Source organism: Aphelocoma coerulescens, chromosome 5, assembly GCF_041296385.1.
Source record: "Aphelocoma coerulescens isolate FSJ_1873_10779 chromosome 5, UR_Acoe_1.0, whole genome shotgun sequence".
Taxonomy (NCBI): domain Eukaryota; kingdom Metazoa; phylum Chordata; class Aves; order Passeriformes; family Corvidae; genus Aphelocoma; species Aphelocoma coerulescens.
This window is the reverse complement of record NC_091019.1, coordinates 44,869,926-44,930,873: the sequence shown is the minus strand read 5'-3', so window position 1 is coordinate 44,930,873 and position 60,948 is coordinate 44,869,926. Positions and strand designations below refer to the sequence as shown.

At 42.3% G+C, this 60,948-nt stretch overlaps 1 protein-coding gene across 10 annotated transcripts; it reads right to left on the bottom strand.

The window, feature by feature from the left end:
* Positions 1-2,826: 2,826 nt before the first annotated feature.
* Positions 2,827-45,461, bottom strand: GPATCH2L (G-patch domain containing 2 like). Of its 10 annotated transcripts, none has more exons than XM_069017934.1 (11): positions 45,393-45,461; positions 44,602-44,925; positions 43,822-44,492; positions 38,062-38,126; positions 34,526-34,702; positions 34,081-34,160; positions 31,944-32,011; positions 31,090-31,129; positions 29,087-29,172; positions 19,422-19,513; positions 2,827-14,404 (listed from the first exon to the last, which is right to left on the bottom strand). In XM_069017934.1, exons 3-11 carry the CDS (start codon positions 44,478-44,480, stop codon positions 14,232-14,234), a joined length of 1,440 nt encoding a protein of 479 aa, XP_068874035.1. In that variant the 5' UTR covers positions 44,481-44,492; positions 44,602-44,925; positions 45,393-45,461; the 3' UTR covers positions 2,827-14,231. The 10 variants fall into 10 exon arrangements, with proteins under 10 accessions (XP_068874035.1, XP_068874028.1, XP_068874032.1 ...); XM_069017927.1 differs by lacking the exon at positions 31,090-31,129 and adding an exon at positions 30,984-31,038; XM_069017931.1 differs by lacking the exon at positions 31,090-31,129 and adding an exon at positions 30,984-31,038 and having other exon boundaries at positions 43,822-44,489.
* Positions 45,462-60,948: the final 15,487 nt, after the last annotated feature.

Here is a 60,948-nt window from a genome sequence, read left to right as displayed (position 1 = left end):
GGAACACTGTATTCCAATTTTCAATTACCAGCAGTAGTTCAGTGACAAGCAGTAGAAGTTGTACTCATCCATATCCTAAACACTTGAGGTACTTGCAGAATGACAGAGAGTAGACACATTCTGAATATACCAGTTCTGATGCTTCCAGTTGCCAGCTGTGACAAGCATTTGGGTTCTTCCCAGGAACAAATACACAGTTACATTTAAGTATACATACAGGTGGGATGTAACTTACCTGAAACAAATTTGTGGTTTTCAGCAAAGTTGTTTCTGAGTCATATGGTAGTGCACCATCATCACTTTATCCACAGCAAATAGCAGAGAGGTGTACAGCAACATTCCATGTGTCATCTTTTATGCTTCTCTTGAGCAAACAATGCACTTTGCTGAGAAAATGCCCACCTAGCACAGGTGTGAGGTGTAATGTGCGAGCAAGGAATGATGTGGACTGCAGTACTTTACTGCAAGGATAAGAAAATCTCAATTGCGGCTATCTGTCCAGTCCCAAAATTGTATTAATGGAAATTCAAACATTCTGATTTTCATCTTTCAGGTTAATGGAATCTGTTTACATCAGAAAATGGGTATTCAGCTGCAAACAGAGTGTGCCAACCCACATCTAGCAAACGAACACTTTAAAAGCTTGCAGAGAGAGGTTGGTTGTGTTTGTCTTTTTGGTTTTTTTAAAGATGCACTAATTTCTCTAGAAGATGTAAATCAAGAGTCCATGGAGAGAACAGAACAAAACTTAGGATAATAAAGACAATAGTTAGTACCATTTTCTCTTCATACCCTTCTCTTTTTTTCCAATACAGCTCAGTCAGATGATTGATTCTGGTTCCAAAGAGGATCTCTGTTCCACGGGCATTCTTCCCAAAATATACACTAAGACTTCTGATATTTTAAAACTTTGCTGAATTGGGCATTAGCAGGCAGCCTATCATTTGTTAAACAGTCAGGTTTACTTCACTAGACAATCATTACTTTGTAGTTTAAAGAATCAAGAGGACAATACTTGAAATATCACTGCAAGACATGAATCAAAATTCGTGTCATCCTGTGATGTTCAGGTAAAAGCATATAAAGTGTGACTGTTCCATAGCAAGTTTTCACATACCTATTGCTCTTTCTTGAGACATAGTAGACAAGCTATTTCACAGCAGTCTCTATGATACTATGCATTTGGGGCTGCTCTTTCAATTCCTTTGAAGTCCAGGAATCATAGTATTTCCAGAGACAAAATATATTTGGGGAATTAAAATACCTTTATAAGGAAACTCCAATACAAAATGAATACATACCAAAAGTCCTAGCTGAAAAATAAATAATATATATACACAAAGATATACATATATCTGGTTACAGATTAAAGTACTTGAAAGGGAAGAAATCCCTTACCTGCCATCTGAAGTTGTCCCTTGGTCCATACACTTTACAATAATGCTAAATCAAATGATTACACAGTTTATTTTTGAGACTCTATACAGAGCACTCCTCTAAAGAGGCGAGGGGCAAGAACTGAAGGAGATTAGCAGCAAATGAGCCAGATCCAATGACAGAATGGGCAAAGCAGGTGGCTGTCAGGGCAAAGTTCTCATGATGAAAGCAACTGACCATCAGCCCTGGAGAGATCCCTGCTTGCTGCTCTCTCTCTTAGCTGAGAAGCCAGAGAAAGACTTCAGCAATAAGAACAGTGCTCCTCACCTCATCAGTAATTGCAGCTGGATGTGCAGAAGCTCTGAGCACTCATAACTGCTAAGGAAGTTCTTAGGAAATGAGATTTGAACTTACAAAAGGGTACAAATTAAGTTTCTGCAAATTGCCAATGTCTGCATATCTCAGGCCCTCAAATTCAGAGATAACTCCTGGGTTTTGCTTCAAACTCCTCACTTATGCAATAAGGGTGACAAAAACATCCAAATGCTCAGCACATAAATTCATTCACATTCTAAGCTGTCATAGCAGGAGGTACCCTGAAGACACTAACAAGGAAATTACTTCTTTCCTCTTCAGAGTGGAGTCTGGATGCTGTGCAGTAAATAAGCTTGAAGTCAGCCTAAGTGAAGGGGAGAAAAAAAAATCCAAGCCAGGAGTTGTACAATCTGAGAGTCTCAAGTGTCCTACACTAGGGCAGAAATCTTGTGTGAAAGGAGGCGGGTGGACAGGCTGAGATACACAACCCCCAAACCCAAAAACAATCATTCAAGTGCCTGACTGCATTGTACTGTACATGCAGAAGGGCACTGATTACAGCAACATGGGCCACTCAAATTGGAGCCTTGTCATCAGAGCACAAATTTTCTGGTTTGTTTGCTTTGTTATTTGGGGGGGTGGGTGGCAGTGTTGAAGAAGGTTCTTGTTTAAATGTCTAAATACATATGTAAGCACATGAAGCCCATGGTTTAAAGTCATGCAGCCTATCAATGTGGTGAGGAGGGTGAAATGCCACCTTTCCTACGTAGCCCCTACATTGTTTGAGTGCAGGACAACAGCCACACCTCATGGCCCCCTCCAGAAATCAAACCAGCTAACAACAACTTTTAGACATCTGAAATTTTTGACATTACCAACAGCTTGCCAAATCGGAGCCCTTCCCATAAGACAATCTATTGCTCCTTGTTCCAACTTCTTGTACGTAACAAAAATCAGCATATTTCACTGGGAACACCTCCCAGTTCTCACAAGTGCAGCTTGTAGATGAGAGAGGAAAATAATCACTTCTAAAAATTGGAAAACTATCTACCCCCAATATGGTGTTAAACACTTGAAGCCATTTCCAAAGGATCTTGATCTTTTTGCTTAAAAACATGCAGTCCAGTTGGGATCTAATTTTTTTACAGTTTATTCATTGGAACAGTTAAGGTAAAGGGATTCCTGTGTTGTTCCTTGCACAAATATGCATAGCTATTAATACTGGGACACAAGCATAGGCAAAAGAAAATTCAAAGTCCTCTGTTCATTTGATCTTTGAAGTCACTGTTATCATGGTAAAAAAGAATGATGTCAATCTATCTTAAAAAGATGTTAATGTTGGCAAAATGAATAGATATCCATTAAACTATCAATTGAAACTGACCTGCTCATTTAAATGACACCCCATTTGGGACTGGGCAGATCTGAAGCAGTGACTTAGAAATGAAAGGCTATTTAAGAAGCTCTGGAATTGTTTCAAATTCCAAACAAGGAGCATCTCACTTGTCTAGAGACAATGTCCTGACAAACTGGGAAACAAAATCATTACAAAAAAACTGCAAAGAATGGACATGATAAATTACCTCAAACCCTTCATTCAAGTTTGCAATTCAAAGCAAGAAAAGCATAGTAACTCCATACAGACCTTCAGATTACAGTTTATACTTTATGCTTACAGAAATGGTCAAGGAAGCATGCAGATTAATGGACAGCCCAATACTGTAAATCTAGTCAGATGTCAGCGAAACCTCTCTTCCCCCACTCTCAACTCAGTTCACTTTATATCAGATAAAACACTTCTTTCGTATATTGATTTATTTCCAGTTTCTATAATCAGAACAGAGATTCTGCCAAAGCCGCATTCAGAGAATACACATCTCACTTAAAACAGAGGAATACAAGCAGGAATCTTTCTTATTTACATGCTACCCTTAAAACAGAGTCCCAAGAACCCAGAGTCCAATCCCTATCAAACAGCTAAATCTTATGACCTCATAAAATATTTGGGACATGCACAAAGCAGCTCTTCACAGACTTTGAGTAGACCTGTCTGTGAGCTATCTATAGGAGAGCCCTCTCTGACAGAAGGAGGAAGCTAAAATGCAACTGTAGCAACAGTAGCTTTGGCTCACTGTCTGGTGATGTCAAAACTTGAGGGAAAATTCAAGGACTTCAACAGTGCCCAAGGGCTCCGGTCAGGCCAGACCAGTCTCAGATCACTGCCCTTTTATAAATGCCTCCAGCAATGAAATCTCACAGGCACCAATCTAGGCAACCTAGGCTTTAGCTCCGAGTTCATTTTTACACCCATCTGCAAGACAAAAGATGGTTTATTACTCCAATTCCATAAAGGATTTTCTACCACAGAGGCATGACACCTCTGATCCTCTTCTGATAAAACTAAACAGACTGAGCTCTTAAGTATTGCAAATTATAAATATGATCGGTACAAAACTGCAATATTTTGTAATACTGCTAAAGGAAACACAATAAATTCTGGAATTAAAAAAAACCCAAACCCTTACTTTCTAGGACCTTGTACATTGAAAAGCAGTGGTAAGAACTTTAGATTCAGACCCAACTGCCTGAATATCACCTCCTGTGGTAGTGTTACAGCAGCATTTGGGCAGCAAAGGCTAGCAGCATATTTGGGTATATGAGTAAATGAAGCCTGAATAGCAATATAAGAACACTCTGTAAGAAGTACCATAAGTGACTCTTACAGTTACTCTGGAACTCTGAAGAATACTTTAAGTGTAGACACTAGAACTGAATGCATACGGATGTGGAATACTGGGGATTTTCATGCAGGAGCACAATTAAAGGTTAAAGTTTTACAGGTATGAAGCTTATAAAAAATGACTTATATGGGTTAGTGGATTACACAGGACTTGTTGACTGGGCATACGCATACATGTCAAAAAAGCCTCATTGTAAAGAAAGAACAAGACTTTTCAACCTTGCTGGAAAAAAAAGCACTGTAAGAAACAATGTCAGGATGCTGATATTAGGAAAAAAAAATTCCAAGAGAAGACGTAATTTACTTATAAAGAGGGTAATTAATATTCAAACAAAGATATGCTAATCCTTGCTTGATGTTTTCAAATATCAGGACATGTCCTTGTAGAAACAGATTTAAATCCAGTTGCAGCATAAATATTATAGCCAAAGGTTCAAAAAATTTTTCTCCAGCCTTGAAGAAAGTTCGTACATCTTTTTGAGACAGGAAACTAGGCTAAGAGAAACTAAAAAAAAGTATCACTCTATTACTGCTTCATCCTTACAGCACCCCCCATGTATCCAAACCCAGTCACTATGAGAGACAGACTACCAAGACAGGCAGACCTTTGGGCTGACACAGTACAGCCTTCTTCGTGCTGTTCATCCCGTTTCCTTCAGAGGTTACAAGGACAAGAAGGCAGCTCTGCAAAATCTTGATCATCCTCATAATACTGGCATCTCTGCTTTAGGATATTGAATACTCTAGGTCTTAACACACAGGGCTCAGCAATACTTGTCCTGATTATTGTCTGCAAGTATATATATTTTGCCTCTTCCTCTGATATAACAGGCTGTACTGTATCAGTCCATTTTCCAGTTTTACCAATTCTTTAAGTTTGTACAAGAATTCTCTTTACCTAGTACGCCAGTGAGCACATCTTTTCAACTCACTGGACTCACACTGACAGCCATGTTTGCAGTTGGGAGGGCATTCTAGCCCCACTAAAGTTGAGAAGGATGTTGGAAGTTCCTTCTGTGTCCACAACGTAAATCTGTATTATAGGCCATGTGACTGAGGGCCAGCCACACATGGGTCTCCAGGCACTGGTGCCAATTTAGTCTCCCTGGACTTGCCTGTGGCACTATTCACTTTCTTAAAAAAGAGATGCTTTGGTGTAATGAAGACATTATGTCCTCTGTGCTGTGTTCAAGCCTTGTACTGGGTAAAAGTTAATGGCCTAAGATAATCTTGTTTTACCTTCTGTACAGCAAGTGTCCCCTTATGCTTTATGCCTAAGAAGCACTACCATAAAGTATTTTTCTTGTATTTGATGGTACAAAAGGAGAATATCTCAATGACAAAACACAAACTGGAACAGAATACAGGAAACAAGGACATAGAAATGAAGTATCACAATGAGAATGGAAGTTCATCATCCTTTCATAGTATCCTAACAGACTATTAAAATACATTTCCTGAACAAATGTAGCATCCTTTGCTTTTGCTTTACTGAAAAGTTCTCTGGTTACAAACTGTTCCTCAAGACAACACAGCAAAGTTCTTATCCACTTGACATAATTTCTTTTCAATATCTAGGCACACATACTGGTTTTTGTAGCATCTTCCTTCTTCAGTACAGAAAGGGTTACAATAAAAGAGGCACTCCATCATGCTTGTTGTTGCCCTTCCTACAATTTCCCTTCTCATCCTCTGCCCACTAAGCAGGTCAAAATAACAGCAGGAGCATCTACAGTTTGAAGGACAGCACTAACCTACTCAATGTCATTATTCAAGAAGGATGCTGGCAAGACACACCTCTGCATACCACAATCATGAAGCTAATCTATCATTCAGTAGCACTAGTCCCAGCCTCTAACAGGTTTCTCTCAAGCTCCTGTTTTGTTGCTTTCTTCACTTGTTACTGTACCTTAAAATCATAAATCCATCAGGACAGAAACTACTTTCTTTCAATTCAGTCTTCTCCAGTACCCATCAAACTGGGCATTAAGCCTGACTAGAGCCCACTGGAACTACTGGAAATGTGCAAAGAACAACTAGAAAATGTGCTTCTCTCAGCTCTTGATTTCTCTTTCACTGAATGTCCATCTTCCCCCTATACACAAAAGTATGTCATTTTAAGATTGGTCTCTGTCATCTATGAAAAACTCTTGCAATTGCATGAGGTTACCAGAGACAAGAAAGGGTACATATACATCACCTTTCTAAAAAGACAGCAAGGACTATCAGTGGAGTGACAAGCTAGTCAGCCCTACCTCAGTCCCTTGTAGCTTTACGGAGCAAGTTTTGAAAGCCATTTCTAGGCACCCAAAGGACAAAGAGGTGACTAGGAACAGACAGACATCAAATGATGGAAAATCAAGCCTATGAACCTGTCTTCTATGATGGAACGATAGGCTCTAAGGATGCATAGAGGACAGCAAATGATGTCTACATTGACTTCAGTAAGCCTCTTGATGCAGTCTCTCATAGCACCCTTATAGCTAGACAGGGGAAGTATGGACTGGATGGCATCCAGTAAGAAAGATCAGAGAGAAGCTGGCCAGGTTAAACAGTGGTTTGAAATCTGCATGATGGCTAGTTCTGAAAAGCCTGCCTCAGAAGACAATACTGGGATTGATAGTGTTCAGAGATGATTAGTGACCCAGTGGAAAAAGACAGAACATACTCTCAACAAGATCAGAAATAATGGTATGTTGAGGAAGGCAGCTACTGAGATGCTGGAGGGCGGGGGTACCACCAAGAGGGACTTGGACAGATTGGAGGAATGAAAAAACAGAAACACCGTGAATTTAATGACTGAAATAGAATGGTTCAATTGGCAGGGACCTAAAATGAATAACTAGTACAACTGACTGACCATTTCAGGACTGAACAGAAGTTCAAGTAAGGGCATTATCCAAACATCTCTTAAACCCCAACAGGCTTGGGGCATCAACCATCTCTCTAGGAAGCCTGCTCCAGTGTTTAGCCACTCCCTCTGCATAGAAGTGTTTTCTAATGTCACGTCTGAATCTCCCCTGGAACAGCTCTGAACCATTCCCAAGTGTCCTGTGACTAGATACCAGGGAGAAGAGACTGGCATCTCTCTCTCCACTTCCCCCCCCCCACCAGGAAGCTGTAGAGAGCAGTCTCCTTTTCTCCAAACCAGACAAATCCAAACTCCTTCACCACTTCCCACAGGACACGCCTTCCAGCTCTTTCACCAACTTGCTGTTTAGTATTTGCTCTGTTTTAAAAATACATCATGAGCTAGTTGGGGGAGGGATTGTCCCACTCCACTCTGCACTGGTGCAATCTCACCTTGAGTAGGGTGTGCAGTTTTGGTGCCACAATATAAGAAGGATATAAAGCTATTAGAGAGCATCCAAAGGAGGACTAAGAAGTTGGTGAAGGGTTTGAAGGGGAAGCTGTATAAGGAGCAGCTGAGGTCACTTGGTCTCTTCAGCCTGAGGAGGAGACTGAGGGGAGAGCTCATTGCAGTCTACAACATCCTTGTGAGAGGAAGAGGAGGGGCAGGCACTGATCTGTCTGGTGACCAGTGACAGGACCCAAGAGAATGGTTTGAAGTTGTGTCAGCAGGGGTTTAGGTTGGATATTAGGGAAAGGTTCTCCACCTAGAGAGTTGGGCACTGGAACAAGCTCCCCAGGGAAGTGGTCACAGCACCAAGCCAGGCACAGTTCAAGAAGGGTTTGGACAATGCTCTCAGGGACATGGTGTGATTCTTGGGGATGTCCTGTGCATAGTCAGGAGTTCATAGAGTCATCAAGGCTGGACAAAACCTTTGAGATCATCCAGTCCAGCCAGCAACCCAGCTTTACCACTGTAACCCCTAAACCGCATCACAGTGCCAAGTCCAGATGCCACTTAAACACCTCCAGGGATGATGACTCCACCACCTCCCCGAGCAACTATTCCAATGCCTGACTACCCTAACAGTGAAAAAATTTTTTCTAATATCTAATCTAAATCTCTCTTGCCTCAGCTTAAGGACACTTCCTCTGGTCCTCTCACTGTAGGCATGGCAGAAGAGACCAGTCTCCACCCCACTACAGTATCCTTTAAGGTAGCTGTAGAGAGAAATGAGATCACCCCTGAGCACTGAGGGTGCACTCAATCCCCATGTCCACATCAACAATGAAGATATTAAACAAGACTGACCCCAAAATTGAGCCCTGGGGAACCCCACTAATGACTAGCCACCAACCGGATTTAGCTCCATTTACCACAATTCTCTAGGCCTGGGCATCCAGCCATTTTTCTACCCACTGAAGAGTCCATCCATCCATGCTGTGAGCAGCCAGTTTTTCTAGGAAGATGCTGTGGGAGGTGGTGTCAGACACTTAAGTCTAGATAAGTGTGTCACTTTGTCATAGAGGGAGATCAGGTTGGTCAAGCAGGACCTCCCTTTCAGAAATTCACATTGGCTGGACTTGATCCCCTGGTTGTTCTGCATGTAAAGGCATCACGCAGGATGATCTCTTCCATAACCTTGTCTGGAACCAAGGTTAGGCTGACAGGCCTATAGTTTCCCAGATCATCCTTCCAACCCTTCTTGCAGATGGGCATTACATTTGCTAATTTCCAGTCAGCTGGAACTTCTCCAGTTAACCAGGACTTCTGGTAGGTGATTGACAGTGGATTGGGAAGTTCTTTCACTAATTCCCTCAATACTCTGGGGTGGATCCCTTCAGGGCCCATAGACTTGTGAATGTCTAATTGGCATGGCAGGACACTGACCATCTCCTCCTGGATTACAGGAGCTTCGCTCAGCTCCCCGTCCCTAACTTCCACCTTTGGGGTCTGGGTATCCTGAGGACAACTTTTCTTCATATTGAAGCTTGAGGCAAAGAAGGCATTAAGTACCTCTGCCTTTTCCTCATCCCCTGTCACTACACCACCCTCTGCATTCAACAAATGATGGAGACACTCTTTGATCCTTCTTTTGCTGCCAATGTATTTATAGAAACTTTTTTGTCGTCGTTAATGTAGCCACCAAATCAAGTTCTAGTTGAGCTTTGGCCCTTCTAATCCTCTCCTTACGTGACCTTGCGACATCGTTAATAGTCCTCCCTAGTCATGTGATGCTCCTTCCAGAGACAATATATTCTCTTTTTTTCCCCAAAGTCCCAGCCCAAGTTCACTGTTTAGCCAGGCCGGGCTATTTTCCCCAACAACTTACCTTTCCAAACATGGGGACAGCCCGCTCCTGAATATATTTTAAAATTCCTTTTTAAAGCACATCCAGCCTTCCTGGATTCTTTTGTCCTTCAGGACTGACTCCCAGGGGACTCTGTCAATCAATCTCCTGAACAAGTCAAAGTCTGCCCACTGGAAGTCCATGGTGGAAGTTCTGCTGGTGCCCTTCCTTACTTCACCCAGCATTGAAAACTAACATTTCATGGTCACTACGCCCAAGACAGCCACCAATCACCACATCACCCACTAGTCCTTCTTTCTTGGACTTGATGATCCCTGTAGGGCCCTTCCAACTCACAATATTCTATGATTCTATGATTTAAAGGGCTTCAAATGCCTTTCAGTAGCACCCAGTATGATCTGCTCTATAATTTTTCCAGGTACTGGGGGTAGACCAGCAGGTCTGTAATTTCCTGGGTCTTGCTTCATGCCCTTCTTGTAAACTAGAATAATGCTGAGTAGCTTCTAGCCAGCATGGACCTTCCCAGACTCCCAAAACCTTTGGTAGGTGATTGAGAAAGGTCATGCTACAACAACCACTAGCTCCTTCCACACTCTGGGATGAATCCTACCTGGCCTCATAGACTTACAAACATTCAACTGGTCCCTTACAATCTCCATGTACACAAATAGAAAGTCACTATTCCCACAGTAGTGGTCCTCCAAATTAGAAGACAGGGCAGCTCAAGGTCTGTTAGTCTTATAAGAGACCAAGGCAAAAAAAAAAGCACAGAATGCCTCCACTACTTCTTCAGTCCAATTTGTCAGGTGATCATCTACAACAAGTATCAGTCCAATGTTTTCCCTAGAACTCGTCTTCCTGTTAATGTATTTCAAAAAGCCTTGCTTGTCTGACACAACACTGGCCAGTTTCAACTCTAATTAAGTTTTGGTCTTTCATATCTTCTCCCTGCATATGTGAACTACAGCTCTGTAATTTTTCTGTGAAGCTTGACCTTGTTTCCAGAGATCATACAATTTCTTTTTCTTTTTGAGTTTCAAGAAGAGCTCCCTGTCCAGTTAAGCTGGTCTTCTGCATGGCTTGTTTGACTTCCTACACAGAGAGATCACCTGCTCTTGTGCTTTTAAAAGGTGATTCTTAAAAACTGACCAGCACTCATGGAACAGCACACTAGTAACTAGCTCACTGAGTTGCCTAAAGTTAGCTCTGTTGAAATCCAGGGTAGTAACTTCGCTGACCGTTCTCATTACATCAAAAATTTTTAAATTACCCATTTCATGATCCTGTGGCAAAGGCAGCCACCTACCATCATATCTCTCACAAGTCCTTCTTTATTAATAAATAACAGGTTTAGAAGGGCATCTTTCCTAGTTGGCTCACTGAGTACTTGTGACCACAAATTATCTGCAACGTACTTCAGGAATTTCCCAGACTTGCTTGTCACAGCAGTATGGTATTCCCAGGTCATGTCGGGAAGTTGAAGTTTCCCATAAGGACAACGAGAAAGACAACAAAAAGAAGACAAAACTGAAAAAAGACTGGGGAGTCCTGGTGGACAAAAAGCGGAATATGAGTGAGCTGTGTATCTTTGAAGCAATAATCACATTCTGGACCACCTTTGCAGAAGCACAGCTACCAAATCAAGGCATGCTATTATTCCTTTCTACTCAAGTAATCCACATGGGAAGCAGTATCCTTCACAGTGACTACGGTGTGAGCAGAGTGCGTTCTAAGAAATCTGCCTCAGAGAAAAGAAGAGACAAAACAATGGACTTATTTTATTCATCTAAGAATGCTGTCGATACCAGAATCTGTATCAAGTTACTGAAGATATATTTTGATAAATACCCTGGAGTAACAAGATACATGATTCATTTAGCTTGCCTACCACTCAGGAGAATCAAATCTGGTTGAGAATCTGACATGTAAATGGAGTCTAACCTAGAAATAGGAAAGACAGGGAAGCTGCAATAATTGGAGTCTCCCTGAACTTCCAGAAAGCTGGCAGGAAGTATGGCTTGTCAAGACAAGACCTGCCACAGTTACTCTTCAGTACTGCCACTGGTACAATCAGCCTTTAAAGACAAGAAAAACCTCCTAGGAGCTTACAGCCTAAGTAAGGGCTTAACCAGATAACACTGCTACTGACCTCAATGAGAAAATCTGATAAATTATCTTTCCCTGCCCCCAGAGAAAAATCACATGAAGCACTGAAACCCACCCCTCCACTACCACAATGAGATGAAGGTTCTTGATTCCCTAACACCTTTCTTGAAAAAGTTTTTAAAGCATCCTGACATCACAGAACAGAAAAACTACTTTGGACAATATTCAGAATGTAGCAAGATATATCACCATTGGTTTTAAAAAGGGGAATACAATGGCTAAAATATAAAATTTTAGCTAAATGATCAGTAATCTGATTAAGTCTGTTGAATAGATTCAAACCAAGAGAGGTTGTGGAGGACACTTCATGAGATCATAACCACTCAGCTTCACAAATGCTCTTTTAGGGAACCACTCCCTATCATTCAAGCAGCATCCACTTTAGATTACAAGGCTTCAACTCCTAAATTTTATCTGTAAGTTGTCAGGAGAACATGACTACCTTTCCCATTCACTGTACTCACCACTACTAGATAGTCAAGCTATTACTCTTCAGGTTTACCTTCTCTTCTCATGTTTTAAATAACAGGCCCTCCAGTGCTGAAACTTCCTGTGCTACCCCTTAGGCACCATTGTTCAAAATAGCTACAAATAAGACAAAGCCATGACAACTTTAAAACAGGAACAGTTCTCCCTTCACAAACTGTTACAGTTTGTCCTGTAATCCAAATGGACCTCTGTATTCCTCCATTAAGGTAAAAAGGTTTTCCCTGTTCTAATTAGTTCTAAAATGTACCGCCCAAATAAAAAAAAAATTAAAAAAAAGAAATAAAAAGAAAAAAAGGGGGTTGAGAAGGATTTATAGTGACAGATCTGACAGTTTGCTTGGGCTGCGAAATATAAATCCAATTTGGATGTCTCCCCAAGAATAAGAAGGTATTAGGGGATCAGACACAGTGTGCCTGTAGTATAACTAACCATATTTGTCAATCACGATTTAGCAAGTCATTCAATTTCTGTATATTATTGTGCATATTATGACCATTTCACATTTTAATAGAGTTAATATAAATCACTGCTTCATGTTCTCCCAATCAAATCTGTCCCTCAGCCATTTGATTCATAAGAGAGCAGAACACTGCAAAACCACTAAAATCATGCAAATTTTGCTATCTGCTTAAGAGTGCTAGATGCACCTCCACAATCAAAAGAAATTTTACAAGTTTAAGCAGTCCTGTCTGAAAGCTCCACACAATGAGGAAAGCAAAAAGTTCTATTCATACAAATAGATCCTATTTTTAAAGGACTTAAGAAGCTGTGAGGCCACCTGTTCCTTGGCACATGCTATACAGGTACATATTCTGAAAACATAGTCCAAGATAAGCTCCAGATTAATAAGAGGGAAGAAATCCCTGTCCATATATTCTGCAACACAGAAGGTAACAGCAGACCACGTGGAAGTTCTGTGAAGAGAATCTCTTTAGTGTACACTGCAGTGTAATGTGCACTCATCAGCAGGTGGAGACACCTCCAGTAGGTATAGAAAACAACACTTTTGAAGGAAGGAAAGCATGATACAGAAGGAGTCTGATCCATACCCATAATGCTCTGTACTCAGGTGACACTTTAAATGGCTTTTTTGTTCAATGGCATGTTAACTTCAACAGCAAGCATCCCTTAGAAGCACTGACAGACATTTTTTTAATTTACACACTGAGATATGGAAGTTTTGTATAATCTTCTACCATACTCCAACAATATTCAAGGGTCCAGGTTTCTATCCAGGACACCAGCTTGCACATTTACGTCCAAGTAGTTCTCCCAAATCCTTAACCAGTAGGAGGTTTAAGAATGAACATGCAATACACAATAAAGACTGAAGACATTCAGAACAAGAGTGAGGGAAAAGGTCTTCTGGACAATGTTGCCAATGAGCTAATGGCAATTTCTACATAGACAAGCACCATATTTGCTTTGCCAGAAGCAACATGATTCGAGTCCATTAGCACATGGCCTGAAAACATTTTGCTAATACAGGATTCAGGTTCCATGTTTCAATGTGTTAGTATTCCCTCCTCACTCCCCAGCCAACAAATCCTTCTGGCTTGGAAGAAAGCAGGGGGATACTTCTGCCTCCCTGAATGGCAGTGGGACTTTCACCCCAAAAATGCCAAATACACAAACAAGCAACATGTCCAGGGGTTGAATAAAGATCTGAAAACCCAAAAGAACCTCTACATGACCTATTACATATGAGCTGGCATCAGGGAAAGAGATGAATTCATAATAAATACAGCAATAGCAAGAAATTTTCTAAAAGCCACTGTGGTCCCAACACTGATTACCTTTTCTTAAGCATAGATTCACAAACATGACTTAGGTATGTGGGCCACACAGACCAGCCTGGATGATGGCACGCATCACGCACCAATACTGAAGATACCACTACTCCCAAACAAGATGTTTGGTGCAAACACCAGAATCAAACACTTCCAAAACGGAGCAAGCTTTTACAGTTGCAGTGCTTCCTTTTAGCTGTATCCAGGGCTCTTCTCTGGTGGCATTTTAAAAAAGTTACTGGAGGCAGCAATAGTCGATTTCTCAGCTGCTGGTGCTTTCCCAGTCCACTCAGAGTTCTGGGATCTCAAGGATGGTGTTGCTGGTAGCTCTGATTCTACTGCATCCATGTGGACAGATAAAGTTGCTGGAATACAAAATTGCAGGAAAAGGGGAACAGAGGAAGAGAGTAAGAAAGGGCAATAAACAAAGTTAGAACAACCGACTTCATGGCAAACTCCTCATATATGTAATTTCATTTATGAAGATATTATTTATTGAATTTCTAAAAGTTCTCCATCCAAATTCCTTTGAAATACAGGTTTTTGATAGCATTAACAATTTTGCTCTAATGATTCATACACTCAAAACTCTAAGTTCCCAGGTCCACTAACTAGTCCCCTTAGTAAGAGTTCCTGTTGAAAATCAAAAGTTTTAGCTGTCTTATATTTAAACTGAATCAATTAACAATCACTCATCTGAAGATAACTTGGACTCCTTGCAAAGACTCAATTAACTCTATATTTGAAGCATTCAAAGTCTCTGGAGGTGTGGCAAATTTCAGGTTGCTAAGCTTATTTAAAGAGGAAAACATACCTCTCCTCACCCAGTAAGGACAGTACCATTAACCTACACATATATCCAACATGATAAATCAGCATATTATGACAAGAAGCTACTTGCCAAGCTAGGTTGAAATCCATTCCCATCTTCTCAATACAACCACTGCTTCAAAATGGAACAGGCTATAATAGCCAGAGAGATTTGCAGATCCATAGCTCAACCCAACAGTCGCCCAAATTTCCAGAAGGATTGTCAAAAACCTAGAGATATGAGAGTTTACTCCAATTCTCAGTATCCTGCATCACTCAATCCTCACAAGCAGAACAGGGCAGGGTAAAGAAGAGCAATTGCCATAGGAGTCTTTGGGGGAAATAGAATATTTTTAACAAGTAACTGCTTCAATACAAGACACATTTCTTCACTGTAGTCTCACAACAAATAATAGTTGTTTGTGTGTTTTAATTACAAGTTGCATCTGCTGCTCTGTAAGGGATGAAGGATAAAGAGGCTACAGCAAGCCTCAACTAGAGGACAGATTGCTTTGAAGTTTAAACAAAAAGTTTGTTCAATGCTTAAGGTTCCACCCTCAGTAGATCTGGAACCCCAAAAATGCTGCTTCTGTACATCCAAAATGGTGATTCATTCCCATATAGCTACAACACAGCTGATAAAAGTACATTGCAATTTTACATCTAGCCCATCATCTTCCTCCATCTGAAGGTCATATGAAACATGAAAAAAACCCCAGAAACTAAGTCATCACCAATACTACACTATGTGCCCCTTGCTAGAAGTCTCCCCACTCAGGCTCTCCATCTTTCCTCATAAAAAAAAGCAGAGGACTGAAACTGGCTTCTTGTTTCTGGATATGAAAAAGAGTGAATAATTAGCAAGAAATAGGAGAGGGAAAATTCACCAAATTGCTACTATTCATCAGGCTGTTCTCTGATAAGCAGTTTCACAGGCTGCTAACTATCACCTTTTTTACAAGCTAAGTGTAAACACACGCCAAGGCAGACAAAAATCTATTTACGCAGATTTTTACCCCATACTCACTGTAATAGCTGAATATGATGCCAGTTACCATGTGGACTGCTACATACATAGAGGATTGAACCACATAAACATTAAAAACATCAGTGTAAAGATCGACAGTTGTTCACCATTTATTGCACAACCATCTGTACTTGTGGCCTATTCTGACAAACTGAAGACAGACGTGACAGTCTTCATCAGATTCCTTTCAAAGCAGAGAACAACTTCCATGAGAATAACATTTTATGCAGTATTCCCTCTTTCAAGCTCTACTGTGCCACTGGGGATATTTTTCCAAATCTACTGTACTGCAATGAAAAGTAACTTAACACAAGGACACTATCCATGCCTTCGAACTCTCAGACCACTGAAAGGTCAAAGGACCTTTACCACCACAGACTTTCTTCCTCCCTAGGCACTGGCTGTTGGTTACTGGGTTGGACGAATCTCTGGTCTAATCCAGCACAGTCAGCCATAACTTCCTCCAGATTTCCTTATTCTACTGCCAAACTACACCAGCCAGACTTTTGTTCTTATCTGGTGAAGGCCTCACGCTTTAGGGCTCACATTGACTGTGTAGTGTGGAAAACATTAATTTTCAATCTCTCTGAATATTTGTGTAAGTTTGCCCAAATTTATTTTGATAACAGTCACTTCCTGAAGTGCAAATTAATTCCGAATTTTCTACCCACTTTTTGTTGTTCTCAACAGCTACCTCAGTTACAGTATTTAGGCCAGTTAGCCTCAAAGAGCTGGATTAATACCAAAAGTTTAATGCTATAGCAATACAATAGAGACCTAAGGCACTTCTTATACAGTAATGCAGTTTTTTGATGTTCATGCAAGGGTCTCTGGGAAAAGATACTTTACCAAAACTCATAAATACTCACATTCATGAAAGTATGTGAGAAGACATGGAATAAGCTTAGTTGCTTGGCTCCCAAATAAACATTATCTCTAGCTCCCTTCTTGCATTCCTGCACTGAGGAGGGAAATAGCATCCACATCTCATCTGCCTTTTATTAGCATCTTCTGATTTCAGCTAAATTCAACTCAAAACTTTCTGTGGATGGTGGGGGGGTGAGGCGACAGGGGAAGATTTGTAGCTGCATGTTTAAGAAAGAAGCTAAATTCATCACAATGACAGGGGATAGTGTTGGCAGAGATTTGAGCTATTTATTCTTTTAGGAAAATCCTATAAAGAATGACACGAGGAAGCCTCTATCTGCAGTCTTGTTCATCACACTGGTGAGGAGTCCGATAACAGATGTATGCAGTAGCGTGATTTAGTGCCGGGAGCTGGCCCCTGATGTGTATTAATACAGCGGCAAAGCGGAACGAGCCCCTCTTCATCACTCATCTCTATAAAAGAGGTGGAATCCGAGATGGCCCGATGTTCGGCAGAGCAAGCCCATTTGTTCTGCTGACTGATGAAGCCAGCTCAGGCTGTGTCCTTCACCTCCACGGGGCACTCAGGTTGCAAAAAAGGAGATCACTGAAGCAGGACCTGGTCAACAAGTGAGACGAGAGCAGTTGGACTCAGCTAAGGAGCTATTTAAAGGTGAAGAAATCCAGCACTCTGTGCCTCCATGACAGGCACGGGCCTGCATTCTGACTTACCTGTGCTTCACCCTTTGCAGAAGTAAAACACCACAAACATAAAAAGCCTCAGAAGTGAAAAAATGAGGCTGCCATGATTCCTCAGGCACACGGGAACCCCAGCATACGGCATTTATATAGGAGTGAGTAGATGCATGGCAAGGGAGAAAAATCTTTATCTCACCAATATCCAACAAACGTAAGAGTGTCCAATTTAATTCTACATTATTGCAGGGTAATACTACGTATCTTTTTAGGCATTAGTAATTCCATAGCTAAATCCCCTTTGAAAGAAATAATATCAGACTCCAGAAGTTTCCAAGTTACATGTCCAGGTTGTCCTCCAGCTGTAACTAGGAGTCTGTTGTAGAACATTATTTAGGAGACAGCTTCAGTTACCCAATCATGAAAGTTTCTTTCCACAAGTCACTATTGCAGCAAACCCTGCCCACAGCTGTTCACTTTGCTGAGGATATTTCTAAACAGGAAAGAAGAGATCTTTACCATTTCTGACCATTAAAAATTTTGCAGACCCTGTTTCTTGATGATCAGCACAAACATGCTGTCTGTATTCTACTAACTACACTCCTTCCTTATTTTCTAATACATAATAATCTTCTCTCCCTCATCCATAACAGGAAAGCTTTCCAAACCCCTGTGCTATTTTCCAGTGCTAAGCTCCACTCCAGATGTACTCTCAACTCTTCAAGAAGTGTTCACTATACAATTTGCCTAATCAGGTAAGTACAACTTAAATAGTATTTTGAAACATGTAGACATAGAAACAGAAGATCTCCTTTTAGAACGTGACCAGCAATGCAGTACAGAATACATGCTGAATAATACATAAATGGACAGATAACAGGGGACAGTGAGACATTAGCACTCATACTGAGAAAATCTAGTGCTAAAATTCTGTGGCTACAGATACTAAACCTTTTACTACAGAAGTTTGATTATCCCAAAATGGAATACTCAAAAGCCAGGAAAGAATAAACTAAATAAATAATCAATAATAGATGAGACTTTTGCTGAACAACAGATTATTAATGTTCTTTTCTTTTCTTTCTTAATACAGAACCTTTCTGACAGTTTATAGTCCAGATCTGCGACCTGGAGAAAAAGCTCAACTTTCTTCCCTACATCATTCTTCTACTGTCTATCTACCAGCCCAAGGAAGAAACACAAACTTCCTCCTATTAATCATCAGTTTCTTTGCTCTTCCCCACTGTTTTCACATCTCCATTTTTCCCATCATCTTACCCACTACCTTGTTACTGGATTACAACAACAGCTTTTTAATAAACAGTAGGAAGAACATGTGTTGATGGATAGTCACAAGACAGGGTAAGGCGAAAGGCCAGAAAGAATCATCCTAAAACCCTCTGTGTTCTCCAGATTAAAGCTCTTTCATATTCTGATGACTAATCAATGACTTTTCAGAAATCTGCCACATGAAAATAGACCAGCATTTTAATGACTACATCCCCATAGCAAGAAAAAGAAAAAAGGAACTATTTTCATCCAGAAGAGTAAGACAACCCCCAGGGAGTAAGTGGTCTCACCCAGTGATGATACAAAAATTGCCAGATTTTTTGCTCTTGCGAAAGTGTCTACAAATACCCTGATAAAGGGCATCAGAGCCACCACCTAATGCCAGCCCAACACTGAAGGAACACACTGTGCATACTGATCTATTGCCATGAACTGCATAATTTAGGACAGTGGAAATAACACCTTATGAAGAAGCAGATTACTATTCACTGTACAGTGAAGCACTGTACATCATATTAACTTAACATCACTACATTGCCAAAAATTTGTTCAGTGGGCAGCTTTTAATGCTATGCAAAAACACACGATATGCTCTTTCACACGTTTCATTAGCTTCAAATCAAAGTAACCCTACTTTTGCCTATGGGACATTGCTCAAAAGGGACGTGACTTTAAAAATGCTGGCAGGTTACCTGATGTTGGGCTAGACGTGGAGGCTGCAGCTGGCTTTCGTTTCCTCTTGATGTCCCTTGAACATGGTGGTCCCAGGTGGACATTTGTTTGCCTATGGAGAAATTAAAACAAATTAAACTCTGTTCCAATATCACATTTCTGTAAGACTGACCAGTCACTCCAACTCCTACCTTCCCATCAGCTTCTTAACTAGTAAGCACCACAAACCAAAAGTTTCTCAGGGAGTTTTGCTCACATTCTTTGTCAATATACATTATGCTCCCCTTTTTTTTTTAAGGGCTCACACATAAACTACCCAGAAGAATAATTTCTTAGCCTTTAAAGGATCTGGTTTTGTATTAATTTCAAGCTAACTCCTTGCATACATAAAGACATGGTCAAGCAGTGATATGACATGTGTCCTACCATTACTTCTATGCAAGAATAACAAATGTCTGCAAGATTGCTCTTTAAATTAACTGTGTGATATTTGCTCCTTAGTCAGAAATTATTTTGCAATCTATTTGGTACTGTAGAGTCATCTTAGAATGTACCTACAATGCCAAAAGTCCATACATATTGTTTCCACTACAGTAGTAAGTTCATAAAGTTAGGAATGCAAAACCGTCTCGTGCGTTTTCAAAATCATTATTTCTTTATCAAAGTGCTGTGTAAACAGCTAAATCTGACTTATGGCAACCTTGTTACATCTCTAAACTGGCTGAAAGGCATAATCGGTTCTGTAATATCAACTGTTAAGTCTGAAGCCTACTGATGGCCATTTCAGTTTAATCATTTGCCAATTAAGAAGTAATCATTTGCCAATTAAGTAGAAACCTGTATTGTTGGAACTGACTTGAGCTGAGAACTCCTCCAAGTTATATACCTGTAGGAAGCAGAGAAGTTGAATTCAGAAATAACAGTTTCTGCAGCAGACCAGAGAACTTTCTCAAATACTACCCATTATGAATACAAATGCATAATTCAGCAATGACATTGGGTTCAAATCCCTTCTTTGTCCGATGTAACAGACTTGCTTTAGCAAGTTCCTTGGTCACTCTTAGCATCAGATCTGATGTGCAAAATGCAGAACTACAGTGTAAATAAAATCAGTTAAAGACAGTGAGAAGCTTACATAGTGTAAAATTTGGAAGCATATAACTTTTTGATGATTAAGTGCTGAAAAGCTTCTGTGTCTTCAAAGCCTGTTATATTGATTTTTAAAAAAAAAATCCTGAAAGTTTAGCAAACGCTTTTATCATGTACTAAAACCTTTTAAATATAAGAAAAGGAAAAGTTCATGGGTTTTTATTTCCATGACAAAAATCTATTAAAAAACCCAAACTCGTGTATTTACAATATGCATCATTTTAGATGCTGTATTTATGCAAAACCAAATTGTGCCATTATATGTATACAGAACAGTGTAGGAACCACAAAAAAATTCCTATACTAGTCCAGTCTATAAATTGAATGCTGCTGGGTCTGTCTACTTACCTGTAAAAAAACATGCAACCACAAAAAAAAGGAAATACCTACTGTTCCATCTTCTCAACTACAATTCAGAAGTTCTACAAGAAGTCTATAAGATCCGTCCTCTAAATCTGACACTGAAGAAGAGTTTCAATAATTTTTAAATGGTGTTAAGTTTCACAGAGAGCCAGTTTTTCAAATCTGGGAACACATATTAATACAACCAGACAAAAGAAGTCTCCTGAGGGGATAGAGCGTACTCTCAGTAAACTCACTAAGACCAAGTGCCGGGTCCTTCACTTTGGCCACAACAACCCCATTCATCACTGCACACTGGGGGAAGAGTGGTTGGAAAGCAGCCCAGAGGAAAAGGGCCTGGCAGTGCTGATCGACAGTGGCTGAACATGTGCCAGCGTGTGCACAGGTGGCCAAGAAGGCCACTGGCATCTTGGCTTGGATCAAGAATATTGTGACCAGCTGAACCTGGGAAGGGATCGTCCTCCTGTACTCAGTGAGGCCGCACCTCAAGTCCTATGTTCTGGTTTGAGCCCTTCACTATAAGAACATTGAGGTGCTGGACAGTGTCCAGAGAAGGGCAGTGGAGCTGGTGAAGGGTCTGGAGCACAAGTCCTATGAGGAGCAGCTGAGGAAGCTGGGTTGTTTAGCCTGGGGGAAAGCAAGCTCAGGGAAGCCCTTATTGCTCAGTACAACTACCTGAAAGGAAGGTGTAGTCAGGTGGGGGTCGGTCTCTTCTCCCAATCAACTGGCAAGAGAATGAGAGGACATACTCTCCTGCCGTGCAGGGGAGGTTCAGGTTGGGTATCAAGAGGACTTTGTTCAAGGAAAGGGTTGTCAAACATTGAAATGGACTGCCCAGGGAGATGGGTAGAGAAATGATCCTTGGAGGTGAAAAGCTTTCAAAAATACTGGCACACCTATAGAATGCACATTCAAATCTCATGTTTGTACATTGAAGAGATTCACCTTTAAGTAACTTTGCATATGCTAAAAACTGCTTTTGTACATGACTATAACAGTGGATATGCAGTTGTTTTAACCTAGCTGTAACCATGTATTCTGAAACATCTAAATACACATAGCCTGAGGAAAAGATTCCATTTTTTATTTTGCATCAGTGACACAGATTAGTAACTTTGTGACTACATAATTGTATCTAATAATCCAACTAATTTTAAATACTGTAACAATAACAACAAAAATAATTTTAAAATGTTCTCTTCTTAATTTTATGAACTTACACCAACATTAGCCAGCTGATCTTTGGTGGAGAATCACTGTGGACTAGGAAAGAAGTATGCACTATCATTTCCAAGAGACTTTATGCAATTTTCCTCAGTTCACAAATGTTACAGGTAGATTTTGCATAAGAGCTCCTGGCTCTCAGAAACGTACTCAAACATCTACCCTTACCTGATGATTACACAAGGGGTAAAAAAAGAAAAATTAAAACAGAAGAATCTCAAAATCCCTTCTTGCAGTGAAAGTAAAGGCAAATCATACTTCAGTTGAAGACTACTAGCAAGAATGCAGTATCTAGTAGCCCTGCCTCTAAGATACAAAGGCTCAGAGGTCATAAATTGTCTCTGTAACATGTTTTTCATTCAGGTTTATCCCTTATTGATCACCCACACTTCAGTTGGTAAATCAGGAACCTATTGATTACTCACTGGCTCTGACTGACCCAGTGGTAAAAGTGTCGTTTCAAGTGGTTGGTGCACCTTACAAGCACCATAAACCTGCATGCATCTCCAGCTTTTAAGTACCTTGGGAGAGAGAAGAGTAGAAGACTGCACTCAGGGATGATAGTCCTCATTAAGGCATGGACAGAAAGGATGTCTGAGGTATAACTTACGAAATATGCACATTTCTGGTAGATATCACACTTTTCAACGTAAATTTCTAATCACTAGCTTACATGCAGGTCTATATCAGTGAGATAATAGAATTAGTGAATCCCAGTTTAACAGCAGACTCCTATAGACTGCTACAGACTCCTACAAACACCACCGCCACTAGGAAAATCAAATCATGGATATGCACAGCACCCAACATAACGGCAGACAGGCTGAACTCTAAAACATGAAAATATCACTGACAAGTTGCAATGAGGAATTAGTACTTCTTCCAAAGCTGAATTTTAACAACTCTTCTGAACAGTTAAAAATTACTCTAAAGTAGACTAGAACAGGAAAGGCTGACAGAAGATGCATATTTGTGCATTGTCACAGCCCTCTCTGTGAAGAAGTTTGAGACCAGAACTTTGTGAGATGAAAGATCTGGGCCTAAACTGACAAACTAGAATAGGACTTACACTTGTCCTTACTAGGCTTCAATCTCTTCTGCTAGGCCTCCATGCTTTCTTCAATGTTATGGTCATTAAAAAACACGTAAATAAAGTCATAGAATAAACAGCAATGAGAAAATAATTCCCTGGTTTCTTTTGGACTATGACAGGTTGATCACAGGAAAAAAAAACAAGTTGCAGTGCTTAGTCACAGGTGGATCTGCCAGGTGACCAGAGACTAATGTGAAAACCTAGTTTACAGTCTAGAGATAACTGAAATTCTAAGCTGGGAAGAGAAGAAGGAGAACACACTTAAAGAAACATAGCAGGATCCAAAATGTGGCTGTTTTGTTGGCTGCAATATATTCAACTCACACAGCAGTCACTGCCAGGAGTTAGTGAATGAAAAATTACATATGTATAGAAAAAACAGCTTTCAACAATATGAAAAGTCTATTGTGTCTTTTTGACAGTGACAATATTTTTTGTAATCACAAACTAAAGGAATTATTCAGGAAATATGAATTTGTCTTTTGTTTTTAACATAGTACTTATGATTCCCACTTCTGCATGCAGGTCATGCTGGAGAAAAAACAGGCTTTGTTATGCAGAAAGATGAAATTCACGGTAGTCTCCAAGTGTCAGAAGTAATGCTTCCTTTCATTTCTTTTCCACATATTTATTCTATGACTTTATTTACATGTTTTTTAGTGACCAGTAATTGCCTACCCAGGACACCCGTCTCACTTCTACAGTTTGAGATGACTGTGCACTGGAGCTTGCCACTGTTTTACATCTACCACAGGATTTCAACAGAAAATTAAGATTGGCCATACAATCTGTGGGAGACAGTACAGAGCACAAGCAGACACCAGCCCACAAAGAACCTTACTGAACAGCATCAGGCCCCTGAAAACTTCACTATCTGTGAAGTCTAAATTGTAGCATGAAGTCCACTCTTTTAAAATTCAGGATAAAAAGCGGCTCCATCTCACAACAAAGGTCTCTGAAAAGGCCACAGAGAGCTAAGTGTAATAGTCTGTGGCCTTCTTGGAGGCAGGAGGCACATTGCACACTTGTAGGTGTATGCCTCTCGCTGGAATCTCACATCATCCAGCTTGTCTGCTTACACTCTTTATTCTAACCCTATCCTTAGAAGGAGCAAAGCACATGGATTATGCAGTGAAAGTGAGAGGCAGTCATTAGCCTACAACTATAAAAACAAGGGATGTTACTATCCTCATGTTAAAGTGAATGTTAATAGAGATTGCCTTTTAACAAAGATACTGCTACTAAAACTCCACACAACCCAGCTGTTGCTGTTGTGATGCTCTATTCAGAGCAAACAAACCAAATGAAAGGCTCTTGCTCTAAGCCCTGAGGTGTTACCTGAGGCTGTTGATGGTGGCTTCACAAAATTAATAGTAAAAGCAGAATTCTTTCTCCTCTTTGACTACAGGGCCAGCTGGGCACCAGTCTAATCTGCACATAACGTGTAAATCAATACAAGTTGCTCATCCTATCTGCACGCAAAGCTCCCACACGCACAAGCAGTTCTTGTTATCACATCCCAGTGTAGATATTCCCGATGCACAGCAGTCTTCTATGCCCTGCAGAGCCTCACAGGAAGGCTTCTAGAGCACATTTTCAGATTCCAAAATTACTAATAGGTCAGCTCACTTCTTAAATCATCCAAATCTCATAGGTCTTCAACAGCAGCAGTCTGTTCCCAGCAAACATTATAATGATGTGGCAATTCCATTCCTAAAAGTCTGCATGTGGCAAATGCAAGTGAACACATTTTCTTCTTGTTTTCTATGTAAGCACTCTAAGCAGAGATGAGGTGGTCCTATATATTATACTCCCTATTTTCACACTGAATCACACTGTATCTATGCCAGAAAGACTCCTACTATTTGCCAGATCTGCTGACTACACAGATTTGAAATAGCAAGTAAAAAATTCTGAAGCCAAGGGGAATTTATTTTTCACTCTAGAGAATTAGGATTCATCAAAATGGGAACATCAGGCCTCAGTCAACTGCATGTGACACTAAGTTGATAGCTGCTGTTCATTGCATGCCTGTCAGAAGAATTCAGTTATATTCCCAAGTGGAATATTAGCCAGGCTTTAGCAAAGGAAGACATGAAAGTGTTCCAGCTAAAGGGAAAAGAGTTAAAAAAAATAGGAAGACAGATGTCTAAAGCAGTTGACAGCAGGCATTTTCACATAAAGAATATTCCAGGAAGACAAAGATGTGTGGATAGATTGCATAGAATGAACTGGATACTGTCCTGATCAAGCAGGAAAGTATGAAATTGTGGACATCTACTCCTTCGTCTGCTTCAGAAAAGGCCTGACATTGCAGGCAGTCTCTGGATTTCCACACGCTTGCGTAAGAGGCAGAAATATTAGGATCTCTGTGCAGACACAGAAGTGACAGAACAAGATTTATTTTCACGAGCGTATTTCTAGAGATGGAACTAGAATCTGAGACATTCAAGTCTGTTCAATTTAATACCACCACCAAATCCAAGGTACGGGGCAACTGGCAGTAAATGAAGAGAAGATCACTCACCCCTCTACATCTTTATCCCATGTTCCAGGCAGAATGACAAACTTGCTTCTAAATCAGATTAAACTCTAGATTTACAGTTAGTATTAACAGAGTACATGCAAAGCAATAGTCTTAATTTGTGCTGTTCAAAAGTCTAATACAATTCTTCAAGTCTCCACCTTCAACATCTACCTGCCATTTGAGGTCCACTTTTCCTGTGACCTCCAGTGGGAACATTTAATTGCTTTTCTTCACCCATAATCCTATTTTCAAGGCTAGGCAAGTAATAAATGGCATTAGGGACAATTTATCTTCTACCTTCCCCTCTGATTCTGTCTGCTATTCAAATTAAAGGGAACATTGGTTCTAGGCTCTTCTGAAACTCTTACCCTGCCTCAAGGGAATAACATTCCATCAACCAACAACCTACATCTTCTCACCAACAGAATATTGAATAACCAAAATCTAATAAGATATTCAGCTTCAGCCTATACAAAATCCTCTTAAGTAGAAGGAGTTCAACAACAAAATTCTTTTCAGACCACTCCTCCCAGAGAGGCAAATAGGCAGAGGGGAAAGAGGGAAGGATCCCTTGAGTTGCCCATGCAAGTCTCTACTTGCTTGCTTTTAGCAGTCTGCATCATGAAATCGAAACCTTAACAGACAAGACATGATTAGCAAACGCTTTGTGCTCTTAAAGGAGAGTAATTATAGGCATGTGAAAAAAGATGAGATCCCTGAGGTACTCTTCCTTGCATGCCTCCCAAGAGGCAGCAGGGCCATTAAAAATTCCATGATGAAGAGGAAAAACAGTCTGGGAACAGCCAGGAGGCAATACAGCAAATTAATACACCAGCCATCCCTTGGGAGGACTGCAAGAAAGCAAAAAACTCTCCTTGGTTCACAAAATAAAATTATACCACTAATGATAACAGTCACCACACACACAAAACTGCTTCTAATGACGGGTGTGAAATTCCCAGTGCTGTGCATACACTTTGAATGAAAGCTCTTCTCATCACAGACATAAATCAAGAAAGGTAGTGTACGATTTATACAGCCTTTCAAATAAGACTTCCCAAGGAACCTTCCACATAGGCTTGTCAGTGTCAAGGAGGAGGCTCTTTCTGAACCCTCAGATGCGCTAAGTATTCTGGCCTTCAGCTCTGTCTTAACAAAAGTACTGGGTTACCAGTCTTCCAGATGAACTGCACCAAAATCCACCACTGAGACTAAGAAAACAGTTCTACAGCAGAGAAAAGACTCCACTTGGTAACTATACTCCACTGGACACACTCAGTGATAGCAGAAACTAAGCAGAGAAAGGCGATTTTGTGTGGCACAGCAGGCATCAGGTTGAAGAAACTGGATGGCCACAATATCAAGACCACTTCTTTTCTATTATGTTTCATATTATTTCAGAGGATTTGCTTCCCACACACACACACACATCCCATTCTGGCAAATTTCTGAGTTGAATTTCTTCAGGATGAGGTGCAAGCTGTTAGAAGCTTCCTAAAGCACAAACTACTGAAATTGATTCCATACATGGCAAAAGCAGGAGATGTTAACTGGGGCAATAGCTTATCTGAGCTTACAGAGATCACCTGAACCTCCTGTAAGAAAATGGACTACTAACTCGTATGCTTGATATGTAAAAGCTAAAGAACAATTACTATCAAGAAAACATTTATCTGAAGGAACAATTTCCTTCTGTGCCCTTAGCAACATCTTTACATAAAGGAAGCTCCTTGTACCAAAGAGTTCAACCCTTGTCACATACATGGGGCTACAAAACACATTCATTCTTTTCATATTTCTTTCTCCTATAAAGGTTCTTGAGCACATTTCACAGTAAAATAGGAACTATTTTCTCAAACTCCAGGCAACAACTGCATCTGGGATTGTACAATGTCTCTGTCAACTCAGTAAAAATTCATCAGTGATTACATTTGTCAAGACACCAGTCACCTGTTCATTACAGGAGGGAACCAAACATATATACTAACTGGTTAGATTGCACCCAGAAAAACCTAGCAAACACAATCTCTCCAGGTTTAGAAATCCCTTGCAAAGAGCTTGGCCTTGGAAAGGGCCTTCACTGACCATCATAAAGGTAGAGATTTTGCCCAGTTTGAATTTGTGAGCAGGATTTGTCCAGCCCACCTTCCTGGAAGACAAACTTCTATAAAGCACCAAGAAAAACACTAGAGGCACAAGTACGGTTATCCTGGATGAAAATGAAGAGATCATTCAATCTTTTTGCTTCAGAGGCAGAAAACATCCCCAGAGTGGGGCAAAAGCACAGAAAGGAATCAATTTGCTGATGCACAATCTTCTGAATTCTTTTTATGCTCATCCAGTTGAACATTTAAGAGCTGATTTCTTCCTCCCTCCCCTTTTCCAGCTTTAACATGCTGGCTACAGCAGCATGAGGTCATGGTGCGACATCGCGAAATTCCCTGCAGAAGCCAGTGCGAAGAGAGGCTTTGCTGGGTGGGTGCCAAGCTTCCGTTCAGACACATACAACCTTAGTACATTTTTCATGCTCTATTTGCTAATTAACAAGGGAAAGAAAGCCATGAAGCTGAAAGTCCAGACATTTCTTTCAGATTGGGTCCCTGGTACAAGCACATAAGCAGAATTGTGTCCAAAGCAAGGCTTTGTCTACTTGCACAAGGAAAGAGCTCAAGGGCACCTTACCTTTAGACAGTCACCTGCAGCACAGAAACAGGAGTCACCTCTAAGGCCAACACTTGAATTTAATTTAGGATTAGTCAGCAGAAGGTGCCTGAATAGTATATTAACCCAAACTATGCAGACTCGAATATACCCAACATCTGGCCAGACCAGATCTAAATTTCAGCTATTGCTATAGAGGGATATCAAGCCATTGCAGGTCACCTCAGGTGAGTTCTTAATCTGCTCAAAGGGTCTATTTTAGACACCTAGGATACCAAAATGCTTCAACATGTCACCCACATGAGTTTGTCAGCACTTTCCCTCTCATCTTGTTCCAATGTTAATAGTGGGCAATGATACTATGTCCATTTGGACCCATAAAACAGACTTGCAGCAACTCATTGCACATTTCAGAACAGACTGCAGTTATTTCTAAAGGAACAGCTCTGCCTGTCATACACTGTTTCATATACTGTAAGTGCTCAGTTTATTGTCACTCTCAAATAAACTGCGTTGCTACGTTTTGTGCTGAGTTTGAACATGGGCTTCCCAGAGAACAGTGCATTAACCTACAGGTCCATGAGTACTGCTCAGATCACACAGTACTACTGAAGATATCCAGGAGAGGGAAGTGAGACAACCCCAACAGAGCAAAGCAAGGGAGTTACCTGGCAGTGCAGTGTGCTGGCGAGCATCTTCGGTGGGAAGCATCAGCAAGCACATCCAGAGAGTACAGAGGAGATAATGGATTGAACTGGAAAGTCAAGAGATTTTATTTAAGCAAAGCATTAAAAGAAATAGTGTCCAGATAAAGCTCCTCAGATCTATTTTTTAGCTGTTCATACAGCATAAGGAGACCTTTCTGGCACCTCAAGGGTTGAGACTCGATGAGAACAGACTCTCACTTTGTAGAGGAAAAAGTCACTGTTACGAATTGTGCAAGCACAGAACTTTCCACAGAGCAGCTCCCATATTCCCAAGGGTTGTGTATATCACTGAAACAGCCCTCTAGCAGATTCAGATCCACCAGTTAAAGTTCACAATGAGTTCCCAATTAATTCCATGGCAAGTGAGTTGCTCCTTCCACTCCCAACCAACCTCACAAACTGTCTTTGCAAACTGCTTAAGACAAATTTTTGAAACGATGCATGGTCAGGCTAATCTAAGATCCTCTGTTAGACATACACTAGACAAATCCTGAGGGCATCAAACCTGTGCAAGATAGCTTGCTGTAGAAAATGCAGTGGTCGGGATTTTTAATGGTCAGGACAGAAATGGAATAATCTGGTCAAGCAATGCATGGAACAAACTTTGCTCAATATATAAGTAAAAGCTTTAGACTGGTAGTCTCTCTGGGGCACCTCCTTTATACTTCCATTCGGCATTTTGTCTTTATTTATAATTCACACCTCAAGCAGGAAATGAATTTCTCCATGTTTTGCAGAGTACTACACCAACCTGCACAACACTTTTCTTGTATTACTAGGACTACTGATGCATTTTTAAATAAGGACAAAGGAACAATCCACACCTGTAGCATGACTCATCATACAAGCTATCTGCAACTTCAGAACTCAGTACTAGCCCTTTACCCTCCATCTTTCTGAGAAAGAAGATGCACCACAAAGCTGCTGCTATCAGGGAGCTCCTCCTTAAGTGAGACTGCTCATTTACTGTCAGTGAAGTAACACTGCAACTGCACAGTAGGGAGAATCACCAGGAACCCTCTGTTACTAGAATGGCTGATTCAAGCCCATTTAAGAAAAACAAAAGTTATTTACTTTTGGTCATTTTAAAGATTACGTAGTTACTCTTATCTTTAGCAATATAAAAGCAATCTTAAAATGTTCTCGTTAATGGAAAATACACAATTGCACAAAGGCTTGAAAATTATTTCTTGCCATACACATATTTTTAGTCACCTGAAAGGTAAACCAAATTTCAGTCCTACTGCTCATCAACCATAAAACAACTCGCATAGGAATATAAAGGAGTGTGTACAGCCAGGAACACTGTTACAATATGACTGCTCAAATGGAAGATTGTTGTTTTTTGCTCTTTGCTACTAAGAACCTGAGCTTTTATATCTTAAGTAAAAAAACCCTCTAACACTGAAACTAAGAAAGACTTACTGGAGAATATAAAAGTGCACACACAAGAATTTCAGTTACAAGAATGCCTATTTCTCTTGCTTATCACCTCTTACATTTTCTTGTTACAGCTGCTATTTAACTACATCATTTAAGCTCACCAATTTTTCCCTTCTCTGTGGATGTGACTATCAGGTAGAAGCCTGAGCCAAACAAGGCAAAACAAAGCATTTAAAAAGCGAAAAATGTTCCAATTCTTATGGAATTTTGAGAGGCCAAAGCTCCTCCTGTCAAGAGGTATTTTCCCTCACACTCACTGTCAGAAAAGAAGGCCTACACTAACCTGAAACAGGGAGATAAATAAAAGGAGTTCCTGAGATATTCAGTTTAAATAGACAATATAATGCCTGAGAAATGGGTTGTGTTCAAAGCCCAGAAGACATCAGGTAACAAAATGAGGACAGGACTGCCTTACCTCATGTGCACAGGCCACAGTGTGTGGGAAATCAGAAGCCAGCATTGTGTTCTTTCTAGAGAGAAGGAAACCAAGAAAATAAAAAGGAAGAGCAGAGTCACCTTACCTGGTTGCGATCTCTCTTCCCCATGGATGGTAACCAAAAACTGGAAGGAGGCAGAGTCGAAAGGACAGGTGGGAGCAATGCCAAGGAAGGAACATGGGGGGAAAAAAAGGAGGGTTGGGGGTAAGAAGATAAGGGGAAGGGAAGAACAAAGATAGAGGGAGAAGGAAAAAGATTAAACATCATCAGGAGTCATATTAAAAACAACAAATTTCAGATCCAAGGAAGAAAATAAGGTATCAACAGCTGGTGAAGGCTGGTCCCACTGCGCTACAGTCAAGATGTGCCATCCTTACCTACCCATTCCCCAGAACAGCATTAGGGAGATGCCAAAGGATAGGCACCATGACTATTTACAGTGCTGACTACAATTTAAATACGCTAACTGGGGAAAGAGACAGAACATCAAGGAAAGAAAAAGTAATTTCACAGCTGCCTTGTCAGCATCATTTCTGCAGTCTAGGTATGCACCCATAGTGTGGCTCCACAAAGCAGCATTTTTAAAAATGAACGTATGGGGCTCAGTCCTCTCTTAATGTCCAAAAGATCTGCAGTAACTGCAATGGCACATTATAAGGGAGGAGGAAAGAAAAAGCTGACGGCAAAAAAAAGGGTCATATGAGTAGTGTCCACACACTGGGGCAGCCTTATATAAACATACAAATAAAACAAAGGGGAAGTCAGCAATTTTGAGTAAGAAAACAGAGAAGCCATCAGTAGAATCCTGTCTCCCATTCCACAGGTTATGCTTAAGTGTCCACCCAGCTCTTCGTGTCCTTCAGCCCCAGAATGGAAGAGGACCCTATAGTTCTTCCTCCCCTCCCAGAGTTCTATACAACAGTTGTTAAGGGCCTTACTCTTTCTGGCGCGGATCACTAACAATATGACCTAGCCTCTCGGTGCCCAGAGTGCTCATGGAGGTCTCCTGAAACACAAAGACAGGTAAAAGGTTGCAAACTCTCACACAGTGAGCAAAGAATAGCTTGCTGCTGCCAGTAAGAACAAATCTTACTCCCCTGGATCACATCCTTTCCTTACCAGCCCACTCTCAGCTAAACATGTTCACTCCTTCCTTTTAGAACTTCACCTGAGATGATTTAACTAATAAGAATGGCAGAAAATAATTCAATTTTATTTATGAGGTTTGGTTTTTATTTTTATTCATGATAATTGCTTACAGAGGAATACGCCAGGGACTGGACTAGTACAAAGCAGGCAGCACAAGGATGCATGAGAGCCCAGGAAATGGCTACGAAGTGCTTCTTTCCACCTTACTGGGGTCAGTGGGCCCGAAACCGGCTAAGATAGGACACTATACCGTTCCACTAACAGTGGGGATTCACCAACCACCAATGAATAAAATAGGGAGTGAAAGCACGATGCTTTTGCCCTTTCTGAAAGCAGCAATTCAGCAGCAGAACCTCTAGCAACTCAAGAAAAGGTAGGTCCTAGGAGAAAGGACTTGCTCTGGGAGCAGGTTACTTCCTGCAAGACGCTGCCCTGTGTATGTGCTTTATGCTGGCATACACACACACACATAGCCTGAAGCACCAGTTGTTCACATCTGCATAGCAACTGCCTCCAAGAAAGAAGTATACTTTTCAGCAAGGGGCTGAAGATGAGGGCAAAAGTCTTTCACAGGTAAGGTTCTTTTGTGCCAGGTACATGGGCAAAACACTCAAAGTTTGGGGGCAGTTGTAGCAGCAGGGGTGAAAGATGGGCTATTTGTTACAGCAGGAAAATTATTAACTTAAAGTGCCATAATGTTTAAATTTACGGTTTATTACTGTGTAAATTACAAGCCGTACTTTTGGTAATTAGCAGCTCGCTAGCGGGGAGCTCTGAATGAAACTCATTATTTATGATTACAATTTCGAGAGAGATGGGGAAGGGGGAGCAGTGACCTCCGCTGCAAATGACAAAGATCCCTTTAAGGTGATGAAGATGAATTAAACAAGTAAATATTATCCTTCTCATTTGGATCATTAGAGGTGTGCCGCCAGGCCCAGTCACTTGCAGGTGGCCTGAGGAACCCTTCCTAAAGTCAGTTTCCTGCCAGCTGAGGATTCATATTTTGAATGCCAGTTACAATTAAGCAAGGTGAGTGGAAGAAAGAAGGGGCAACAAAGATCTTTCAAGTATGACTGAACAGAAGGCAGCTGTCGCACTCCTCTGGACTCCAAGCCCCTCTAAGACACCTTGCTATAGCAGACTACAGCCAGCCAACTCAGAACTTATGCCAATGTTTTCAAAAGCACAGAGCACATCACAACAAAAAAAAAGCCAAGCACAGCCACCACCTTCCTTCTCAGAATCATCTTTTACAACAAACAGCAGCACTCACCACTCCATAATGCAGACCCAACCAGATGTATCCCTCACTTTTAGACAGACATCTGCAAAGTATTGTTTGTTCTTTTAGAAAAAGGACTAATATTTTGTTTGGTGTTTGCCCTACATGTAATAAAACTAGTCCATGGCTTTTGTCAGCTTCGTCTGCATTTACTGCATATACCTTTTTATTCTCCTGTCTTCCCACTAAAAATGCAACTGCTAAAACCACCTTCCTTTGCTGCCATTCATATCAGTCTTCTTCCCTATATAAAATTTGGCCTTCCTTCACCTTTGAGCCACCTCTCTGCCCTTGCAGCCTCAGATGAGCATGCACAAGTCTCATGCCATCATCATTTTCCCCTACATTCTGTCTAAATCTTCTTGATATTTATGCTCCCTGTCATTCTTCTTCAGGCCTCCTTTCATACTGCTTTTAGCGCTGATCAGCTGTCTTTGCCACTCCAAACGCGCCTTAAAATCCACTTAGTCTCTCAATCATCTTCTGACAGTCAAAGCAGTTAAACAAATCAAACAATACATGACACAAAAAATATACAGAACCACTTTCCACAGAAAACGATTTACATGGTATCTTAGAATAGTACTTCAGGACTGATCAGAATCTCAAATACAAAATTACCATCTTCCAAAAGGGCATACCTTGCCAACCAGTCTCCTCCGACCTTTACGGAGACAACGGGCAGCAGCTCCTGGAAGGCGATTCAGGCGAGCATGAAATCCTGAAAACCAAATGCAGAAAAACTGAGCAATGAACATAGAAGATTCTTCCTGACAAAACCACCAGGAAAACCCCTTAGTTCAGTAATCAAATCAGATCCTCCGTCTCGTTTTTCAGTCTTGAAGATGTAGATATGCCAATTTTTTCACAAATCAAATAAAATCTTTACTTTTAGAAAAAGGAAGACTGCCAGCAGGCAGCTGGTATGACTATTTCAGGAAACTCTCCAATAGTGCAGCTTTTTCTTAACTGGATCTTAAAAAAAAAACCAAAACAGATCACCAATACCAGTTTAAATGCAACAACTACAAACAGAATCTACCCTTGCCATCACATCAAAAGTTCTCAAACACATATGGACCTCACCTCTCTGAGCCGGCCGTGAGGGCAAAAGGAAGGTGGAAACAGAGAGCTTGTCCAGGCCTGAGTCAATCCTCTCCACTTCAGATCGGTGATCACCTCCCCACTTGGGAAGAAGGTTGGGGACAGTGAATCCTGGAACGCATTCTCCTTCATAAAACCAATCACTTTGCTCATCATCTCCTAAAGAAACAGGATGGAATTAGCCACAAATAACATCACTATCTCCTCTGACAGTCCCTCAAAATACAAGTAGGCATATCTGAATGTGAAACAGCTGAAGTCTCATTAGGAATTCCTTCTTGAAGAGCCATATATTTGTATTCTGTTTCAATGATCCTCAGTAACTATGGGGCCTCACTAAATGCTTTAAACTATCCAACTCATCAGTCTACAGAATTTCCCTGTAGAACAAAGCATCTTTATAGACCTGCCTAGGGCAGGTTTAGCACTCTGTTGCTGCTGCATCTCATCAACCTTAGTTCAATGTTGTGTGATGTCTTATGCAGAACTCTTTCTCTGAAGTAATTACTGCGACACCAGTAGAGGCCAACCATTTGGCACATGTTATAGGCTGTCACAGGAGAGACTTCACAAGAGGGGAAGACCAGGCTCACAGAGTAAGCAAAAGAAACATACTGATGAGAAAGACCCCTAGTCTCCTAAGACAGCAGCTAAGACAAAAAACACATAACTACGAGAAATGGTCACTCTGGGTGACCATGCTGTGAGTTGCTCTCAATCAAAATTTCTTAGAATCTCTCAGAACTACAAATGTTCTGCAAAACTAAAGCAGCAGCAACAGAAGTCATGACCAAAGTCTCCATGGAGCTGGGTCACTGCAGTTAATGCAGTTGCAGTCTAAAACTGAACTGCATCAGACACTGTTTATAGTAAATCTGTCTGGCCAGAAATTCCCTGAGAGCAGTAGCACATGAGCAGCATATGAAAAAAAAGTAGGAGGAGGGCAAGGAACCTGACACACATAGCATTTCAGTGGCCCAACTCACAAACAGTCCCATGTAATTGCAAGTTCTTCATCTTACCTTAAAAAACTAACACACCTACCCTAGGGAAAACTCTCATTTGCCTACCATTAAGCCTTAACTCAAGCATCCCCAATTACTCTCCTTTCCTCACTGAGTTACATTATTCCTGACCAAAGTCCATTATGCCTACCCACACATCTTGCTAGGTAAAAAAAAAAAAAAAAGAAAAAAAAAAAAAGGTACAAGAAAGCAAAAAACTCATCTAGTGAGAATGCTGCAATCTTGCACATAACTGAAGGAGCAACACATAAAAGCAGCTCCAATCAGCAACAGGTAGGACAGCCAGAACACTTTATCCCAAAGCTCTGACATTGTTTTTTCTGTCATGTATCAAGTTAACCTAACAGTTACATCTTAAAATATAAACATCCCATCTCCACTTCATAGTAAATTAAAAGTAAGTAATGTTGGATAGTTCTTCTAAGAGATCATAATTTGTGCAAAATTATTCCTAGAAATTTGGGTCTATGAGCATAGTGCCCTGTCAAACCTCAAATCACTATTTTCACAAGACAAACTTTAACAATCAGCATCATACGCGAACACTCCATTAATTTTCACTGTGAGAGATCCCAATGCGTGTAACAAATATAAAACCAAAAAAACCCCACCTTACAATTAAATTATGAACTAGGATCATTCTCTGCTCACAGAAGTGTGCTGGTATGCGCAACTGCAAAGATGATTTATTTAATTAGCAACAGCAAAAATATTACATGATGTAATCGCAAAAGAAGAAGGGAAAAAAACTACATTTATTTAAGAATGCTGCCATTTTAAATTTCCCATTATTCAGCTTGGAATTGTGCTGGAAAACTATTTCTAAGGTGATGATCTGTGACAAAAAAAAAAAATTGTGCTCTCTCTGTCTCACTGACACAGAGAGTTGGTTTTTTATTTTCTCTATGACTAGGAATTGTCAAGACAGAAAAAAGGGAAAAGGAGATATTTTTTATAGTCTGAAAGTGCAACAATATTTTTAACCCTTTTAACATAACTGTAAGCTAAAACATCTTGGCCAGAAAGCTATCACAGTATAAACTGTTTGAACAGAGAGAGACCTGACAACGAGGATGTCAAACCTTTTCTAGTACCTAGACAGGGAAGGCTGTAATTGGACTTTATTGATTTATCTAAGTCATATTTCTACATGTTCCTGTATATTGAGCATCCTACTTCTAGTTGCAGCCAAAAATTAATGTCTAAAACAGGGTATAAAATCAGGGCAAGTATATAGGGCAAGCATATAGACAAGTATATATATATACACTACCCAGTCTCCATCAAACTTGTGTCAGGTGATGAAGTAAAACACTTCAGTCACCACTCTGCTTCGTCATCTGATATACAAGAGCTTGCTAATTTCAGCTCCCCTGAACAGTCATCAGTAAAAAGAGAGAGCAAAAGATTCTACTTTTCTGTTGCCTTTGAAGAACCGGAGTCTGGAAACAGTTATTTTTCAGCAAAGGTCAAAGCTGATATTTGAAATCCCTACTCTTAAGGAAAGTATTATACTCACCTAAGATCACAACAGATTGGTCCTACAGCCTAAAATATGATCAGAAAACACATAAGGATGTTTGCTATCATCGTGTTGCCTCACACAGGTACCTGGGCCAGTAACAAGCTGGTGGAAGCAGCATATATTACTGAGCTACTGATGCTACTTCCTTTAGCACCCATATTCCCAGAAGAGATCTCATCCAAATTTTAGCTTGTGAAATGTGACAGAATCAGAGTGCACAGAATTGCAGGTCTCCAGGGTGACATTCCACATGCTCCAAATACAGTAGTTCTCAATGCCTATGCGCCTCCTAGAACACATTTCACACTTACTTCTGCTGTATCCCCCATCAACTGGACACTGTTCTGTTGGTTGATAAATAAAACCAGATGGCACTTCACACTCAAAACTCCTAAGAAACCATTTCTTCAACAGACATTGAAAATACCATGATCAATTAATGCACACACGAGCAAGGGAGGAACACATATTTAAAGACATAAAACCTATCATGTATTACCATCATCTTCCTAGCACAGTCTATTAGGTGACTTTTCAGTATTAAGTAACTTTTTTCCCCATCTTCTCTTCCTGCCCATAGAGAAAACAAGTAGCAGATTCAGGCACTAATGGTATGTAGGCAACACCTAAAACACCTATAGAAACAAATCATAAGCTGTGCTTTTTCCTTTGAAGAGCTCTCAAATTCCTCTTGTATGTCTGTGCCTTTCCACAGTAATAGCTTCTTATATTGCAAATATTATGGATCTGATACACAAAGTATTTCAGCAGGAAAAGTGTAGTGTTATGAAAATCATACATTTGTAGCCCTCATCTCATTTCTTAACTTCTAGCCACTCCCTCCCACTGTTTTTTCTCACCCTCTCTGTGCTCTTGCATGTCAAAGAAATGTAGATCTTCTTTACATTTGTAAAGAAAGTAAGAAACTCCCCAGCAGCACATGAGGAAAATCACAGGACACTTGTTACCTTGACGGCCTTCATCATTGGTGAACAGGCCAGTATCACTGCTGCTGCATACACTGCTGGTTTCACTGGAACAAAAACAGAGAAAAAAAACATGGTTACAATTGCAACAGGCACAAAACAAAAACCACTCTACTACAGTTTACTAGCTTCTCCAAGACCAAAGTGCTTTACATGTCTCACAAAAATTGCATTTCAGATATATGACTGGCTCTGGAACATAACTGCTTTCTACTAAAACCTACCAATGCTGCATTACTTGAAAAAGAGTAGAATCCTGTATCTAGTTTAGTTCTAAGTTATCAAGAAGTAATTAATAAAATGGCATTTGCCTCGGGTACTAGAATTAATAGCCTAACTCTGACATCATCTGGAATACTCACCAGGAAATTAAGAGCAGTTAAAAACTCTGTCCTTGGGTCACTTAACAGCTACTGAAAACCCTCTGAAGTTTTCTACTTCAGATTCCTTTCCCTCAAAAATGTTACACTGTCACACACACAGCCCCCCAGCAACTTCTATTTTATATGGAGTAAAGAGCACCTGCGACATTTACAACTCTCCAGCTAAATACCTTAGCACAGTATGACTTGCTGCTGCTGAATGCAACCTTGTTATAGCATGCTTTGCATCTGCTGAAGCAGTTAGAAATTTAATTCTTGAACAAAAGAATAAAGCTAGAAATTAATGTGTAGAAAGCCATTAATTGACTGCAAAGCTAGATGAATACTTGTAGGAGTACATGCTCATGTCAGTCCCAAGCATCTGAAGGCTTTAATGCTGACATGAAATCATCCCTTGGACACTTCAGGCAATACTTCCTCCGATTTAGCTGAGAAATTACTACGACAAGCAGAAACTACTTACTGTCTACTCCCTGAGCACTAAGACCTAGATGCGAACATCAGGTGTAAGTCAGCACTAGAATCAGGCTCCAGTCAGGGAATGTTGTTTGAAAGTATCTCTGGACGCCTCTTTTCCAAAGAAATTGGATCATACTAGAGACCAGTATCAACTGGAAACACCTTGATTTAAAAGGCTGAATGATGAGGGACCACAATCTATGTCACTCCAAAGAACTGCAGGCACAGAATAAAACCCTATTTTGTGAGCACATTATTGCTCTTAGAAAGTGCACTCTAAAGTACAGCCAAGTCAACTCATCATGCTGGATATCTAAAACTCTGCATCTTCATCACTGTCTAGAGGATGAACAATCCGTACATCATTCTCACATTTCAGCATGTAAGTTAATATCAAATTCCAAATTAATCCATTATAAAGCTTGGCCATGCATTCACCCTCCCACATATACACCACAGCAATTAAGGCCAAGGACTGAGAACCATGAATTAATCGTTTCATCCCAAGCTCTCCTAACAACTCACTCTTTGACCCTGGGCCGATCTCTTAGTGTGCCTGCTTTCCCTTTTGATAGTGTGGATAAACAATCCTCACAAGCTGCAGATGCAAGGACCAAGTAACTGCTTCATAAGGGTTTTAGCATCCTCAGAGGAAAGGGGCCCGAGAAAGAAAAAAGCATTGACGAGATTCCAGGTCATATAAATAGTAATTTAAGCAGGCTGTTGAGATGCTCTTTAGTTCCTTATAGATATGCATCACTCCAGTGCTCCACCAGACCAGGGATCTCACCCTCTTCACCACCCCTTTTACACTGCAGGGCTGAACACAAACTAGACTCCTATGCAGGCCTTTCTGCAGGTCCAGTAAGCACTGATTAATGACCTCCACTTGCAAAGGAGGCTACTTACCTTAACCATGAAATAATGAATGCTATTGATCCGACAAGCTACTGCTATAGAGTGTTATTGATCACCCAATCTTTGGTTAAAATGGTCCTCATTTAGCAATTTCACTGTCGCAAACACCTGGAGCAAAGCATGCTTATAATTAAATAGTTTCGGGGAGTTAAAGTGAGAGGTGATGGACAGAGATCTCAGGTTTCCCCCATTTATTCTTTTGCCTGAGCTATTGTTTGTGTCAGGAGGGATATTGATTTTCTATAAAAATAAGAAAACAAGAGGCACCGAGGGGCTGCAGAAGGTCAGGCTGGGCTGGAGAAGGAGGGGAAGCTGAACACTCTGTCTTTGTCATTTGCCTTCCAAGAGAGGGGATTTTTTTTTTTTTTTTTTTTTTTTTTTTTATGGAGAGATTGGCCTCCAATTCATCAGCTTAGGCAGACTCATGAATGCAACTGCAGGCTGTCATTGAAGCAGCTCCCTTCCAAAGGGTAAAGTAACTTAAGTGCACACTCAGGTTGAGTGATGGTCACATTCTCAGGCCAGAATATTGTACTGGTTTTGGCTGGCATAGAGTTAAATTTTTCTCACAGTAGCAGTATTTTTCTCACAGTAGTATGGTTCTATGTTTTGGATTTGTGATCAGTGTTGATAACACAGGGATGTTTTAGTTATTGCTGAGCAGCACTTACACAGTGCCAAGGCTGTCTCTGTTGCTCACACTGCCCTGCCAGTGAGCAGGCTGGGGGTGCACAAGAAGCTGGGAGGGTACACAGCTGGACAGCTGACCCTGACTGACCACAGTGATATCCTTCATCATATAATGCCATGCTTATCAATAAAAGCTGGGAAAAAGAAGCACGAAGCCAGGGACATTTGGAGTTGTGGTGTTTGTCTTCCCAAATAATGTTAAAAATGATGGAATTCTGCATTCCTGGAGATGGCTGAACATCTGCCTGCTGATAGGAAGTACTGAATTTTTATTTTGCTTTGCTTTGCTTGCACACATAGCTTTTGCTTTACCTACTAAACCAACTTTACCTCAAGCTTAGAGCTTTCTTACTTTTATTCCTCCATTTTCCTCCCTCATCCCTGCATGGGAGTGAGCAGGCAGCTGTGTGGAGCTGAGCTGCCTATCTGGGTTAAACCACAACAAACACATCACCATTAAGCCAGTGAAATCTCATGGCATTGGTGGGTCAGTAGAATTCCAGGTTTGAAAAAGACACATTAAGAGTTTTGGTACTTGAAAACAGGTGAGACCAACTGCGTATCTTTCACAAGTAAACACACCACTCAAAGTGATATTTTAGACAGCTCTTGTACTATGGTTTTTCTGCCCACAAACCAAACCCAGACCATTCTGGAAGTATTCAGCTTAGACCAACAAGAGAAAGAACTTCAGCACTCAATATATAATTTGCCTTTGTTTTATTATGGCTGCAGGGAATCTCAAAACATTTAGGGACAGAAAGGCATGTTACTTCTAACAGTCTTAGCAGTTAATTGTCACCCTTGTACAAATACACAAATGACTGCTTTAACTAAAACCATGTGTTTCCTCTGTTGTTTCCACAATTATTTATAGATCAGGCATTGGGTCACATAATTACCCATTTAAGAATCATCATCATTCATGTTGCTGCATATCCATCCTTCTCTCAATTTATGTTCACCTTTTGCCATGTTTGGCAAACGATTTCAAAGATTTCACTTCATGCACACTTTGAATCACAATACTGCAGCTCATCTTCCTCCAGGAAAAAACTGGGCATAGTCCCACAAACAAACTATAAAAAAAAACTATCTCCTCATTAAGAATCCATATCCAAGATTTTCTCAGTGAATGGGAGTTTATCAGCTGAATACAGTAGGTTTTTGACCTTACTTAGGACAAGAAGCCTTCTAGAAAGTAGAGAAAATACTGGATATTTCGGCATTTACAGATTCATTCCTGCATAACAAATCAAAGCAAGTGTCAGTGGAGGGGAAGAAAAAGACGGTTAAAAAAAAATCCATTCTGAATATACAACTTAGTTTGCTTGAAAACCCATTTCATTTTGTGACATTCCCTACTGCTAGAGGAGTGAACAGTAGTGGAACCAGTTCATTATGAAAGTTTTGTAAATCACCAGATCACCACAGATTGCTTCCAAGTCCCACAAACAGAATCAGTCACCTTTCTTCCCATCAGCTCTCCATACCATTTGCTCTCCTAGATATCCAATTTTCTTCTCCCTTTCTCAGGATATGCCCTTGTCATACATCTGTGCAAAGTACTTCTCTTACTGTACCAGAAAATACAGCTAGAACACAGTGGGAGTGCGGCAAACACAGTTTCACTGTGCTGCTAGCAGCAAAGTGCTATATTTAGAGCAGCAGAGACTAAAGCATGATCCTCCACTGCTGCGAGGAATACTCTGCAGTGAAGAGGGCTGTATGTATCCCTCCCTCCAACGGAGGCCCTCCCTAATGAGTCATAGCACAGATCACACATGTGGTGTTGCAGAGGTCAAATATTCCAAGTGCTAGCTTTCCAGAGAGAATCCCAAGGACTTGGCAGCAGATGGTAAGTGTCATTTGATGCATATACTTGCACAATAATTAGTCTGAGAGCAAGGGACAACTGAGACAGAACAAAGCCATCTCCCAGCATGGTCCTGAAGTAACTGTCTGGACACAGCTCTTTATTTACTCTTTCCAAGGCTGGCACAAACAAAGGCTGGATGAAAGCCTGTTGGTTTAAGTTCAAGTTTGACTTGATGGAACAGGCTCTGACCGGTGTTAAAAAAACAACTCAAGGAACACTGTCCATCACTGCCACATCTAGTAAGGGTATCTCTCAGTCCATCACCACTGACATGCAACATTCAGGAGCTACTTAGCACACTTCTTTTCCTGGACTATTAGCAAACAGCTCTGAGAAGATAAAACTGCTTTAACAACTAGTAACAAAAAGTTTCTATCCACAAGTTTCTTGTAAAGCCCCACTTCCCACCCACCTTTTACCAACAACAGCCACTCTTAAAAGAAAAAACTGACCACACTGTAACAGTTGCATGCTACAAATCACAACTGACACAGTAAAAATGCCATAGTGGTTCCATGGACCCAGGACAGTGAGGACTTACTATAACCTAAGCTTTTCACAGTGTCCCAGGAAACACCACTGAGAATTTTGCACTTCCAGCTATCATCCACAAAGCCATAAAAGTGAAGTGCCACCTGTCCACTCTGACAAACTGCAGGAGCTAGACTGTCACAACACTTAGATGAAACTAAACATATGAACAATCATACTGTATCAAAGAGTTAGACCTCATTTTAATCCCTTTTATGCAATTCTGCCACAAATTCATCAAAGTTCTCCAAAACTGGACACCAAAACATCACACTCCACTGTTTGTGCAGGCTTATACTGCAGGTAACATAAGTTCCCCTCAACCTCTTCATCATCTCACCACATTCCCCCCATAGCTAGGCTTTCAGGATCACATCAAGAGCAGAGATGTATAACTGCAAGCAAGGTCAGACTGAAGTTCACAAAGTACCTGCACAGAGGACTAGCAGTAATGATGGGAGACCTGATCTGCTGTCTATTACTACTTATACTAAATGCTGAAAACAAAAAACTGAGATCAGTTCGTATCACTCACGCAACACAAGTGCCAGCTGTGGGTTTACTCTCCAAACCATAGGCCATAAGCATGCCACGTTGTAGCTGCAAGGCCACAGACATTTCAGAGGACTCCTTGTGTAACAGGAGCCAGAAACCTACCAGCTTGCCAACTTTTCAAGGAAGCGTTCTGGGTCATCATACGGTACTGACAGAAAAGACTTGGAAAAAATCTACAGTTTAGAAGCAGCTGAGATATTTCTCATCTTCAAAAAGAGAGCAGCACTGAATAATTTTAAGAACTTCAAAAAGCACGGCACAGCATTTACAAGCAGCTGCAAGCAAGGCAGCCATCTGATTAGCACAGGGAAGAAACCGAGATCTCACCATTCCGACATGTTTTCATCTGAGCCCTGTTTCTGATCATCAGCTTCACACTCCATCCGCTCCTTCCTTCCTCCTTTGCTGAGGAAGGGCCTGTTCTCTCCTGACTCGCAAAGGCCATGACTGGAAGATGTCCAAGGGGCATTCTCTTTCCAGCGTGAAAGACGCTGTTTCTTGGCTGACTTGAACCTGCAGCCCCTCTCGTAGTTCCACTCTGACACCCTGAGCTTTTGCTGGAGACTGGCAGCCACCTCTGATGTCACGCGTTTGACTTTCCGTCGACGCCTGAGAGGTCGACAAGGTGCATTCTCTGTAAAGGAGTCTGACTCATGCCACAAGTGTTGCTTGCTCCTCAGGGTGGCACTAAGAGCAGCATGTCGTTTGACCACTGCCATGTCATCAGAGTCACTGAAATTACCCGTCAGCACCTCACGGCAATCCTTGACAGCTTCGTCCAAGCTCGACTCTGAGGCCTCGCTGTAACAGCAGGCATGCTCTGCCTGATGTGTGAAGTCTGAGCGTCGTTTACGACCTCGTCTCTTGCGAAGCTGACGCCGCTGCTGCCGTGGGCTTAGGGCCATCTCTTCCCATAGCTCATCCAGTTTGTTTTGTTCTGAAGTCTGCTCTAAAGCTGAGGCCAAGTCATGCACCAGTTCATCCATTGGCAATGCCTACTCAAAATGACAATAAACAATTAATACCAGACATAAATACTGCTACCAACACATCACTGGACTGTAATATGCTATAGCCTTTGTAACATTAACCGAGTTAGACACTTACTTTGGAGTTACCTGGGAGGACCCAATGCAGGACAACTGCCACTTCCTGGGCTAACACTCACTTCTTCTTTTTGCAAGGGTTAAATCCCTCTTCTAGCCATGGTGGCACAGATCTCGCTACTGCAGCAGCTCGGTCAAGTGCTCTGTGTCTGAAAAGGCCTTAAGGTTGCATCTTTTGTGTTGAAGTAGCATGCTCAATTACACATCCCAAAGGATATGGAAGCCTGGAGCTAGTTTTTACTAGCCGGCATCAGTAAGCCACAGAGAAGGGTTAGCCGGCTTGACGAACAGATTAAGTCTTCCAAAAAGTAGACAAGCAGCAAAGCTGGGAGTAAAAGAGATGGTAAAACAGGTAGTTTGCAAGCCAGCATCGCTTCAGGAGCAAAACAAGGCGCGCGGGACCCTGGGCTCCTTAGAACAGGGTGTAGGAGACCAAGCCCCAACTCCTACTGCCGAAAAATACCACCCCTACACCTCAGGGCTGTCAGTGTGCCAAACCCAAAGTCTTGGTCAAATCCCTCACCTCACAACACCCCCCTCTCCCTACCTGTGCCTTGCAGGGGTGGCATTTCTCTCCCCACCGGGCTCAGAAACACCCGCACCCCCATCCCGGTGAACTACCCACTGCCGCAGGCCGCCTCCCTTAGTCCTCAGCGACCCGGCCGCACCGACTCTCTCCTCTGAGAAGCCGCCGCTGCTTCTGCCCGACGCGCCCCAGTTTCACCGGGAAAACCTGCCCTCACCGCCCCGGACGCGCCGCCTCCCGCCGGGCCTCCCCACGACCCCGCTCACCGGCCAGCGCCCCGCTCCGCCAGCCCCTCGTCAGCGCCGCTTCCGGCCTCCCCGGGCCACTTCCTCCGCCCGCCCCGCCTGCGGGCGGGGCCGCCGCGCCTCCGCTGAGCCCTGACGGCCCGGCCGGGCTAGCGCCGGTCCGCCCCGCCGCCCGGCCCGCCTCGGAGCGGGGTGCCGCGGTGCTCCTTGCTTCTGTGTCTGTTTATGCTGTGCCTGGTGCCGCCAGTGGAGCCATTACAGATCCCTTACTTGCCAGCGGGGCAGCCCTTGCCATAGACGTAACCTTTAGTTGCTTGGTTATCGTATTTTATTTTTAATGTACAACAAATAAACTTGGTACCCCGACTCCTCCATTTCGTTGCTGCCACGCCGATTGTGTATATCCTAAATTAAACCTCACAGTGCTACTACCATCTTCTTAAAGCTTGCATCTCTTTTCCTATCATCCCATTTTACATATCACCAGCAGCCATCAGAATAAAGCTGGGTGTGAACCTGCCACCGGCCAATTTTGTGTAACATTCCGTTTTATTTCTCAGCTTTCATGATGCTTCTTCGGGGGGTTTTGAGTGGGGTTTTTTCATCTTTTTTGTTTTGTTTTTGGGGATTTTTTATTTTTTTTTGGCTGGGGTTTTTTGGGGGTTTTTTGTTGTTGTTTTTTGGTTTTGTTTGGTTTGCGGTTTTTTGTTAGTTGTTTTTTTGGTTTGGTTTTGGGTGGGGGCTGGGGGTGGTTTTTTTGTTTGGGTTTGGTTTGGTGTGGTTTAGTTTTGGGGGGTTGTTTTTCAGAAGAGTGTTTGGGGTTTTCTTAACGCAGGTAGCTGCTCTCACATTCAAGCCAATACTGGTTTGTTTTTCAAGTAATGTTTTACAGTGCAGCATATCAAAAGTTTTGCCAAAGTCCATATATATATATATTACGTTTGAGGTATTCACTAATTTTGCATATTTAATCAAAAGAAAGTAATCAGATGTATTTCTATGTGATTTTTTTCTCTATGCTGCTAATTGCTCACAGATCTCGTATCCTTTGTATTTTTACTTTTTCCCTCCATTTCTGTTTATTCCATCATGTTGCCAGGAACAGAAGTTACTCTGAAAGGGTGATACTTGCCAAGATCACTGCCTCCTCCCTGCTCCCACTGCACAAGACTGGCACTGTGTTTGCTCTTCCTCAGTCCTCTGGCACCCTCCCTAGTTTGTCAAGATACTCAAAAATAACTGAATCCTTGAGTTTGCCATTGATTCTTACACCCCAACAGGACAAGCTTCATTTAGCTTTGCTGAGCTTCTTCATGCTGTTTATCTAACCAGTCCTTTATGTCAGTCTGAGCTGTCATGTTAACATTTTCATTTCCTTGTAGTTCTCTATTATTTCCTTTGAAATGAAATATTAAAAGAAGAAAAGCAGTCATTAGGTAGATATTTTTTATCCCATTTCCAATAGCTGACTTGATTAAAGTTACTTTATGTGCACCAATTTGCCTGTAAAATTCTGTCCTTTTGTCTTTTTAACCCTTTCTGAGGCAGTAACTCACCTTACTTGCTAGCAGCATTTTGTTTTCCCTGCCAGTTTCCTATTTCCAATGCAGGGGTTTTCTTTTTACTCTCTGATCTGAGAGCAAATCCCTCCTAAAATCTAATCCTGTTCCACCGCTGCAATCCTTTTTCATGCTTCAGGATATAGAACAGCCACAAAATGTCTGGGTTAGAGAAAAACTCCCCTGATGGGAAGGTTATTCTGTAAACATCCACTTCAGAGCTTCTTACCCCTTCATTTGAAGCACGCTATACTGGCTGCCGTTCCAGGCAGGATAACAAACCAGACAAACAATTGTGTACAAGAAATCCTGTATCCAGATGTCCTGGGGAGATGGCAGCAGGTGCCCACTCTAATTTCTCTTATTTTCCCCTCATTTCCCAACTAGTTCTCTGCCATTTCTGTAGGTCGACAAAATGTTTTGCAACTGGTATAAGTTGTACTTCACCTGTCCATTATTTTTTTCCACATTCAACACTCAAACCCAAATTTCTGCAGATGTTGTCAGCATTTGGCCTGAGTAAAGACAACATACTGGAACACAGGGTCGGTTTTCTGTGAGAGAGATAGGGCAAAAGTAAGAGACAGGATGAAAGTGCTCTTGCAATTGCAGGAGTCCCAAGAACTAAAAGGGTGCCACAAAGGAGCACTGATGCCTATGGGGAAAAATCAGAAAATTTGGAACAGGAATTCAAGAAATATAATGAGGCAGTTGGGATAATCTGGTTTTGAGCAGTTTATGGTATTTCTGTCCAGTCTTACAAGGTTCACCCTGACATGAGTCAGCAACAGTAAATTTTAAATCCTTGCCTGCATTCAACTTCATCTCACATCCCTGGCAAATTGTTTACTCTCTGTGCACTTTGTAGGTTGCCTGAATGGGAGCTGGCCCAACTTCTCAGCACTAGTTTTGCTCATTAAATGCTCCAGGGATACAAAATTTTCAGCACTCCTATCCCAGATGGATTGTTATCCATCACTGGGCTTTTTAAGGATGGGGTTTTTTTCCTGCCCAGAGGCTGTGGTCACCTGTGCTGAATTGCTGCTGGGCCTGGAGGCAGGAGAGAGTGTGTTAGTGGTGAGGGACATTTCTGAGGCAAGCAGGAGAGGAAGCTTGGCTGGATGCTCTCAGATTGTTGTGGCAGTGCCTTGGCCCAGCTCCCTCCCAGGTGGCCAGTGGGAGCCATACAGCCCAGTAGGATGGGGAGAGCAGCAGGGTCATTGCTCTACCCCAGCAAATGCTCTGCCTAGTCCCATGGCACTTCTCAGTGAAATCTTTCAGGGGTTAAAAGGAAAAAGAGAGACAGAAAAGGGACAAGAGACAAAGGGAGGAATAAAGTCAAAAAATGTGCCGTGAAGCTTCTTGCAGCAAAATGCGGAGAAAGTCATTTCCAACTTCTTTCATCTCAGAGATGAAGCCACTAAATAAAAGGGCAGCACAGAACACAAGGGCTTTTAATCTGTCTCATCTCCTTCATAATAACTGCAAATTTTCCCTGGGCTCCTGGGAGTGAGCCTCTTTCCTCTGTCTTTGCCTTATCTCCCCCCTCCATATTTCACAGCCGGCTCGGCTCCCCTCACTCGGCTGCCCCCGGCCTAGTCTCCGAGAGGCCTGTGGGAGCCGCCAGCTCCCAGGGCCTCATTGTTCCCGGCTTGGGAGGAAGCTCAGGGAGGGAATTGAAGGCAAGTCAAAGGGAAACGGCATCATCGCTGCTTCATTAATGGGAACCTTTCAGCAGAAAACATATCAGAGCGAGGTCTTTTCAGAGGCAGTAATTAGCAATTTGGAGCCTTCCCCCCTCAGGAGATGCAGCTGCGATCTAACAAGTGGGAGCAGTGCTCGCCTCCTTTTACGTTTCATATTTATTGTTTTTCATTTTCTCCATCTTCCTTCCATTGTCCAGCCTCCTCCTCATGGCCAGATAAGGGCCCTTTATTAATCACTCTCTTTTAATTCTTCATTAATGATAATAACTTTCTCTGGTGTGCGAAGAGGAGTTAATCTTTCCTGGGTATTGAGAAAGGACAGGGTTGAAAGGGAGGGAGGGAGAGAGGGAGGGAGAAGTGCTCGGTGGACAAGGCTGTACTGCCACGCTTCCCTCCCGCCCCAACACCCGGAAGGAGTTTCTGAAGACTTTGGCTGTCAGGTTGCATGTTGCCCACTGGACAATCTTGGGCTGTCAGTTTGGTCTGGCTGTGTGGGTGTGGTGGGATGTACCGTCTCTGAGAGATCCAGTCCTTACCAGAAATAGGTGTACATTGGCCAGAGGGAGAGACCTTCTCTGTGCATCTTTGCCAAACACTCACCAGCATCTTGGTATGACTAACTGGTTGTGTCTACTTGTCTTGGAAGAACGCTCCCCCAGATGCCTTCAAAGCCCCGTTTCCCAAGTCCAAGCTTAAACTGCACCTGAAAGTGACAGAAATGGCATCTGGGAGGCTCTGCACATGTCAAGACCCTCCTAGGAACTTCTCCCTGGGATCTGGTACAGTCTATCTTGGATTGCTCCCATCTGGAGGTGCCAGTCCCCCAACATGGACATTTGTGTGAGGTGACCAATGCCAGGTTGGCTCAGCATGGACAGCCCAGTGACAAAAGCTGGGTGAAAATGGCAAGGAGGGGGAGGAGGCTGTCGTGGAGGCTCTGGCTAGGTGTGTGAGTCAACAATCAGTGAACACCAGCCCCAAGAACATAGCTAGGGAGGACAATCCAAACACACTTACAGAGCTCAGCTTCTTTTCCTGGTGTTTTGTACCACTGGGTTCATACAAACCCCTGCTAGTAAAGGCCATGCAACCAATCTAGTGATAGCTTTCATGGTAGCCCTTTTTGAGTAAATGGGCATGCCACTATCAATTAAGAATATTTTAGTACTACCAAATATGATGGAAAAAGGGAAGAATTCTACTGTCACCAGGATAGGTGGCTCCACAACCTCACTGAGGATTATCAGTTTGGCAATAGTGAGAAATGCTGAGGGAAGGGAGCAAATAACACACGGAGAGCCCAGGAACTTCAATGCAGAAGCTCAAGCAAATCAGTCAATTGCAGAGACAGCTCTGTGTCCTTCCCTTACAGAGTACGTCCTATCCTAGCTTCACATTCCCATGTCATTCCATGGGTGTTGCCAAAGAAGCTAGTAACAGTCCAAATTAGTGACTACCATGGGCCTGGAAAAATGAGACACCACATGCTCCTGTGACAGAGGTTACCCCAACACCACCAATATCACTGTGTGCCGATCTGAGGCAGTTGTTTGGCAGCACTAGGAATGGGTGGAAAAACCAAGCTGCTGAGGGAGTCAGGGCAGGAGCGGAGAGAGAAGAAGAAAAAAAAACAAAAGAAATATGATATTTTCACTTTTTTGATGTCATTTGCAGGGTAAATATCTAGTCTGCATTCTTTTACAGACCATGGCAGTAAATACTTTTTCTCTACAGTCAAAGCTCTTGCTTTTGGCCCAACATCAGGACTCTTGCCAGAAGCTGTGGGACAGACAGGGTCAATATAATTCTGGTTACTGGTCTACAAGCATCAGGTGGTGTTTCCCTAATATGCTCTGGTTCCCAAGTGTCTTTGAGGGTACAGTGAAACTCAGGCCTACATTTATGTAATCTGCTGCCAGCATCTTTGGTATCCATTTAATGTGGACTTTAAGGATTCCTGATCATCCCAATGATTAGGGATGACCTGTATTTCAACATCCTGTGACAGGCCTGTGCTTAATTTCCAGTGTCCCTCATACACTACACAGGGATGTCTGAAAGAACTTTCTAGCTATGAACATGAAGTAATACAGAAAGTGGGGCTGGCTTGTCTGTAAAAGTTGTATTTTAATCTTGTAGTGGGTCAGCCTAGTCCCATTAAATGTGGTCTGGATTTTAGGTTTTATTGTTTTCCCACAGCACCTCTACATGGGGCCAAAAGACTTTGCTTGCACCTGGCAAAAGAAAGAGGTTTTCACACTGTACAGCAACAAATTGGTTTAATACATGTTTAAAACATGTATCTTTTCTTCAGACTCACTGAATCAGATCTTCTCTGGTCTAACACTTCTCCGCTGTACTGGAAAGCCAGTAGGGTCTACCAAATCCTCCTCCACCCTTTCTGCCCCAGTAGATGCTCTAGGCCTTCTGGGACTGGTGCCTGCCTTCACACATGTGGCACTGGATGGACAAAGTCTGCATGGTGAAGACAGAGTGAGCTGAAGTGAGGGGAGCCAGAAGGTTTGTGGGACCTGGTGTGTATGAACCCTCCTTACAGTATAGTGTCCTGAGCACTGAATAGCAACGCAGATCCTACCTCAGTGAGGATTCATGGGGACTCCATCACTGCTAGCAGTTGTCGGAGCAATTACCATGTGCAGGAGACAGTGTTGGGACTTGTGACAAGGTGCCACTCCTGCTGATATGGCCAAGTCAAACTCCTGATTGCTGTGAAGAGTACACTAAATATAGGTGTGAGGCAACATAAAACAAATGTGATTATTACTGTGACAGGCGAGAGACAAGGTGTCACAGATGCAGAGTTCCCCCAGAAAGAAATTAATAAAATGAAATCAGCTTTACTTGGATTCTGCCATTGAAAGGACAGCAAGAAGGATGTTAATGCTGTAACTTGAAAGCAAGAACTAAATAAAAAGAGAAACAGAGGGCAAGCAAGGCAGGAAGAAGGACCACTAAATAAATTACAGGATTCCCCTTAATCGTGCAACAGAAAGTCTGGTCATGAAGCTACTCATCTCTTATCTAGTATGTTTTATTTTATAATTTTGCTTTATTTGCCAGTTGATGAAGGACTTCTGTAGGACTGGAATGATCTGGGTTCTTACTGGAGTGCCTGTCTACCTGTTATTGCTGGTGTAAAAACAGTGACCTCAGAGACACCCAGAGGGGCACATAGCAGTCTACCAGCCAGCCGCAGGGACCTGACTAAATCCGCTGAGGATGCTTTGATGTTCAGAAAAGAAGTACATTTGCCATGGCAGCAGAGAGCAGGCAGTGGTACCAGTGATGCTGGTGAGGGCTGGAGCACTGTGGATGTTAACGTGGTTGGGCAGGAACTGAGTGCTAGCTTGCCCTCAGCAAGAACAAGCAGTGTGTCAAAATCTATAGGCCTCAAAGCAACCCAGCACAGCCAGGTGTGGGGATCACCCAGAAGGACAGGTAAAGCCTTGAGGAGGCTGGAATTATGTCTTTTGCAGTTATAATGATTGCAGGTTTCACTTCCTGGAAGTACTCTATGGCCTCTCTTGTTTGTTCCTCTCCTGTTGACCTTGAGTCTTGCTATTATCTGCCTGTTCATTGCAGTGAGATCAACTGGTACAAAGAGCAGCAGGTCTTATATAGAGCTTTGGGGCGTGCCATAAGTCTGCATGAAGTGGGCAGGCAGGGGTTGCCAGAAGGGCTTATTGAGTGCATTGTCATTCCTTATTTGAGGGGAAGGAGAAGGTGCTCTGCTCGATGGGTGTGTGAACTGGGCTGGGTGTTCCAGCCAGGAGCACCCTTGTTGGCCGGCATCTGTAGGTTGGGCTGGGTCAGATGGCTTTTTTTTAAACATGGAGCTATTTTACATATGGGATTCATCAATGTGTAGCTTCAGAAAGCAGCCAAGAGGACAGCATTTTCTGAGTCGTGCAACAGCAACTAGATCCCTGGCCCAGGCTGTACTTAACCTCTCCCAGCTGGTCTGGAGGGCAGGGAGAGGTTAAGTACATAGGGAGATAGGGCTCGACTACCTTATCTCCATGTACTTGTTCATTCCTCTACCACTGGTTTTTTTTTAGCACAGCATATTTGTATTTGTCGACTCCTTGCCTCTTGTTGCTCAAAACCCAAGTAGAACTGCTGCATGCCCCTGCCACTCAAGAAGATCCTGTTTGCTGTCTTTCCTGGCTTTTGCCTGCTGCATGCTGTGGCCTTCGACAGCCATTCCCAGCACTGCACCCAGGCACCCCCTTCTCCTACCTCATACAGTGGCTGGGGGAGCCTGGGGTGCTGACATTGCCAAGCCTTTTGGAGGGTTGAGAGCATTTTGTGGTAAGGAAGAACGCAGCAGCATGGATCTGTGGGGAGGGGGAGGGGAGCAGTCCTGACAATCCCCTTCGAATTATAAACATATCCTCTTTAAATACATTTCTAAGGATAACATTTGTATTACTGTGTCCTGTGGCTGCTGATAGGGCCCTGCTTATCGCCTCGGTCTCTCCTCCTTTCTCTGGGCTCTGCTGGGAAAGGTTCCTATCTGGAGCCGAGCTGGCAATCCTCTGCCAAGCAATTGTTTCAGTCCAGGGGAAAAATTAATTTCTGCCTATCGTTAATTGAGAGAATTGTGTGGAGAACTGGAAGGGGGGTTGATGGGGGGAGTGGGGGATGGAGTGGGGAAGAGAGAGATCGTGTTATTAACAGTGTCCCTTTCATAACCAAATACCCTGATTTCCATCAGTGAGATGAGAGGCTCATTACAGCAAGAAGGTGATTAGAGAACTTGGAGAAGCTATCAGGCTAAGCAGGAGAGTGGCAGGGAATTCGGGAGGGACTCCCAGCAGAAGGGCAGCTGCACCAACCAACCATCCCCTTTCGCCCTCCCTGCCATCTCCTCCACCCCTCTTCTCCATGTCAGCCTCAGTGACCCCGTACTCACATCTGAGGAAAAAGCAATGGAGAAGTTCCACAGATCAGCAGTTTTAGTGGCTGAAGAGATGCTTTATGTGGTGGCAGAGCCTGCACACTCTAAACAAAAGCCCAATGGAACTGTTCAGCTCCTAAAGGCCCAGCTGACAGCTCGTCTTAAATGCCTTTCCCTGATGGCTAAAGAAGATGCACAAGCATTGGCCTCCCTCCCAGCTAGATGAGGAGGTCATGCATGGCTATTCAGAGTCTCTCTCATTAGCTGATCCCTCAACAGGTGGCTAAAAACTAAGACCTCTGACCGAATCACTCACAGAAATGGTGTACAAGGGGAGGAAAACTACCCCAGACCATACTGTGATCCAGCTTTTGCACCACTCTTCTGTGTGTGTCTCCTGAGATATTTCCTCTATTTTAGAGGTATCACTGCTGTGATACAGCCCACCAGCCCCCAAGCCATCTCATGTACCATGTTTATGTCTTCATGAATTTGCTGTCCTTCAGCTCACAATCACTCCCCTGACAAATAGCTACAGAATCCCCTTGATTCCTGACATTGCTAGAAATAACTTTCTCCCTCTTTGTGAAGGTAAGCAGCCTTGAAAATTCATCCAGCCCCCACATAAACACTAGGGGATGAGACTAGGATAAAAAGGTGAACACCCACCTTGCATGTGAACGATTCTATGAAAAAACCCCATCACTTTAATTTTCATTCATTTTTGAATATAAAACTTTGGTATTCCAGACAAATTTTGAGTGGACAGGAAGATAATAATGTTTCTGCTAAATTAGAGTAACATAACCTATTACTCCCATAGTTAATACTAGTTAATGCTTTAGTTAGTATGATTTTTTTGATTGTTAGTCTATTGCTGATAACATACTTGAGACTGTCAAAAATCTGGTTTTGAGATGACAAAGGGGTCTTTGGCAAGATCCATATTGGAGAGAAAAGCTGCAACAGAGAATTCAAAGTGTCAACTGAGCAGCTGCAGATTGAAAAAAACGATGGGGTCTGAACTCTCCTCTTCCTTTGATGAAAGCCATTCCTCTAGGTTCAAGATGAGGGGCAGATTGTCCCCCTCTATAGGCTGCAGGAAACTCAATCCAGCATGACTCACAATAAATTGATGTAAAACCAGAAATATTTCTCACCTAGATCATACAAGAGACCGTGAAGGCAGACAGAAGTGCTCACTGTCACAGTGTATAAAGTTCTGCATACTGTAGCACAAATAATCTCTCCCAACTCCCAAACCAGGCAGATCTCCTACCCCTTCTTAGCTTAATCCCATCTATGCGTGACCATGTGTTGAGTTCTAGTAATCTCCAGCTCCTCAGGGCGATCCAGACAGAAGCAGAGAGAAGCAGACCCTCCACATATGGCAAGGCCTCCTGTTTAGCATCAAGTTTCATTGCTGACAAATAGAGGACATGTCCAGGAATATATGGTCACATAGAAAGTTAGCTGGAGAGCATGGTGGTCACCAAGATCCATTCGGTCCTTAGCAAGTTCTCTTCATGCACTTATTCCCATGAGAAAATTGTTGTCAATGAGCAAATCATTAACAAACAGCTAAGAGTAGGTTCAGAACCAGAGTTAGAAATATTTGAAGCCAGAATCATTTATGAAAGTCTGTATATTTAGCCTTTTTTAACAAAGTGTACATTTCTTGCTGTTTTCTCATGCAAATCACTGGTAAAATGGAAATGGAGAAGAACATTTGTCATATATAGCTTGTGTGTTGAAATTCTGGGTTACTCATGTTGTCTTCTTCTAATGACGTTGAAGGCTTAGCCTAAAATTTCTAGTATCACCAGTCAACTAATTCATACAGAATCTTCCTCTTTATTAAGAGGTAGCTCTGGACTGGTAAAATTGATAATAAGGCCAACATAGTCTTCATGCCAGCCCCTCAGCTAATCTGACCTCTGGCCAGAGGGTTTCTGGAGACAAACTACAACAGTACAATAGGCAGTCTGACCCAGGGGCTAAGCACTCAGTCCTGGCAGTTGAACCGAAATGCCCCCTCACCAAGCCTTAAACAGCTGAGGCTCCACTGAGATTGCTATAAATTGGTAGCCTCCAGCTCTGGATACCCAGTCTGAGCTATCATTCTGCACTCACATTGCCCAGGTTTCATTCAAGTGGGTAAGCCTAGGCCTTGCATCTCAAACAAAGAATGATCAGGTAAAAACCATCTGCTACTGACTGTTTTCTTCCTTAGACAGTATTCTGTCACCATCTTTGCAAGGCTTCAGCAGTGAGGTCTGAGGAAGAGCTTGTATGGCTGCTTCTCATCCCTCCGTCTCTGTCTCTCTGTCTGTCTCTCTCCCTCTGTAGCCCATCAGAAAATAGAGAAGGGGAGAGATTGCATGGTTAGCCTCCAGCTAAATCCATCCCAATTGAAAGCTGTGCGCTGTCAATTCAGTGACTAGAGTCAGCTTTAAAGAAGAGAGTATAACTGAATGCCACCAAAGCATTTGGAAATATTTCAGCAAGTAAGAGGAAAGCTCCCTGCCTCCCACACAGCTAGTTCTCTGAAACCCTTCCTGGTGCTTACACTGCTTGGGGACTGCTGGGTGATGTAGAAGCCCCAACAGTGGTTAGGTGAGCCCTTGGAGAGAAGGCGATGAGGGTGGTAGTACTGAAAATGAGTTCATAGGGAAACTCCATGCTCTGATGATCTCTGCTATCCCAGGAAATCCCAGAGCAGGGCAAAGTGGGACAGACCCTATTCTGACACTGGGAACGTGCACTTTCCAGCATATTTCTTCCAGTTTGGCCCAGAGAAAGACGTGAGATTAGCCAAAGTTATGGAGTGAAAGAAAGACACCCATACAAAGAGGGACAGATAAGCAAGCAGAGAATGTGAGAGAATTTCAGGAAGAAGAGTTTGAAAAACAGATATGTGATTACAAAGGGAGAAGAGTAAGGGTGAATTAGACAGAGAGAGATGGAGGCATGGACTGCGTTTGGAGGAAAGAGCATAAGGGGAGAAAGGAGGGGGCAAAGTCTGAGGCACTCAATGAGTTCAGAACAATCTCTATTCTCTACAGCACTTTCTGTTTAAAAAAATAAAAAAGGAATGATGGAGAAGGGGAGAGAGTCAGACAAGTTTAATGATGTGTGTTCAAAGCTCAGATTGGAAAAATGACAGAGAAAAGCAGCCTGTTTCGGCTCTAATAAATTGTTCTTTGCTGTAAGAGATGCCTGTCGCAGCATTAATACAGGGCCCTAATACACGGGTCAGGGTTAAGTAATTTTCTCCGGCAACTTAAGCGAATAATGAAGCTGGCAGCGGCTAGTGGCGCAGTGGGAGAGATGGCCCGGGCCGCCGGCACTTTGTCTTCATTTATTATGCCAGCTCTCATGATTTGGGTACTGGCTGCAGCAACGGGAAGCCTCCGCCGAGGAGATATCGCTTCATTTCGGCAAGGTAATGAAAGCTGGGATGGGGGGAGGATAAACCAATTTGCTGGCTGACATGGGAAGGAGTGATTTGCAGACCTGGGTAGGGGAGGGGGGTGACCAAGCAAGAGGAAGCACAAGGCTAAACCAAGGGGGTGCTCAAGGCCCTTCCTTAGATAATGGCACCATGTGTTCACGGGGAGGGCAATGGAGCAGGACCAAGCAGGAGGGGATAGTGGAGCTGGAATGCAGCAAAAGTCAGGACCTGAGAGTGTGGGGAGTAGAGAAGAGCCACTAGGAGGAACAGTGGGTGCAGAAGAGACTGATGAAGGAGGAAGGAGCAGGCACAGGTCCAAGGGCTGATGGAAGTGGTTGGTGAAGTAAAGCAGAAGTTCATGTAATGGTGGGATGATGGAAGAAAAGCAGAGAGCAGACATATGGGGGGAGGCAGGAGCAAGAAGCAGAGTGAAAGGGAGAGCAAGAAATGTTGTCCTGTCACTGTGGAAAAGGGAAACCCTCACAAGCAACTTGTCTAAGGTATAGATACTCAGGAAATGCTGTACTGGAGCTCACTGAAGTCTCTCCCCACTGAGCCCATCAATCTTCTCATGAGGAAAAACTTCAGATGAAGTCTAAGGCAACCCTGCAGCCACATCTGTCCAAGAAGAGAGAAATTCGCTCTCTTGCACTCCATCCCCACCCCATGGGCATAGGAAATCCGTCTCCAAGTGTACTTCCTCAAAGCAGATTAGCTACAATTTTGTGGCTTAACTCCCAAAACGTGTCACTCTGACCAACCTGGGCATACTGTTTGCATGCTCACAGTTCCCTCTGATTGCCATCCTCACTTCTGAACATGAGAGGATATATCCCTAGCAGCTAGGAGGCATCCTAGTCCCTGCTTTAAAATACATGGATTACTCAGAGAACATCCCTATGTCCTTCAACATCCATGCTCCCCACTCCCAAAACATTGAAGGGAAAGGAGGCATCAGAGCTCTGGCAGAGTCAAATCTGGAACTCTTACACTTTCCTTCCCTCCCCCTCTTCTCGATGTGGGTTAAGGATTTCCAATAAGGACCAAGTGTTGAAGGCTTAACACTGCAGTCTCTGGAGAAGCAGGCCAATTTCACACTAATCTTCCCCATGAAGGGAGAGAGCATCGGAAGCAAGAATTACATCAAAGAGAAGTTAATGCTGAGAAGCAGACGACAAAAAGGAGCTGCTTTCAGTTTCAAATGAATACACACAGCTGGATTAAGAGATCAGGCAGCTCAAAGCCTGTATCACAAGCTTTGGTACCTGGGATTTAGCCAGCAGGGAAGAGTTCTGATCTGGGCACTCTTTTGAAAGGAGAGGAGAGTCTTTATGGAGCACTGCAGGTATTTGAGAAGAGCTGGGAAGAAGACAAGAAGGCTGATCTCTTGTTCTGGCCTCTGTTGACCTCTTCTAATAGTATCACGTCAGACTCAGGTAATGAGGTTTGCACAGGCTACATAGTTCCTGAAGCATTTTGGTTAGTGAACAGTTACCCCATCATCTCCTCCTCCCTGCAAAGCCCTCCATCCCTCTTTGGTCTGGGGCATTGCAGGTTTGCATGGGGAATAGCCCTCCAGCTGCTGAAATGCAAGCAGTCCTTTCCCGTATAGCAAGAGGTGTGTTCAGCTTCAAATTCAACTCACAAAGGCAGCTAAGCTCCCTGTAATATAAAACACACCTTCCAGAGGACAGGAAAGCAGAGGGTGATTGCAGTAATGTGTCTGTTGTCCCATTTTAAGTGGTGCCAAAGTGAGTCCCAGCACGCTCCCCCCGCGGGAGCCTGACAGGTGTAAATCCTGCGATGAATGAAGGCACTGAGCCCTATAAAGCTGGTGTCTCTCCACGCATCTCCGCTCTGATTGACTTGTCGGCTCTCTAAGGCTGACTCTATCAGCTCCTTGCTGCCTCCAATTCCAGGCGTGATTTAGTTTGGAGATGAGAGGTGACAGTTAACATTGGTACTCGTCAGTGTAGATCAGACACAGTCACGCTGTCTTCTCCTGGCTCACTTCCTCACCTCCTCCCCCATGCTTCCCACCCCTTTGGTGTCTCCCACTCCTATCTGTTGCTCTCATTCTCCCTGCCTATCATCATCCAGTCCCTCTGTTAACCACCATATCCTTTTGCCTCCCACCACTATTGCCAGAGCTCATCATCAGTAAATTTTCCTTCACTTGTCTTTTCTGCTCTAGAATAAGAGACTCTGAATGCCTTCTTCAAGGAAACATCTTTTGTGCAAAGACTAGCAACAACTGTTTTGGCATGTCCTTTCTAGTCCCCTGTAAACCTAAGCGAGCAATATCCAGCAAATACTCTATTTGCCAAATTTAGCCCACTTCTCCACTGACGGCTTGTTTGTTGCAGTTGAATTCTCTCAAGTGCATTTGCTGTTTGAAATTCACCAAATGTTTTTGAGGAATGAATCTGAGTTTGAAGACTAAAGAAAAAAGGGATTTTGCACTTAGTGTGCAAGATTACAAGTGATTTGTTTGGTGTAGAAGAGGTCTTTCTATTTCATATGATGTAATAACCTAGATCAGCACTCCAACCCAGGTTTCCAACACAAATACTCAGATTTCACATCTGGAACTCCTCCTTGATTTAAAATTTTCAGTTCATCTAACATTTCCTGCCAATGTCACTACCTAGAACTGTTTTAGAAAAGGAACACAAGGAATCCCACTTTTTATTAGAGTTAAGAGTTCCGAAAGATCTTGGATGTATTCACACAGGTTTTCTTAACCCAAGTAACTTTCTACTCTGTCACTCTTGGTCTCTCATTTCCCAATCCCATTCAGTTTCAGTCCCCAGTACTTTAAGCGACAAGATTTCTTTAAGCCACACTAAAAAAGGCTTCTGTTGCAGCATCACCGAATAGGAGGTAGCTCAGTGGACACCATGTTGGTTAGGTTCATCCTTTTCAGTTCCCAGCTCCCACCCTTCGAATTTTCAATATCTTCTGAGCTGATTTCCAGTAAAATATAATATTTTCCTCTAATCCCTGTGCTCTCCTTAGTGTTACTAAGATCTTTGTTGGAATCCTTGGCCCTTCCTTGTTCCTCACTGGGCACTGAAGTTCAAGGAGAAAAGCAGACAATCCAAAAGGCCACAGGGAAGTTAAAAAAGAATGATCAGAGATCTAGAAAACATGGTCTGCAGGGAAAAGACTGTAGTCAGGTTTGTTTAGTCTAGAGAAAAAGAAGACTGGAGGAGACATGATGGCAATCTTCAAATCCATAGCAGGCTGCTTTAAAGAGGCAGGGTCTTTGGAAAGTAGAAGAAATTGCAGACTGAAACTGCATCAAGGGAGATTTAGAGAGCTCAGACATCTTTTTAGTTGTGTATGTAGTAATAATTTTTTTAGAAAGTTTGCATAATTTTTCTTAAAGACCAAGTTAGGGAAGCATTTGGAAGGAATCATGTAAGTATATTTTGGCTGGATTAGATGAATTTTTAGCATTCCTTCCTTCTATATTTTCTCTGAATCTGCAAATACATTGACAACACTCTGCCAAAGTGACAGAGACTACCCATAACCATAGTCCCTTCCAGAAATAAACACCTGTCTGAAAACCTACAGTGGAGCCACTAGCACATGAATGATGATAATAATATGAGGCATTAGCTAAATCCTGTCTATGACTCCCATCATGGCTATGATGAAACAAAGCAGAGAGAAGAGACACTATACATGCACCATGATACTGCTGAGAATCTGAAGAAATATGTCTGAAGGAATGCAGGAAATGTTCATTTCTCTGCATGAAAGGCAGGGATGCCTGGCAATTTGGAGCCTGAAGATTACCTACTGCAAATATTGCTGAGTTTCTTTCTAAGTTTAGGCAATTTAGTGATAAATTAAGTTCTGAGCTTCAATGAGGTGTGGCAATAATTCTGTCCAGAGCTGGTGAGAAAGACAATGTTTAGAATACACT

Excerpts from the sequence above, each read along its gene's own strand:
- GPATCH2L (XM_069017927.1), bottom strand. The coding sequence starts at position 44,480 with ATGGATGAACTGGTGCATGACTTGGCCTCAGCTTTAGAGCAGACTTCA. Across the intron at positions 34,703-38,061 it reads CAATGATGAAGGCCGTCAAG|GAGATGATGAGCAAAGTGAT; the intron begins GTAACAAGTGTC and ends CTGTTTCTTTAG. Across the intron at positions 31,039-31,943 it reads AGTGATCCGCGCCAGAAAGA|AAAGAACACAATGCTGGCTT; the intron begins GTAAGGCCCTTA and ends CCTTCTCTCTAG.